At 40.9% G+C, this 72,089-nt stretch overlaps 1 protein-coding gene and 1 long non-coding RNA gene across 5 annotated transcripts; both read left to right on the top strand.

Annotated features, from left to right (window-relative positions):
- The first annotated feature begins 12,383 nt into the window (after positions 1-12,383).
- On the top strand, positions 12,384-66,146 carry CABCOCO1 (ciliary associated calcium binding coiled-coil 1). Of its 4 annotated transcripts, none has more exons than XM_082222490.1 (8): positions 12,384-12,650; positions 22,160-22,260; positions 22,834-23,003; positions 24,657-24,801; positions 31,373-31,445; positions 60,187-60,309; positions 61,317-61,451; positions 65,852-66,146. In XM_082222490.1, the coding sequence occupies exons 1-8, from the start codon at positions 12,480-12,482 to the stop codon at positions 65,924-65,926; spliced, it is 993 nt and encodes a 330-aa protein (XP_082078616.1). In that variant the 5' UTR covers positions 12,384-12,479; the 3' UTR covers positions 65,927-66,146. The 4 variants fall into 4 exon arrangements, with proteins under 4 accessions (XP_082078616.1, XP_082078619.1, XP_082078617.1 ...); XM_082222493.1 differs by lacking the exon at positions 12,384-12,650 and adding an exon at positions 14,686-14,748; XM_082222491.1 differs by lacking the exon at positions 12,384-12,650 and adding an exon at positions 18,729-18,903 and having other exon boundaries at positions 22,166-22,260.
- Positions 29,840-30,977, top strand: LOC309532382. Its single transcript, XR_014219835.1, has 2 exons — positions 29,840-29,918; positions 30,206-30,977. It is a non-coding gene; the product is annotated as an uncharacterized lncRNA (long non-coding RNA).
- Positions 66,147-72,089: the final 5,943 nt, after the last annotated feature.

The raw sequence follows: 72,089 nt of genomic DNA, 5'->3' as shown, positions 1-72,089 counted from the left end.
AGCTGAGTCCCGGGTTCCTGGCCACTTGCACATCACCGCAAAAGAGGACACATTTGCTCAAAATTTCCAAGTGTATAGATGCAAGTTTAGAAATACCTGCCGCAATTTAGAGAGAAATACAACACATCTCACCATAGTGGGCAAGACTGTGACCAGGTGACCTGTGCGCTTGCTCAATCTGCAGTCCAAGTGCTAAATGTTGATAAGCCACTTTAAGGCTCTTAACCTCCCTGCTTATGAGTCTTTATCTTTAAACTAAACTTGGACCAGGCAGTCCTTCAAATAGAGAATGGTCCTCCATAAGGTAGACACATAGCGACTGTAAGCCTGACAGGTGGAAGTTCTTTCTTGTGCTTTTTCAGAAAAGGACCTAGATGTAAGAGAGGCCGATCCCATCAGATCAACACTCCCTTAAGGGACAGATCCATTCAGCACCTGATCAGGGGCAGAGTGCGGAGGAGATGCTGCAAGCAGAATGGGTAAGGCACCTTTGTGAATAAAGGCAACTCCCCATATGTCCAGGGTTGCATTCTGGGCCATTGTGCACCTGCGTGAAATCGCATATACGGTGATACCTTGGGTTACATATGCTTCAGGTTACATACGCTTCAGGTTGCAGACTCTGCTAACCCAGAAATAGTACCTCGGGTTAAGAACTTTGCTTCAGGATGAGAACAGAAATCGTGCAGGACAGCAGCAGCGGGAGGCCCCATTAGCTAAAGTGGTGTTTTAGGTTAAGAACAGTTTCAGGTTAAGAACAGACCTCCAGAACGAATTAAGTACTTAACCCGAGGTATCACTGTAATTGGAACAACTATTGAAAAAGCCTGCAAACACCCCATTCCATCTCCTGCACCATCCCCCATCCCACTCTTTTGTGATATTTTTGTGACATTTTCAGGTCACTTCCAGGTACGGCGTGATGCACTTGTGTGTGGCTGTCCCCATATCAGACACGATGCCTATACTTCCTTCTGTATTTGCCTCCTCATATTAAAGTCTTGTCCCTTGTTGGAATCAATAAAATATACAGCAGAGTCTTCTTTGTTGTAGCCCCCATCCTGCAGAACTCCTAACCCTAGGAAATCAAACAGGTTCTCTCCTTTCCTAATTTTCAGCCCAAGATTTTTGCCAGGCTCTAATTAGCTGGCCGTGTTTTACACGGCACTGAGATTTGGTTTTAGTCTGATCTTACCAAAGGAGGTTTTTAAAGATTTTGATTATAATGTTGCCTATTCTTCTGGAAAGGAGATTTAAACATTTCAAAATAAATAAATAAGATATATTTGAGCAAATCTCTTTTTTAAAAAATGCACACCATAAACTTGTTGCTAATCCTATGCAACATTTTTAAATAGATTTATGCCCTCATAGGTGATTCTGGTGTTGGGTGCTGTTGCTTTCCTTCTGTGGCAGTTAATTCTGATGAGAAGGTTCTGGCACAGAAATGAGAGCCTATTACATAGTCTGTCTAGAATTATATTGTATTGAACCTGGTGTCTGACGCAGAATACATTAAAAATCTATAGGAAGCAGGTAATTGGGAGGAAAAATTAATCCTCCATCAGCCTTTGGTTGCTCTTCTCACAGCAAGTGTATTGTTCCCCTTCAGAAGTTTATATGGGCATAAATATTTCACTTTAATGTTTCAGAATTCATTGACTTTTGAATAGCATTTACGATTCAACATGACTGATGTTTTCTTCTTAGCTGGCGTTGTATTTTTTAACCACGATGGCTGCAATCCTGCATAGTCGAGCATACAAAGACCCCTGAAATCAATTGCAATTAGGTTTATTAAGTTCCTGTAAAATTTTTAATACGACATGTTTCTTAAGGAGAGAGGTCATTAAATAATAGTTTTAGTACGCTGCCTCATTTGTAGGAACAACTCGCCATGATTAAATTCTCTCCCATCTGCATTTCCACAGTCTCCTTTCTCTTTTTGTTTCAGAAAGCACACTGTGCTAGCAGTTCTGTTTTTTAAACAGGTTTGGTCACACGATCTTGGTAAGTAGTTCTGATTCATTCTGTAATGACTCAGATACTCCTGATTCCGTGGAAATTTATGAAGTTTCATGCTTGGGAAGCAGTTTTCAACACATGAAACACTTTCTGCCATTTATCCATACCTATGCCGGTACTGCATCTCACAAATGGGGAAATAAGCTGAGAGATCGTGGCAATCCTGCTCTGCTGTTCAAATTTGCCCATAAGTCTGGCAACTAACAGTGAATCCTGAACTATGACTTCCATCATCCCTGGCCATTGGCCATGCTTGCAGAGGCTGATGGGAGTTCTGCAACATCTGGGATCCCAAAGCTTTCCCAGACTGGCAATGGCTCTCCAAGGTTCCACACGGGTTTATCCAAGCCCTACCTGGAGATACCAGGGACTGAACCACTACCATTGAGCTATCGTCCATCCCCATAGTATTCCCAGAGAGCTGTCAGGCATGTGTTGTTGCTTGGATGGGGGAGGTCTGATGCTGCTTAGGGCAAGGCCAGGCAGAGGGCCTTCTCGGTAGTGGCGCCTACCCTGTGGAATGCTCTCACCTCAGATATCAAGGAAATAAACAACTACCTGACTTTTAGAAAACATCTGAAGGTAGCACTGTTTAGGGAAGTTTTTAATGTTTGATGTTTTGTCATGTTTTTAATATTCTGTTGGGAGCCACCCAGAGTGGCAGGGGAGGCCCGGTGAGATGGGCGGAGTATAAGTAATAAATTATTATTATTATAAATTATTATTAGGACCTGTCCTGCCCACCTGCCTTCTTCCAATTTGCCCTACCAGCACAGTTCCCACAAAAACCTCCTTGAGAGGTCCAGAGGGTGGCAACACGAGAACGGGCCTTTTCTGCAGTGGCTCCCCGTCTGTGGAATGCTCTCCCCAGGGAAGTTCGCCTGGTGCCTTCATTGTACGCCTTTAGGTGCTAGGCAAAAACATTCCTTTTTAACCAGGCCTTTGGTTCACCTGATCGACATCCTATGCCCTTTTAAAATGTGGCTCTTTTGTGTTATTGGTTTTGTTTTGTTTTTTTATTATATACATTGTGTGTACATAATCACACAATGATGTCAAAGAAGTTCCCTCACTGACACATTGTGGTTTTTATGTTGATCTTTTATGTGAACTGCCCTGAGACCTCAGGGTAAAGGGCTGTATATAAATAATAATAAATAATAATTACAAAGAACAGACCCCCGGAACAAATTAAGTTCTTAACCCAAGGTACCACTGTATAGTTACTTACCTCCTTGGTTCAAACATTTCTCTGGTCTAAATAGGGACGTCCTAAGGAAAAGCAGGAGATTCTGGGATCAAATGAGAAACCGGGATGGCTTCTGTAAATCCGGAACTGTCCATGGAAAATAGGAACACTTGAAGAGTCTGTTATGGCATTAGATTGTGTGGCCTAGAATAAAACACAATATATAAGAAATGAAAGCAGCAATGGAAATACAATTTGAAATCGTACAGCATCTAGCACCGCCAACAGGCAGAGAAATCACCGTGTGGTCCGCCATTTTCAAGTTATCGGTGGAGAGGAACATTTGGGAACGAGCAGCATAGACAGTGTAAGGGAAGATGTGGGCTGGAGCGCTCCTGCTTTCCTCCCTCACATAATTAGTACTGTGTGGTTCTAAACAGCGCTAGAAGGGTTTGTTTAAGACTGGGTAATGAGTTCCTGGCAGAGGTGAGATTCAAATCAAAGACTTCCTGACTTCATAGTCTCTTAGCTGCTACGCTACACCAGTTTCATCAGCGGATGAAATACTTCATGTACTCAGTTTAATTGGAATTTCAGGAAACATGCCTGATGCCATCTTTCTTGCTGTAGAAGAGTATATGTCTCTTGTATAAAACAGACAGTGCCACAGTGGCAACATTAAAGGAGATGCATGGCATGCTTCTTCCTGAATTTGAGAAGCAATGCCGTCAAGTGACACCCAAGTTAGGGATGCTGCAGTCTCACCTTGTACACATTTATTTTCATATGACACTCATTTGGAATGAGATCAGTGAAATCAATGCCCATAATTGCATGAATGCAAAGGACTTATTAGAATTGGTAAAACCTGTTTGCAGTATAGGCACTGATTCCTAGGGACTGAGGCAGTTTCAGGTGCCCAAAATATATTTTTTGAAGGAGCCAGGCCTCCTCAATATTCAGAAGACAGGACATTGTGTGATGTTGCGTTAGCCCACCCCCAATTTTTTGAAGAAGCTGGCACCTCTGAGTGCTCACTGGAAGGACAGGTCGTGAAGCTGAGGCTCCAATACTTTGGCCACCTCATGAGAAGAGACGACTCCCTGGAAAAGACCCTGATGTTGGGAAAGATGGAGGGCACAAGGAGAAGGGGACAACAGAGGATGAGATGGTTGGATAGTGTTCTTGAAGCTACCAGCATGAGTTTGAACAAACTGCAGGAGGCAGTGGAAGACTGGAGTGCCTGGCGTGCTCTGGTCCATGGGGTCACAAAGAGTCAGACACGACTAAATGACTAAACAACAACAACAACATCATAGACATGTGGTTGAAGACTGTGTGATCTGCACTGCCTTATCTCATTGCATGGATGCAAAGGCTACTTCTTGTAACAGCAGCTTCAACATCCCGCTTGATCTGGATTCAAATGCAAAATAGTGTTTGATCATTTGGGATTCTTGTGAAGCATTTATAATCTATACAATAATCATAAGCTGAGCCTGCCTTTGGCTGGGGAGGGCAGGATATAAATAAAAATTATTATTATTATTATTATTATTATTATTATTATTATTATTATTATTATTATTGCAACAAACAGGTGCATTGTAGGATTAGGAGCTGTTCTTTGCTGCCTTTGAAATATCCAGCTTGAATTAGGTTCACGTTCCATAAAAACGAAAACCGTCATTTCACCAAATGGTTGTAGGGTCGGTTACAAAAATATCACAATTAAAACAAGAACAAATGATAAGAACAAAAAAAAAATCATAACATAAACCACTAAACTTCACCACTGACAAAGTTAACAAAACAGAACAGCCGCCATCCTTTGTCTATTTATAGCTGGAGCTTGTCTGCATGCATCAACGGGGGCTGAGACATGAAAAATCTATTTTGTCCTGGGACATCAACTCAGGTTTGGTTTAGCAAGGTGTTCTGAAAACAGGAAAAGTGAGAAACTAAAGCACAATGTGCATTTAAAGCATGTTGCTCCCTGCCCCCAAATCCTTGGAACTGTAGTTTGCATGTCACAGAGCTACAATTCCCAGTTTTTCAACTACAATTCCCAGGATACTTTGCAGGAGGTGGAGCTTTACTTGTATGTTACAGTATGTACATGACTTCAGTTAACTAAATGCATGAAGTACTGGGTTGTTGCTCCTGTCTAAAATGCAAAAGAGAGAGAGAGAGAGAGAGAGAGAGAGAGAGAGAGAGAGAGAATATCGACCTGCTATGTTCAGGAGCACCAACTAAAAATATCTGAATAATGTAAAACTTAATATGACTCCTGTACCTATATAGCTAAATTATATTTGCACGTTGAGAAGTGACATCCTTTCAATATTGTTATTAAAAATCATTGGAATGATGCCACATATATCCCATCAGAATCAACAGGTCTCGCTGTAAAACTAATGATATAATCCATTATGGAAGATAGGCTGTGAAATTCCGTTCCTGAATTATACTCACAAATAGGAGATGAGATAGAAAAAATATTCCTTTAGGAAATATCTCGTCATGACTGAACAGTTTCCTATTTACGTTTGGGGTAAATCATTCTCTGCTGATCTTACATACATACCTATGAAAAACGAAGGAGGGTGTCTCATACTCACACTTTTAGAGAAATTTATTTACTTATCCTATCAAGAGATAGGCAGATCCCTATCACACTGCTTAATGGCCTGGAAAGATTACAATGGCATACGATTTTTACCTCAGGCCACATAATTGTGAGTTATTGTTGGAGAAGCATTTGCTTGACACACAATAACAGTAACCATGCTGAAAACAATTGGCTATCACAGCATTGTTTAAACTACATTTTAATCGCACAAGGCAAGCAAGTTCTCTTAATAGCTAGTTAAAAACAGAATAAAGCGTAGCCAACAGGGCTGATGTTGAAAGGCTGAAGCTTCGAATGGGTTGCTGTAAGATTGGAAGGATGACTAGTCATGTTCCACAAAAGTGTTCAGCATCACCAAACTATGTATTCCAATAAAATTAGGAACATGGGAAGCTGGTATAGGTAAGGTAAAGGATTCCTGGACAGTTAAGTCCAGTCAAAGGTGTCTGTGGAGTGTGGCACTCATCTCGCTTCAGGCTGAGAGAGCCGGCATTTATCCATAGACAGCTTTCCGGGTCACGTAACCAGCATGACTAAACCGCTTCTGGTGCAACGGGACGCCATGATGGAAGCCAGAGCACACGGAAATGGCGTTTACCTTCCCATGAAACTGGTATATACCAAGTCAGACACATTGTAGTGGCGTAGCGTGGGGGGTGCAGGGGGGGCTGGCCGCACCGGGCGCAACATCTGGGGGTTAGGGTTAGGGGGTGCAAATCCATGGGTTAGGGGGCGCAAATCCACGGGTTACTTGCCTTGCCCCGGATGCTGACAACCCATGCTACGCCACTGCACATTGGATGCAGCTTTCCAGGGTTTCAGGCAGAAATCTTTCCCAGTCTTACCCGGAGACACCAGGAATTGAACCTGGCACCTTTTCTATGTAAAGCAAACAGTGTACCACTGACTATAGAGGCCATGATTTGTGTATATTTTAATAATTATTTAATGGTTATTAAAGAAAAGCTCATAATGGCAGAGAAGCAATGGCATTGATGATGATGCTTACCTGAGTCTCCAGCCCACCCCATAGGCATGGAAGCCACTTTTGGCAGTTTGTACTCTTTCAGTTTGTCCTCTTCATGCCGACTACCAGCGTTAAAGGACATGAAGGGCTTAAAGAGCATTTGTTAAACTGACACAACTGTTTATGTGCTTGTGACTCTAGAATGACATGATTGGTATGCAGTGTAGAAAAAGAACAAGACGTTCACTTTGTGAGAAGGAATGTCAAGGAGCTAGGAGAAAAACTTTTAAGTAATGACTCTGATAATGAAAATGTTTTGCTTTTTTCCAGTGATTGACAGTTTACCTCAGAGACACAATACCCTGCATTCAGCAGTGTGTGTGTGTGTGTGTGTGTGTGTGTGTGTGTGTATCACGGTCTCCTATCTACTTTCTTTCATCAAATAAATAATACTAAGGTGACGTTGAAGATATTTACAGCAGCTATGAATTTCTCCATGCAACCCTTTCTGACAAGACTCTCTCTAAGTATTTTTGTCACATACAAGTTTCTACGGCACTGAAATGAGGCATGCTAAGAATAATATCCCTAGAATATCTCAATTGGCCTCAGTGTTCCTAACCCAGAGATTAATTTGATCCTATGACAGTAAATGTACTAAATCAGATTCCATACCAAACAGATGACTCTTGGAAGATGAAGAAAAGTGCACTAATTGACAATGACATCACCCCACTCTGAATCAAAATTATGGCTTCTAGATCCACTTTACAGCCAGTTTGCTTTTCCCAGACATCAGTATTGCTTCTTTATGAACTATCTCCATCATTTACAAACCATCAAAGGAAGTTTTAATAGGACTTTGCTTTTCAGTTTGGCAACTGCTGCTCTTTCCCCCCATAGTTGCACTGTTTGTAGCTGTGGGGTTTTTTTTGTTTTTGTTTAAATAGTAGTTTAAACATACATTTTAAAGGCATTTGCATGAGCCTCTGCACTTGTGTCCTGAGACTTGTCACTTTTCAGCCAATAAAGTTCTCAGAGGACTCTAGACTGTGTTCTGCTCTGAGAACCTTTAACAGAAGAGTTGGGTGTGGGTTCAGAAGAATCAAGCTGGTTCACCATGAAAGACCACAGCAAGCAATAGCATCCAGCTGTGGCTGCAATTCTACACATTTATGGGAGTGTCTTAATTAATTCAATGAACAGAAGTGCCCATTTCCAGCTACAGCCAATCAGATGCCTCTTGAGGAGACACTGGTCTTGAGAACTTTAAAACACACTCGGAAGATATAGAAGCAGCAAAGTGAAAATAAACAATAAAATAATGAAAAAGTTAAAATACAGTGATTATATACACACATATTATTAAAATAAAATGATTACATACACATATATTATTGATTATATAAAACTTCTGACAGAACTTTAAAACCCAGTTTCCACTAAAATTGAACTGAGCACAGCTGGGCTGGATTTTGATAGCCTCAGGTCCACTCAGGAGCCAAATGTGTCCCTCCTGCCATAGCAGAAGTCTGGAGCTTCACAGCAGAATGAGCGGGAGATACTTAAATGTAGCTAGGCTGGCTTGCCATGTTTTGAAGTTTTGAAGTAATTGATGTGAGAAAGGGGACTCTGTAGGACCATTAAGTCCAGAGGCTAACATTAGCCAACTGCCAAACTTCAGCCAGTGTGGTGTAGTGGTTAAGAGCGGCAGATTCGTAATCTGCGGAACCGGGTTCGCGTCTCCGCTCTTCCACGTGCAGCTGCTGGGTGACCTTGGGCTAGTCACACTTCTTTGAAGTCTCTCAGCCCCACTCACCTCACAGAGTGTTTGTTGTGGGGGAGGAAGGGAAAGGAGAATGTTAGCCACTTTGAGACTCCTTCGGGTAGTGATAAAGCGGGATATCAAATCCAAACTCTTCTTCTTCTTCTTTGTCCACCTTCTGGCAAGCGGATTAGTGCTGTTATGGGGAACAGCTTCAGCACCGTCTCCTTTGATGTGACAAGGGGGTTCTCACCTTACCCTTGTCAAGAGTGGCATTGCAACAGCTGGGATGCTGTCAGTGCCAGGCCTAAGGTGTCAAATACAAACACTGCATACCTGGGAAGTGTTGTCTCTTACATCTGTTAACAATGAGGACAGAGATGAAAACTTGATTCCATATGTGCTTCTTTGAAACTGATGACTATGCATCATGAGGAGCAGATCTGTGTTGCAAAGCAGCCAAATATTGTCAGCATAACGTAATATTGTTAAATATTTTCCATTCTGTTAGCATTACATAGCTGCTTAACACAGAAAGAATCACACACCTTTTACCTCAGAAGTACCATGTGTCACTGGGATGCCTTCTGCCCTTCCAGAGTCATGGAATGGGATGCAGAATATGTTGATAGAACAGCCCCAGGAACCTCAGTCAACTACCAAGGGCTTATGCCTGCTCCAGATTGGACTTAACCTGCCACCTACTCTTCCAGTTCAGTTTTCACCTATTAGTGAGCATCATTGGAAATTTCCCACAATGCCCTGATGTAGCATCACTCTGGGGAATTGTGGGAAATTCTCAATGGCAGACAGCTCATGGGTGACCGTTGAAGAGGCCATGGGGAGCCTCTAAAGCAGGAGTGGATAACCCCCAGTTTGGGGACCTGATATTCCCACCAGCACCAAAGAATCTTTCTACCCCCACCACACAGATTTTGGCAGAAACAACAAAAAGGGGAAGGGAAGAAATCAAAGTAGAAACAATGTTTGGATTGGTGGAGCCTAGCACCCTGATGGGGATGCAAATTGGCTTCTCCCCGGTCATCGGATCAACCATTTGAGTGGAAACAGGACAAAAATCCACTCTCTTCAACTGATCAGTACAGACCTGTGTGTGTGTTTTCTGTGTATACATGCAGTATGAGGTAGTCATATCCAGTTTTGGTCACACCCACCACTGGTATAAGATTCCATAGAGGGTTGGCTAAGGGCAAACAAAGCCCTTAGCCAAGAAAATGGTGAGTAATCCCTACTCTAAAGCAGGTAGACCCACCAGGGGAGGGTGCAGACCAGGGCCAATGAAAAATGTGGGTTGGATAGGGGCCCAAGGGCTGGATAGGTAGGCCTGGATTTGGCCCCCGGAGGCTGAGTTTTTCCACATGACAGGCATTGGGATTGTGTATGGGAATGAAAGAAGCCAGACAGAGGATCAATTATATAAGCAAATGGGGAGTAGCAGAAGAAGGCAGCATCAGGCCAGGAGTGTTGAACAGAGTCAATAAAAGAATGCCTTATACTTCTGGAACAATTCAGCCCTCAGCCATGCAATTTTTAACTAAGAAATACTACCTTTTTTTCTTCTCAAAGGTGAGAGTCATCGTCTGCAATTTTGTCTAACAAAAAATATATCCCGCAGCCACACTGGATAGACTTCTCAGGATCTCTGCAACTCCTTCAATAGCTGCCATTGTTTCTGAACAGTGGGCCACTTTCTGAAGGTTGTCATCAGAGGCTCCATCCTGTGCAAAATACAAGAACTGTACGCAGAGCCCTCCATCCCCTCAAATCCTTGTCACAACAAATGAGCAAAAGCCCATTTCCTTACTAGCAAAGGCTGTGATTTAAGGTTTGAGAATCACTGTGTGTGTTGTATCATCTCTTCTTCGGCTGCTCCAGAGCTTCTTTGACCTCTCTGCATCCCTAACCACCAATCAGATTTCCCCCAAACTAAGTTTGTCCAACAGGACACAGGGTACCAGATCCTGCGGTGTTTTGTAGAATTAGTTATAGCATTTTCGAGAACTGTTTAGACGGTGCAGATGAAACCCCTGTGAATTTTTATATAAATTCCCTGCAATGCTTTTACAGCTGATGCTGGCAAAGCTGCAGTTATTTCCTCTTCTACTAAATACACATATATTATTGTCAATTAAAGTTACTATTTTGAGCTGCAGACGCAGCTAGCTGTAAGACGGAAGAAGCATGTGAGGAACATTCTCTGTATCCTTCTACTGCTAACCATGTATGAATATAGTTGAGTATATCTGGGGATGTTTGTAGATTTCAGCCAAATATTCTTGACGTGCATTGTGTGAACTTGAGAGCATATGGTCGAACTGATTATCAAACAGTCCTGTGGGCATAAACTGTGTGATTACTAGTAAATTTAAATTGTCCTTGAAGAATTTTCTCACCACCCATTCCTACAACCAAGATAGTTAAAGGTAATTTATAACGCAAAGAAATATTAGTTAAAAGTGTGTGATCATGTACAAAAGATTGATATTACATGATAGAGCAATGGGAGGGGGGTTGGTAAAAGACACCTGGGGGACACATTTAACACGCATGACATAGATAGCATAGCTTTCCCTTCTTGAGCCACCCTCATAGTCACAGCGAGGATGTTTAATGTGTGGTTCCTTTTCCTTTCGCTCCCATTTTACCCTTGACTGTGTGTATGGAACCAAGAATGATAGTTATTCTGATCAGCAGCAAACTAGTTTTATGTTGCGCCACTGGAGCAACATGATTATCACAGGAAGAAGGCTCTACTCTTCACAATATTGCCTAATTTGGATTTACTTTTGAATAAGGTGGAAGAGCCTGGCTAGGAAGGGCCTGCCAGAAGTACAGCTGTTTCAAAACGCAGCCGTGCCATCCAAACTAAAACAGAAATCACACCTGCTGCATAAAATTATTTACACCTTAACCACCGTGGGGGGTCTTTTCTTATTCTCTTTGCCGTGCCTTCTCAATATGCACACTCTGCATAATCGATCACAAAACACGGCACATGTGCATCATCTGAATGACAATACCCAGGACTGCCAACTTGAATAAAATATTGGGGGGCAGGTAAGCCCCACCCCCTCATAATTGATCGCATGACGTGGCCCACAGACACAATTCCCCTCAATTATAGGAGGCAGCCCCCCCGCAAATATTTTATTGGGGGAAAGCAGGCGGCGAAGGGACCTGACCCATTAGGGGTTGGCTCCTAATGCCTGGCCCTTGCGTCCCCACTCCCAGGGCTGGATTTAGGTTTGATGAGGCTCTAAGCTATTGAAGGTAACGGGGCCCTTTATATGGGATATTTTAGGGAGCAAGCTAGCAAGTGGGGCCCATTACTTACACCATAGGAGCCTAGACAACACAAAACACTGTTGCTGTATGTAGGTTGTATTTAATTTGTTTTTCCCCCCTTATATTTTGGAGCTGTACATCCAGTGGTTTTTTTCCCTTTAATCCCCCCCCCCCAGAGTGGGGCCCTAAGCTATAGCTTGCTTAGTTTATATGTAAACCCTGCACTGCCCACTGCCCCACCTAGAAACGTGGCTGTCCCTTTATGACAAGCTATAGGATGGGCGCTGCTGTTGCCACCTGTGAACGGGAGCGTAAAAACATCCGGAGTGCGCCACGTTGGGGAAAGGCAGGTTGAAGCAGCCCACGTCTAAACCCACCACCCAGGGGTTGCGCCCCAACTTCGGATCAGATTCTGGAGTTCGCTTTCCCCTTCGCGAAGCGGACAGGCGGCCCCAAGAGGTAAACGGGAAAGACCCAGTTGGAGGAAGAGGACGGAGAAGCAGAAGGGGCTCCGCCGCCCTCGGAACCCGGCGCGCTCCGCTTGGAACGCGGCCGGCCTGGAGGAGGAGGAGGAGGAGGAGGGCGGGACGGAGACATGTCGGGCTCGGCCCGCCCCTCGCACCCCAAGGGGCATCCCGGCTCGTCGCCTAGGTCTCACCATGTCCCCGCCCGCAAGATTTCCACGGGCAGCGCCGACATGCTCAGGGCAGTCGTTATGGCAGCCAAGAAAAACAAGGCGAAGGAGAAGGAGAAAGCCAGCCGGCAGGTAGGAAGAGGCGAGCCAGCAAATCAAAAGCCTGCCTCTCCGCCCCAGGGCCCCGGCCTGGCCCCCTACGCGAGCCCCGCCGCCGCCCTGAGGCCTCGCCAGCCTTCGCTCAGCCGCCCTCCTTGGTTCATTCCTCCTCCTCCCCAGTCTGGCTTCTTTCCCCTTTCCCCACCTAATGGTGAAATGCTCTGTTCTCCCCATTCCCTAAAATATTCTCTACCCTTCCAGTGTATTGAGGGGCTGTGGGAAGGCTCAAATCCTTATATTTATTCTAATGGTCAGTAGTAGTAGTTATTTTATTTTAATCATTTATACCACCCCACTCTGGAAGGCTTCCAACACTTATGGCTCTAATTAATAATAATTTTATTAGTGTTGTTCCAAAGGGTGGCCATATGTTACATTTGCCTTTTGAAATAATAACAATAACATTTCAAATTATTGTTTTATTTATTTATTATTTATTGAATTTATATACCTGCCGCTCTCTACCCGGTGGTCTCAGGGCGGTTAAGACAGAACAAAATCAAAATATAAAACCACTGTGTGTGTGTCTATATGTGTGTGTGTGTGTGTGTGTGTATATATATATATATATATATATAGTCAAAATGCAAACAACAACCCAGTGACTACCAAATTGTTTTGTAGGAATATAGCGTAGAACTGTAGAGTTTCAAGGGGGTCCTGAGGGTCATCTAGGCCAACCCCCTGCAACGCAGGAAACTCCGCTAAAGCACTGATGGCCATCCAACCTCTGCTTAAAAACCTCCGAGGAAGGAGAGTCCACAAGCACCCAAGGGAGACCGTTCCACTGTTGAACAGCTCTTGCAGTCGGAAAGTTTTCCCCCCAAATGTTTAGTCAGAATCTTCTTTCTTGTAACTTGAAGTCATTGGTTCGAGTCCCATCCTCCAGAGCAGGAGAAAACATAGCATACACATATACATTATAACTCTTGTTATTATTATCACCTTTAAAATTGCACATATCAGGGCACATTAAAAATAAAATAAGAGCCTGCTGGATCAGGCCAGTGACCCACCTAGTCCAGCATCTTGTTCTCGCCGTTGTCACACAGATGTCCGTGGGAGCAGAATCCAAGCACAAAATCACTATCCCCACCTGTGGCTTCCAGAAATTGGTACTCAAAAGCATTACCACCTCCAACCATGGGGCAAAGCCATCATGGCTAGTAGCCATTGATTAAAGCTAAAGGTATTGTTAGACTACAGTCATGCACACTTACCTGGGAGTAAGTCCTACAGAGCTCAGTGGGACTTCCATACAGCGCTTGTGTGAAAATCCTTGCACCTGTGTCATGTCTCTGCCTGTCTCTTCAGCATCCAGCCCACTTTCTTCTGTTTTGCTTACAGTCCAGTCCTATGCATGTCTACTCAGAAGTAAGTCCCACTAAGTTCATTGGGGCTTACTCCCTTGTAAGTGTGCATAGGACTGCAGTCTTAGGTACATATAACATGTAAAAGAGCCATTTGTTCATTATGGGATGCTGTGTTCTGTGTTTGTCGTTATATAAACGAATATTTCTTAAAGCATAAAAGGAATTTTAAAAAACCAGAATGAAAATACAATAATTTCAGCAAAATCTCTAGAACAGCAGGGTGAAAACGACATGATTTGAAACTCCCTCAGATGGCAAAAAACCACAAGAATAAGAAAGGCCTTTGCCTGTCACTGAAAATACCTGGAAGTAAATAGATGTTATTTCCCACCTGCTTTACCTGAGATGGCAGAGGTACCCTGAAGATGACCTGAGTACATGGGCAGGTTGGTGAGGAATAATAATGGTTAGCATTCATATGGCCCTTCAGAGTTGTGGCTTGTCCTGCTGCTGCTAAAGGAGCCCTGCTAGCAAAAGAATGGCAACCAAGATTCAGATGTGATTCACATTGTGACATATCTGATGACAGTGGCATCAGCTATGTCATAAGGGGATATAGCTCCATTATGACATAACTGATGACATAGCTCTCTTTCAGTCTTCCACACTGTTATTTCCTTCACTGTACTACCTCTCCACTCTTCACAAACATGAGAAAACCTTTTCATTTTCACCAAGATGCGCCTCTCTGGATTCCGGTAGGGAAACCATAAGTTTTGTCAGTATATACATGTTTGCATTAGCACTGGTGTACATAGTGGTTTTTAGATTAAAACAAATTGCCATGCTTTTCTCCCACCTTGTTAATTTCCCTGAACTTCAGAGCCAATGGAATAGAGAAAAGGAAATTTGCATCTACAAAATTGCTAATGATTTCCATATCTCTTATTAATTTTATGAGAGGCCAGGGGATGGGAACAGTAAAGAAAATGGCTGTGTGGCAGAGGTCTTCTGCCATAGTAAAAGAGGAGGAACCTGGGGTCCATTCTATACCAATTAGTTGTGATCAAAGAGATTTACATAGACAAAGACCGTGAAAATGCGACAAAGCCACTCCCAAATTGGAATGATTTTTTTTGGGGGGGGAGATGGCTTGTTGAGAATTAAACATTCCCTCCAGATAGAAAGCATTTGTATACAGGTGATGCAAAAATGCAGAAAGATTGAATGTAGTTATAAATACATATTGCTAGGTGACCATAAAAACTGATGCAAGCACATTTAGTATTGCATCTTTATGTTTTATGCGTGCATACCAAGAATGGGAAAGAAACTCGAAAGCGCTTCAAGCAGATCATGTGAAATGAGTGAAAAGGGCAGAGTTAGCATGGTGGAAGTGTTGGAAGTAAGCTTTAATTGTTAAGAAGAAGGAGAAAGAGAAGAAGAAGAAGAAGAAGAAGAAGAAGAGGAGGAGGAGGAGGAGGAGGAGGAGGAGGAGGAGGAGAAGTTGTGGAGTGCCAACCTAGTTGCTAAAAATAGTGTACATGCAATGCCAAAGAGGTTTAACTAAACACGTGTCAAATGCGGAAGTTCCCAGAGTCATACCTTGGGATAACTTCCTGAAAACATGGAGAAGTTCTTCCAATCAGCTTAGAGACAATAGCAACGTAAAAGGACAAGTGATCTAACTTGGTATAAGGCAACTTCCTATGGTCCTGTAGATTGGTAATTGACATGTTTTAATGGTATAAATGCCAAGAGACTTGTGCTGCTTTTAAAACCTTTTGACCAGCCAGTCACTTTAACGATAACTCTGTTCTGTTTTTAATTGTGTTTATATTTTATAGTATACATAATGTACACCACCCTGATATTTTAGGAGAGGGTGGTATATAAATACTTTTATAAATAAATAAATAAAAGACACAAACTTTTTTTAAAAAAAACCCAAAACCCTTGATGTCAGAGTTTTGAAGCAATGTTTGGGCCATGACTTGGAAATCTGACAGCCTGATCCTATGCATGTTAATTTTGGTGTTTGAGACAGTTCAGTAGGGTTTTACTCTGAAGTAAGCATGTGTAGGACTGAAGACTGAGTAAAGCTGGCTTGCATTTTAATATAATTTATTTGGCAGTGTACAAAAATCAAGAAGAAAACAGGCAGTGCCCAAAGGCTTACAATCTGAAGTTAGACAGAGCACATTGGGGAGAAAACCAAAAAGGGAATGAAGGTCAGTCAGGAGAAGCCTGCGTGAATCAAATGTACAAAGGAAGAGTTTTAATTCAGAAAGTAGACTGGCATGAGATATAAAGGAAATAACTTTTCTATTGCTGCTGGTAGCTGGGATTAAACCAGAAAGATGTATGTGTGTGAGATAGATTTTAATAGTCTGTGTTTTACCTAGAAGTTCAATTACACCTCTCACTAATGATTTTTTTTAAAAAAAATTAATTAAATTTGTATTCCACCCATTATTTGTAGATTTACAGCATAAAAATACAATGGAATAATATTGCATCTAGTTGTACAGGTATGGCATTTTTATTCTGCCAGGCTTTCAGTTAATTTTAATTCATAGCTGCCTGTGGCATGAATTTGTTGGTTTGTTTTAATGCTCTCTGGTTTTATAACTTTTTAAATTGGCACTTTAAGGAGGACCAAAGTGTGGTATAGAAATTATTTTATGAATAAATGGATAAGTACATATGGGAAAGAGTTCGGAATCTGATTTTTTGTGATATCCGAACCTTGGCTTCTGATTTGTTATCCCCCGAGAAAAGTAAGCCAAGAACAAACCTTTGTTACTACTTATGGTTTATTGGGAGAGAAATGAATCACAAGCTAGGATTTGAACATTAAAACAAAACAAACTCTGACTTGTTTTCTGGCAGTGTGGCAGAAGCAGAGAAGTAGTAAGGCATCAGCATACTGCCCATTCATGTTAAACCATAGTTTGTTTTTAATTATGGTTTGAACCAGACCAATGGTTGTGAGATGGTGAAGTGCATTAATTCAGATGGTGTAAGAATTAAAATTGTAATTCATTGGAGTATGGTCAGGTAAAGATTGGGCTTGCATTTCCTTGCATTCAAATGCTCTCTTTTGTCAAAGATGGGAAAGATGGGTCCATTTATCGTCACCTGGGTTTCCATCATTTTGGCAACAGTGTTGTAGAAAAGGGTCAGTTGCATTTACAGGTCAATATCCAGATGTGGCATCCCACTTGTGCAGCGGACTTCCTCTTGCAGGCCTTCCCCTTTCTCCTCTCTCTGCAGCTCCCTCCTGTGTACCCCCCAAATCAGCTGTAGGGGGTTTGGGGATCCCTTGGAAACAGGTTGGGGCCGCAAGGGTGCCGGAGGAAAAGGACCACTGTGTCTGCTGGTGAAACATTGGATCTCACCCATAATACTAAGATTGGCTCTGTCTGTAGACATCTGTACACTTAAAAACTGGGGCAAAATCTTTACCATATTTTCTTTCCTTCTGAGATGGATTTACTTTTTTTATGAAACACAGTATTTTTTCAAAAGATGGCTTCAGAAAATCACCTCAAAGTAGGAAAGCAGTATTGTGACTGTACCTAAATGACATGTCTATTTTCCCTGGATTTTTTTTCCTCTTCCACAAGATTTGTGATATGCCCATTATACCTATGTTCTCTCTTAACAGTGTGCAATCCCATGTCTCTATCTTGAATTGTTCTAGTACTAGCCTGTAAGTACCTTTACTCTGTGCCCCTCTCAAAATTGTCTCTTTGTGTGCAAGTTCTCTCTGGCCTCTTCAAACAGCTGTCATTTCTCCCCCTCCCCTGTATGCTCATTGTCAAGTTTTACCCTATTGCCACTTTGATGACTAGAAATATTTACACCATCATCCCTAAAGGATGAATTGTCCTGGACCCAATGTTCCACAGCTCCTGTCAGCTTTCCCCCAGAAATAGGTTTAAAAGCTGCTCTGCGGCCTTTTTGATGTTAAGCACCAATAGTCTGCTTAACGAGCAGAGTCAAGGAAGCTATAAAAGGCAAGAAGTTTTCATTTAAAAAGTGGGAGTTTTGTTGAAATGGGGGAAATAAAAAGGAGTGCATACTTTGGCAGTAAGGCAAGGGAAAAAGAACTTGGGGAGTTTGTTGCTCAAAACATTAAGACAAAATTAAATAGTCTAAATATATCAGAATCCAGAAACCAGCCCTGGAGGCGCGTGAATTGTTAAATGACCTACGTACAAAAGGATGACTGAAGAAGGATTGGTATATTTTCATAGAGCCCTGCCGAGGATACTACTTTGCAAACTAAGTCAAATAAAGGTGACAAGTTTAATTATCTGAGGTAATCAACAAATAAAAAATTAATGCATGGCTGGGCCCACATGGGTTAGGAATAAGAGTTCTTAAAAGTGAAATTTCTGATACTTTATTTAAAAATATATATTTTATTAATACTTATATCCTGCATTATAGTCTCAAAAGGCAATCAAAGTGACCTACAAAAGATTCAAGCCTGTTACTAGGACAAGAGAGCACGTGGTTAATCCAATTTTAAGCTGTATTTCGGTCAATTGCTGAATTTTATGTTTTAATGTATTTATATTTTGATGTTAGCCATCCTGAGCCCGGCTGTGGAGGGCGGGATATTAAAATGTATTATTATTATTATTATTATTATTATTATTATTATTATTATTGGCCCTGTGGCACCAGGATTATTCAGGAGGTATTTCCTACCCTCATCCCTAGTTGCACTTCTGATGTCCTCACTGGATCTCACTCAGACCATGATGGAGAGAATCTTCCTTTGTTGCCTGTTGGCAGTTGCCAAGCAACAGTTCCTATTGAGATCTCTGAGACAAAGGAATGAGACTGAGGAGCTGGGTCTTGTCCAGGTGATGATGGAGGCAGGCATGATGGAGGCAAGTGTTCCCTTGATAACAGTTGGCAGGCAACAGCTTACAGTAGGCAACGGAGTGGGTCTAAGCAGCTGGGTCTCACTCATCTCACAGTAAAGCTAAGTCTTTGTGAGTAGTTGCCACGCAGCAGCTCCCACTGTGTGTTCTGTGGCAAGGGAGTGCGGATGAGTGGTTCTACTTTACTCAGACCTTGATTGATCTTTGCACTGAAATTGGCCTTCATGTTGGAGGATTTGAATGCTGCTAATCTTATACCAGTTTTTAAGAAGAGGTCTTGTATCCTACTGTCTGTTCCAGGTAAATTGATGGGAAGCAGAATTAAACATATGAAATAACAAGCTCTGCTGAGGAAAAATCAATGTGGCTTCTGAAAAAAGAAGTTCTCTCTTACCAACCCCTAGAAGTTCTTTAGAAGTGTCAACAAACACAAAAACATGGGTGTAGGCATTATATATTTGAGTTTCCACAAAGCTTTTGGCAAAGGTCCTCATCAAAGGCTCTTGAGTAAACTTAGCTGCCGTGGATTGGTAACTGGTTAAAGAACAGGAAGCAGAGATTAGGAGAATGCAGACATTTCTCACAATGAAGTGGAGTAAGAAGTGAGGTTTGTTACTATTGGATAAAAAATGCTGACTTTTATAGGAACTAAGTCTTCCCCAGCAGAACCTCACATTGCTTTCCACCAATTTGCTGAGGGGATATTAGGTTAATTGTAGTCGCTGCTTCAGAAGTTGCTGCCAGATGATACTAAAACCTCAGAAGTCCAAAATACAGCAGCAATTTCTCCCAATACAGTGATTGCTTATGAACATATCCCCAATGAGACAATTGGGAATCTCTGGTAAGGAAGATCCCAGTTCACACATTTCAGTGTTGCGGGCAAACCACTGCAGTTGATAAACCAGCAGTAAAACTATGGAGCCCTCTGCCACAGAAAGCAACGATGATCCAACAGGCCATTATGTTCTTATACATGTACAGCCGAAGCAAGGGGGCGGTGGGGCTTTTCACTTCTTGTTGGTAATAAGATATGAATTGGTAAATAGTGGTATTTGGTGTTCGGTACAAGTAAACAGGTGCACATTTAATAAATTGCTAATAATTCCTATAGTACTACAGTGTGATTTACAAGCCATGGTTTATTTTCCCTTTCCTTTTTTTTAAATTGCTTTAAACTATTAAGCCCTGGTGGGGTCGGGGAGGGGGCTCCCTCCTTGCATTGACTTTGTCTTCTAGGACATGGCTTCTATTTTGAGTGGGATTGTAAATCAACATGGCTATTTTTGGAGTGCTTCCTTGCTTAAGAAATAGAACAGCTCAAAAATAGATGCTATTGCACTCTACCTGCCTGGTGATAGCATGGATAATTTGAGACTTTCAGAAATTAATGTATATTTAGAAACAGTGAGTCTGTGTGCTGTTAGACTATGTCAGTTATGTGCAGGACGAGTTTGGGGTCTAAGACACTGGCTAGCTTCTCTGCCAGTGAATGTTATGTAAACCCTCCTCCCAAAGCCGTATGTGGTATTGGTACATAAAGATTGTCCAGCTACAGAAGTACTTACTCATCCCCAGCCATTGCTTTCTTTTGAAAGGCAGTCTGCTTCCTCCTTGGGGAGACATTTCCTTGTGCAGTGGAACTTCCTCTTCCTCTCCTCCTCGTGCCCCACATCTGTTCTGGGGGTTCCCCCTCCTTGAGCAGATTTGGGAGGGGTGTAGAGAGTGGAAGTTCCACCATGGAAGCAGACGTCTTTGCACTAACGGGGTGATTCCATTAGATACAACCAATTATCTTGATCATTGATGCCTCTTTTCCTTTATAGCTCGGGCCTGGGGCCCAAATGTGGTCATCCAGGCCACTCTATCCACTCCTCAGGACTTTGCCCAAGCCAATTCCCAGGCCACTCCCCCTTTTTTATTCATTTATTAAATCTATATACCACCCTTCATCAAAAGATCATTGGCCTTGCTCCATACCCTCCTTGAGTGCTTTTATGTGTCAGGGATGTGCTGTTGAACTGTGATAATCTCTCTTGCATGCCTTCATGGAGATTATAGAAATGTGTTTGGGTGCAGAAATGTTTGCATGCTGGAATGTTGGAGTTGCATTATGTTGCTCTACCACTCTTACCCTGGCCCAACCAATTTTTTGTTTCTGGCCACACCTACTTCTCTCTGACCCTACCTATCACAGACACCTGATCTAGGGTTGCCAAAACTCCAGGTCTAGCCTGAAGTCTCCAGGTTTGCTTGGCCCCCTACAGGGGCCAGGTGGAGACCTGCATCTCCAAGTGGGCAAGAGTTCCTTTAATAAATAAAGATTTCAAGCTTCAGCCTGACAGGAGTTCATTGCAAATTATAGCATAGACAGTCGGGGTGGGGAGGGGCTGCCCCCTCCCCTTTCTCAATTAAGCTCTATCTTCAGGACCTACCCCCATGACATCATCAGGGGCCGCCCCCTAGGTCTCCGGTTAGGGCCCTGATATCACTGGGTCTCCTGATCTGTCAACCCTAATGTGCTCCTCTGCAGGTTTCGCACAGGAAAATGCTGGCCTAGGGCTGAAAAGGGTTCCTCTGCCTTTGCTTAATCAATATCTATATAATCAAATTTGGGTGATGCATTTTGAAACTAGGCAAAATATTTAAATGGTTTTTTTCAAGAAGGAAAAAAAAGTTGGAGGGGGGAAGATAAGAGGAGACACCTTATAGGAATTGGATAGGTCAGGCATCTCGAACCTGTGGCCCTCCAGATGTTTTGGCCTACAACTCCCATGATTCCTCGCTAACAGGACCAGTGGTCAGGGATGATGGGAATTGTAATCCAAAACATCTGGAGGACTGAAGGTTGGGGATGCCTGGGATAGGTTATTATTTCAGTATGTGAAAGAAGCTTCAGGAACATTCAGCATTTGTTGTCTATTTTCATTACCGTCTTGGTGAAGTCCCTGAAAGGGTGGTCTGTGGTGAACCTCTTGTGGTTCTTGGACCATAGTTAAATAACCTCTGGGTTAAGAGTTTCATTCAAATTTAACTTGTTATCTAGTATGAACTTGAATTTCTGCTTTGCAATGTTGCGTTCTCTGAGAAGTATTTCATTTACAATGTAAGACAAATTAATTTCCACTTATCTGTCTGTTCCCAAATCAGCTAAGTTAGCATTGGCAGCTGCCATTGTTTCTTTTTATGCTTTGATGAAGAGATCCTTCAGATAAATAAGTTGTGTGTGTGGCTGCTATTGTAATGTAATGTAATTTGCTTTCTACAGGAGGAGGATGCTGTTAAAGAAGAAGAGGCAATGGCTTGGAAATTGCTTTCCCTTACGCAGATTAATATTCTGTTGGAACAAGATATAGCAGGAGTTCAAAGGTAAGTCTGTTGAACTTACCCATAAGTATAGATTTTGTTGTTATTTTTATTCTCTGTTGAGTTAATGGGTTGAACAGCTTATACCAGTTTTTGCCAGATTCTTTCCAAAGGATAGAGCAATGGAATCCTATACTGATTTAGGATCTTTTGACTAGTAGTTATCCACACACTCATGCTTTCTTGTGTTTGATTGCCATTGTAAGGGAATTTATCTTGTGTTACTCCACTTGTGGGTTTATTTAAAGTGACTACATAATCAAAGTGAGTTAATTACATTTATTAATTTATGCCCTGTCTTTCCAAAGCTCTGGATAGCTGACAACATGAAAATGTTATCGTAATTAATTAACGCTTATTTGCACTAAATTAGGCCTGAGCTCATGGTACAGTGCTTACAGTGAGGAATCACATGATAATGGTTTTCTAGCAGGTCAACAGGATTTACGCAGATTACTAAAGTCTGGTTAACCTGCTCTTTTAAAAGGAGGGTATGGGAAGCAAGATTGTTGTAGCTACATGTCCTAGCTTGGTCTTAATGCTCCAGTTTTGGATAATCACAATTTTTAATTGCAGTTATATGGAAATGTTCCTAAATATGAAAGAACCTTTGACATCTTTGAAACAAGCTGCATTACTGGATTATTATGTCTCTGGATTTTGGTGGGCTAAAGCATTAGAGTTCACACCTGTGCAACTTGGAGGACTCCTGACTCTGTTAAATATGCTGATGAATAACATTGAGAGTAAGTTTTGTTGTATTTTGCATTTTGGGTTTCCCGTTTGAGCATTTTAATAAATTAATTTACTTTTTGTTAGAAGTAGTTGTTTTCTCAACCCTGTTTTGTTTTTGAGCAAGAATGAGTTGCAAAAGCATGATTTTTGAGCATCCCAAGTTTCAGCAGGTTGTAAGTTTATTTTTGATACAACTCACTAGCCATCGTTATTTTGCTTAGTAAATTGAAAAGATGCATGGAAGCCAGAAATTGCAGAGTTAAAGGCAGTGACATACTGTGTAGGCCTGACCATGGTTTCATGTTGTTTGAAGCCTTCTGCACACCTTCTCACTAATCAAATACAGTTGATATATTTTGTAATTAATTTATTTGAAAGGATCTGAAAATAGAATTAATTTACTTTATATATAAACCAGATAACGACCATGATCATCATATTGTAAACTTGCTGCACTTTTAGACTTGTGTATGTGTGTGTGTGGCTGTGCCCCTACTTGCTCCACTCACCAACTCCCTTGTCAGTCTGTTAACATTAACCCCTGGAGCTTCCCCTTCCCTCCTCATTCACCCTCCCAACCCAATTTCTGAAGTCACCGCTTTGCACACGTTTTCGCTTTCACCCGTGTCCATGTGCTCCTGCTTTTGTGTAATCCACCTTGAGCACAAACCATTCCCACGATGACCTTCTGCATCTTCCTCCTGCCACACAGTGCAACTACCAAGCACCCTTTCCACGTTCTTCCCAGTTATGAAGCCACCATCCTCTCCTATCCTTCAGACCCTTTCATGTCCCAGGTTTCCCTACCACCTCCTTCCTTTTTTCCAACTTCCCTTTGCACACAGAAACACCCCCACCCCACATTTCTTTGCTTCCTCCTCTCTCCTTTTCTATAGCCACCTTTGTGCATAAAGACTAATCTTGACATGGGAGTATTTGAAAGCCAAAGCTTTTCAGATCTGTTTGCAATATGAAGCAGTTCTCTGAAAAAGAGCTTGACATTCTTTTCAGTAGACTCAGTCCAAAGGTACAATCTGCTCTTTTGTGGGAATATTTTCCCAGTTGGTTCTTCCTGATATTCTTCCAGAGGTGGCTGCCTCATAATTGCTTTTCTGAATCAACCACCTCATTTACATTAACAGGGAATTCCATGCTATTTGGGGCTGGCATAGTTATTTATTTATTTTTAGATGTATATGACCTCCATCAAAGACTGTGCTCTGGGATAGCAGTAGTGTTCACTGTCTTTGGTAGTTCGAACAAGAGTGCATTCTTACAGGGCAATTCACTCATCCCCACTTTAATATCCTGAAGAAAATGGCCATTATCTGATTTTGCCTTGGTTATTTTTTTTTTGCCTTCTCTTAGTTCAGTATCTGATTCATTTCTTGAACACCAATGAAGTGAATTTAGGAGTGATTATGCCTGGAGAATTGCTTGTGCAATTTATTTCTTAATGTGGCAAATACATTGAGCTTTGAAAGCCATGAGATCCGGGTGAAATCTAGCTGAATTATCTAGTTGTTTGTACGTAAAAGGTTTGCGACATAATGTCTTTCCAGCTAATAACTAGTTGTCAGATCTTATTTTCCACACTTGATTTAAAACCTTCAAAGTGTTAAAAATGAGGGTGGGTTGTATGTGTTTTCTGGTATGCATTGCAGCTCAGCATATGACACTGGAAGATAACATCCAAGAACTCAGAAATGCAATGGCTGGAATTGGGCGACGCAATTCGGAGAAAAGCGGTGGCTTTGAGTTCTTCACAGTAGACCAAGCCAAAGCCATAATCAATTATTTGAAGATCAGGTATTTATCTTACATGTTCATTGTTAAGAAGCACTCTGTGATGCACCTTACCAAATGCACGCAGTGTTCAGATGTCATAGATGCCTCTTATGAATAGTATAGCTTCTTATGGATAAGAGAAGCAGAGTGGTATTGGATTAGGACTTAGGAGACCAGGGTTCAAATAGCCGCTCAACCATGTAGTTCAGTGAGCAACCTTGGGCCAGTTAGTCTCGCAGCACAATGTGCCTCACAGGGTTGTCGTAGCACAACCTACACCACAGGATTGTTGTGTTGATAAAACGAGGAGGGGGAGAGCCATCCATGCCACCTTCAGCTCCTTAGAGGAAAGGTGGGATATAAAAGAAATATAGTAGTAATAATAGTAATTTATAATGATAAGCCCATACACCACAGCAGCTAATAAACCATGTTTTGGGTTACTTGTGTGACATACATCTGTATTTTCTGAGGGTCCTGATAGGTATCATACAGCCATTAAAATATAAAACCAAGTTAAATGGGAAAAAGAGGTCCTTTTAAAAATAAAAACTAATTTACTTCAACATATCAAATTCACAGGATAACAAAATATGATATGGGTGCATATAACAGTGACAAAAAAGCACAAAGTCAAGGAGGTCTTGATGGGAAGAACCTCACATACAATTTCTCTCTGATATTTATATCCTTACTCACATTGATCAGTAGCAATGCCCAATTTTAAGAAATGTCTTGAATCATGGTGAGCTGTCTGAAGCTCAGTTTTGGCATCTACATTTCAGCATTTCCCAGATGATGTGTTCCTACTACAGTTCAAAACAAAATGCTTGACTTTAGGTCAGGCATGAGTTCCCTGCCTGTGAACCCCAATATAAATGTTTGAAGCTTCAAAAATATCTCCACTGTATGTTCATCTTGCCACGCTAGTAAGCAGTATTAACAATATTAGTTTGACCCAGGTTCCTTCAAAGTCTTTCTTTGCTCTTCCAGAGATAGGAATAAAGTTGGTGAACAAATATCTAACCACACTGGCAGATACTGGTTAGAAAATACTGAGCTAAGAGGAAATACAGTAACTACCTGAAGAGGGCAGAGTGGAGAAAATAAAAAACTACAAGTTAACTCTATCAAGGTTACTATTACAGTGAATATAACACTCCCCCCCCCTCAATATTTTTGTGAGATAATAGACAGCAATCTCACCAGAAGGCAAAAGTCAATAAGCAAGCTATTTGTAAAGTTCATCTTAAACTAAATGAAATATATTAAGAGACTTCTGGGATCGCCTTCTAGTTAATACCTCTTATGCAGATTCTTGCCACAGTTTCTGGCCAACAAAACATGGGGGGACTTTACACATTTTAAATTCAGTCTATGTTTTAGGATGACAAAGAAGAGGAGACAGGGACAAGGAGACAAGAGTGTATACAGTTTTACTTACAGTTTTACTTATTTCGTGCATTGGATTAGATGGAGATACCCAACCTTTGTAGTAGTAAACCTCCCTGAATGAACTCTGAGCTTCTGGGAGGTTCACAACTAAAGAGTAAAGATTGGGAACTCAGATAGTGGCATTAATTCTTATAGTACAAGCAGTGGCAGCATCAGATTTTTTTTTCCTTTGGAAGAGCACAGAAGGGGCAAAGTATATTTCTAGGTGGGAGAGTGGTGTGATCTTAATCAGTTTCTTACTTTTTTGTTGTTACATTTTTGTTGTTACACTTTGTTCAGATTATTACATTTTTGATTCTTTGTTTTATTGTTACATTTGCACTTTTTTTAAAAAAAATAACATATGTTAATCATCAGGTTGTTTTTTTAATTGATTGGCTTTTTAATTATATTTGCATGTGTCTTAAATTAATATTTTCAGGTGTGTGGGGGGATGTCCCTTTTTATTTTTTACTTAACTGCCCACTTGGGGTTGCAGTCCTCTTTTGTGAAATCAAATGTCATTAACAGTTTCAATTAACAAAGTGTTCAGTTTCTCCCAAGAAGCATCTATTCAGAGGTATACAGTGGTGCCTCGCAAGACGAAATTAATTCGTTCCGCGAGTTTTGTCGTCTTGCGATTTTTTTCGTCTTGCGAAGCACAGTGTCGGGAAAGTTTTGGAAAAGCTTCAAAAATCACCAAAGTCTTTAAAAACCTCAAAAAAGGCTCCTCGAAGTCAAGTCGCAACTGTATTAACGGTGTTAAGAAAAAGGAAACAAACTTGCAAGACGTTTTCGTCTTGCGAAGCAAGCCCATAGGGAAAATCGTCTTGCGAAGCAGCTCAAAAAACAAAAAACCCTTTCGTCTAGCGAGTTTTTTTGTCTAGTGAGGCATTCGTCTTGCGAGGTACCACTGTATTAGCATTGGTGCAGGGCAACTAACGCAAATACAAAAATAAATGTCTGGCTGGATCACAACTGTAATAGTCCCGCTCTATTCCGCCTCGGTCAAACTGCAACTAGAGTACTGTGTCTGGTTCTGGGCACCGCTAAAAAGGATATTGACAACTGGAATGTGTGCAGAGGAGGGCAACCAAGATGATACAGGATCTGGAAAGCAAATTTTATGAGGAATGGTTGATGAAATTATGTTTAGCCTGGTAAAGAGGAGACTGAGAGGGAAATACAATAGCCATCTTCAAATCTCTAAAGGGCTGTCACATGTAGGATGGAGCAACCTTGTTTTCTCCTGCTAGGACCCAAACCAATGACTTCAAGTTACGAGAAAGTAGATTCTGGCTAAATATCAGGATGAACCTTTTGATAGTAAGAGTTGTTCAACAATGGAACAGTGGCAGTGAGAGCCAGTGTGGTGTAGTGGTTAAGAGCGGTAATCTCATAATCTGGGGAACCGGTTTCGCGTCTCCGCTCCTCCACATGCAGCTGCTGGGTGACCTTGGGCCAGTCACACTTCTTTGAAGTCTCTCAGCCCCACTCACCTCACAGAGGGTTTGTTGTGGGGGAGGAAGGGAAAGGAGAATGTTAGCCGCTTTGAGACTCCTGAAGGGGAGTGAAAGGCGGGATATCAAATCCAAACTCTTCTTCTTCTTCTTCCCAGTTATTTGGAGGTATGCTGCTTTTGAGCATGAAGCTTCCAATCAGCTGCCACATTTTATATATATATAGGCCACCTTTCGCAGTTTCCTTCACACAAAGTGGCTCACAACCTGTTAAAGCACAATTTATGACATATTACAAGTCATAAAAAATGGAAACATAACATGAAACATAATCACACATTGCCACAACAATACTGGCAAAATAAATGTGTTTGATGTAAACGGACATCGAAACTAGCAATTTGAAAAACAAACCAACAGAACATAAACGCCTAACATAGATATCAGGGTGAAAGCTGTCTGGAATTGTAAAAGAACAATGAAACGGGGAACTGCGTACAACAGCAGACTTGATAGATGCATTTTTCCAGTCAGGAAAACTGGTCAAGAGCTAATACCTGAGGGAGAAAAGGGGTGGACCATTCACACCAGCTCTCTCACTTTGCATTCTTCCATTTGCTGCTTGCTTGCTGGCTTGACGTAATAAACCAGAAATGGAAGCTGAGGGAAGGCGGGGGGGGGGGGATTGAAAAATGAATGTTTAGTATCGATATTGGAAATGTAAAATCAATTTTAAAAAACCACAAACTGCAGGCCAGTCCCTGATCTGGCTTGGGACTAGATGTCTCTTGAAAGACAGCATGCCTTCCTTCACTAGAAGCTGCATCTGGATCACCAGGGCAGTGGAGTAACACCAGTTCTGGGCCTGACATGGATGCTTTACTGGAGATTCCTGTAGTGCAGGGAGTTGAGCTAGATGACCCTCTGTCCCCTTCCAACTCTACAATTCTGTGATTCTATTCCACCTCTGCAGCTCTATCAGTAATCAAATTGTGGCTATGACCTGTTTTAACTTTCCTGTTCCTTCTCATTGCATTTGTGCTCAGAAAGGTTAAAACAGGTCATATCCACCTTACTGTTAGAGCTGCAGAAGTGGCATAGAATCACAGAATTCCTGATCTGGGGTCCATCATTTTAATTTCCTACAGTGCCTGCTTCTGCATTGGGGTAATAATGTGCTGTTAGAATGGAGTCCCTAATGCTGAACAGAATGTGAGAAATGAGTTTAAGGTCAACATTGGGTTCTGCCAGGACACTTAAGTCATCAACAGCTGCCAGGGATGCTGGATGCAAAGGCTGTACATTCTGTATATATTTTCAGTGATGGAGCTAAGGTATTTTTCCTTCCTCAAAATGAGTATTTGGTGCTTCAGCTCTTAAAACCTTTTTTTTTTCCTGGAGGAAGCTTTGTTATAAACATCTGAGAACTGTAATAAAAACAAGGAGAAATGCCTGAATATAGAGGCACAATCCACACAGAAGCTCTGATGATGCCTTCACGTCTGCTAAAAGATGACAGTGTTTTTCTCTCTCCCCCCCCCCCTTTTTTCATCTTGTCTCCGGAGGCAGGCAAGCAAGCATCAACATATCTCTTGACATTTTCTTTCAGGAAACAGTTAAGCTGGGGAAATATGTTGGCATTAATCACTTTCAGATCCTTGCAAGGTGTCATAAAAAGCCCTACCCTGTAACTTCATTCACATGTGTAATCATTTGTCTTGTCGTGCCAAAAGTCTAACCATCAGTAACGGCAGAAAGGAATGCCAAGTGTATTCCATTGTGTCCCGTAAAAAAAGAAAGGAAAGGAAATTTTGTACTGTTTTGGAGGAGAAATATGTATGTTGTCCAAGCTACATAATTTGATAGAAATGTGGCTCAATGGAAGCTCCTTGAGAACCAGGACAGTAATAATTTGGCCTACGCATACGCATTCCCCTCGCCTTCCTGAATCCAAAAGGGTGTATTCAGTTACACAAATGAGCATGTCTTCGGTCTGAGAGACATGGCCAAGGTATAAAGTATTTCTGTAGCGGTAATTTTCAAAAAACAAAAAACTAGGACCAGGAGTTCATGAGGGGTTTTAATATATAGACATGGAAGTTCTTGTTATAATAATAAATAAAACTTAATAAAAAATAAAGCAACTCTATCCTACCTTTACTCCAAGGAGATCAAGGTTGTGTTCATGGCTGAACCATGTGTATGTGTGTATATATATAAAATCACAACATTCCTATGAGAAAGGTTGTTTTCTGCTGCTCCAGAGAAGCGGACACGGAGCAACGGATCCAAACTACAAGAAAGAAGATTCCACCTAAACATTAGGAAGAACTTCCTGACAGTAAGAGCTGTTCAACAGTGGAATTTGCTGCCAAGGAGTGTGGTGAAGTCTCCTTCTTTGGAGGTCTTTAAGCAGAGGCTTGACAACCATATGTCAGGAGTGCTCTGATGGTGTTTCCTGCTTGGCAGGGGGTTGGACTCGAAGGCCCTTGTGGTCTATTCCAAGTCTATGATTCTATATTCTAAGATAGATTAGTGCTCATAGATGGTGATTGGTGCAATGACACCCAATGAACTTTCATGGCTGCGTGGGGATTTGAACTGGAGTCCCCAGTCCTAGCCTATCCACTGCATCCCCCTGGCTCTGTGATGTTCACAAAGGGCTTCTGTTTCTTTAGAACTCTGCTGTACGTTCCATTCTCTGACTTAGAAGGCTATTTCTAACTACACTGCAGTGTCCCTGATGCCCGCTATTGATAAGTTTGCCCATCAAACTTTTCTTTAAGTCGTGCTTAAGGAAAAGCATTCATAGGTGCCGTTGTGTTATATCATCCAGAGAGAGCAGTGATAAGGATTGCAGAAACGCACTGTGACTGCTGCTGACTGCATGGCTTCCATCAGTACGTCCAAGCGAGTCTTCTGGCCATGTATCTGCTGCAACTATTTTCACACTCTCTGATGTCATAATGTTTTCATGTTGCTATGGTCATGAGTCACCTTTTCTTAGCATTGTGATCTCACCAGAATAAGTCCCCTACCCACAAACAGATGGGCTATAATAGAAAAAGACAATTTATACCACTTGATCACCGAGAAAAACAGCAAGGACTAAAAAAAATTTAGTGTTTCAAGGTGAGGTATGTCTCTCAGCATCAGAATTAATTTAAAATAACACTTGTTCTAACATTCCAAATTTCAGTATATTGGTCCACATTGGAGACTATGACCTCTGATACATTCTTTGATCTCCTTGTTAGGTTTGTATAGAAGAATCTATCTAAATAAAGTTGGAAATATGTCCTATCTTGGGTTCTGATATTCACTGTTGTTGTTGTTGTTGTTGTTGTTGTTGTTTTACTTACGGAAGTGACCCAGAGCAACGTACAATACAGCATATACACTAAAGCCAATTACAAAAACCATAAGAAATCTATTTTTTTAAAACCCACACACATCTATACAAATCAAAGACAGAACCTGCCCCACAAAAAATTTGTAAATCAGGAATATGGTGGAAAATGGAAAAGTAAGAAAAAACCCCAGACATACTTCCCAAAAATCTAGGTAGAAGAGTACAGTCTTGTTATGGCAATGTTTTCCTTGTGAATCAAAATGGCCCTAGTTTCCTCCCAAAATATTTTTTCTAAATGGATTCCCTACCCCCTGCATAATGAAGTGTCAATGTTTTTGTCTTCCAGCATATTCCAGCATTATACACTATATGAATTTCTTTTCTACACTCCCAGGGAAGAAATTGTGTTGGGAGATGAGGTAAGTAATTTGTATGACTGGAACTGATTAAGTGGAATGTTTTAATGCATGTTCGCTGGCATCTGTTTTCTATAGCTCAAAGCAACTTTGTGTCACAATAGCTCAAGTGTTAACAGCATAGAATTGCAGATGAAAGAATAAAAGAGAAATGCAGTAATGCCTGTCTCCTCAGAAATTTGAAATTTAGAAGACTAAATACGCCATTGTTGGCTAGACTTCTTGCTGTCTTGTCAATAATATCTTCATTGACATCATTTATAAGGGAGATGTATGGAATTTTAGATACAGCTTATGGCTGAGGGCTGGTCTGTAGAGGTTTAAAGCTAATATGTATGTGACTATTTTCATTGATAAATCAGCATGTGGAAGAGGTTCAATAATAATAGTGGTTAATTTCTAATTCCTCGCTATTCCTGATGTGCCACTCTTCCACTCTTGTCTGTCCATATGTCCATATCCCTTTCAGTTACCCACATCTGTTCACTTCAGCAGTTTGATCACTGCCTTAGTGTGGTTAGTCACGAAACTGACCACAATCCAAATGGGAAAGTAGAATTTGCACAGCTTGCCTTTTCTGCCACAGGTGCTCTCACTGCTGAGGAGGCAATCCATTTCTTAAGAGCAGCTAATATCTTTGGCAGTGGGAACTGATATGACAGAAACTGCAGATAGAGCTCCAACTGCATACATGGGTCTATCCTGTTCACATATCACACCTTTGGACCGCACTTCTATTTTTAAATGATAATGCTGCATATTCTTTAAATATGTGAAACACATGATCCCCCCCCCCGAGACTTTTTTAGCCAATGAGAAGGCAGCTTTAAAGGGAGCAAGCAAATAATAAATGTCACTACTACCCTGCTGAGTGCTAACCATCATAATTCAGTTTGTCTAACGAGGGGGAAAAAAGCCATTGCAAAAGAAAACTGTCAGACTATGAATGTCAAACTCTTTCGAGAAGGTATAACTTGGCATTTAGCTAGCAACAGGTAGCATTTGTCCAGTAACAGTCAAGTCTTTTTAATGGTTTAGGAGGGAATGCCTTATAGAAATAATTTTACGTTGAAATAAATCCAGAGGGTTGGGTTTTTTTTGCGGGCGGGGACCCTAAATCCAATCTGGACGGTGTCTCTTATCTGGCTAATTTTACTAGAGAGCAACTAGGGCTTTGAGGGGAATACCTGCCATTAACCTCTATGGCAAACCATTTCAGTAGCTTCAACACCCATGGTTAAAGTCACTAAAATACTTATCCTCAGCTGGAAATTATCTGCACAAGACAATATAGCCTCCACTTCAAATTGCCAACATCCTGTACAGTTGAGAAAAGCACCTTCAAGAACATGTTCTGGTACATGTACTCAGCTGATAGCATGTTATGGTAGTGGTGAAGTCATGAGCTCTCATTCCACCCCATAAACAAGGTGGCCCAAGCATGAATTTTGTAGTCCCCAGAACCAGCATTCTGGGAGTCTACAGCATCAAATCCAAGATGACCTTCATTAGATCAGTCAGGACAGTGGGGTGGCAGAATTCCCAGTTTCTGTCCCAAGTGCTCAACACAAGGCACAAATACTCTGGATTAGTACAGTTGTACCTCGGAAGTCGAACGTTACATAACTTAAGTAAAGTGGTATCTCGGGTTAAGTACTTAATTTGTTCCGGAGGTCTGTTCTTAACCTGAAACTGTTCTTAACCTGAAGCTCTTCTTTAGCCTATGGGGCCTCCCGCTGCTGCCAGGCCACCAGAGCATGATTTCTGTTCTCATTCTGAAGCAAAGTTCTTAACCCAAGGTACTATTACTGGGTTAGCAGAGTCTGTAACCTGAAGCGTATGTAACCTGAAGTGTATGTAACCCGAGGTACCACTGTAATTATGTGACACATGTAACTGACATTCATTTCCATGCAAATGAAACTTCTAAACAATGTAAAGAAAGTCATTAATGACATTTCATTTATGGGCTTAAAACAACAACAGTAATGTGAATGAACACCAGTCATAGTGATTTGACTGATTTCCATTCTGGACCACAGACAAACACGCCAACTGCAGCAGTTTCCACTTCTGTTTCCATTTTCACTGGAATTCTCTGACACCCCAGTCTCCCAGTGCCTTACAATCTTTTAAGCAGCTGTAATTTAACATCCCTACTGATATTTTTTGTCTCTGGACCAAATTCTAGTTCTTGGAGAGGGGGGACTGACATTTGACAATCTCAAAAAAATTGTTGGGGCAGGTTGACTGCAGGAACAAAATGGTTCATCTTCATATTTTCTGGGACATTTTAAGCATGTAAATACAGAAGACCTCTGGGGATCCAAAGAGCCCATGGATTGTAAATGTAGGCCGTAGTTCTAATCACACAGCGGGACTTACTTCTGAGTAAACATGCATAAGATTGCACTGCACACTGAGAATAACTTTTCCGCATCTACCCCAGGAAATGGTTGCTTCGAGCCTTGGCATTCATTTCTGTCTCAGGTACAGAATTTGCTTATTTAATATAACATTGGCTTAGCCTACTTATTCACAGAGCACAAATGGAGGAATGCTGAATGCAGAAATTCAGCAAAGCAATTTCCATTAACATATGTCAGATCTCATAACAAATGTTTACATTGCTAAGACATTAATTGCATAGAAGCTTTTATTATTTTCTGTTTGGGGGGGGCTCAGCTAATTTATTTTACTTAGGGTGATGTATTACTGCGTGCCTGGGGCGGGGGGAGTTTTGGGAACATTTACAAATGCAGCCTTGATGGTTACATGTTCATGCTGTTCTTGAATGGAACAAGCCTTAAAAAAAATTGGAATGGTGTTTGCTTTGAAACGTTTCCTAATAAAAAATAATGTGGTTGGTAAATGTAGTTTTATCCCTTCTTGCTTCAATCAGTGTGATGGAATAATCAACCTTTTACGGCCCAGCTGACTGGATTTCTGAAGGAATTTCATACCTTGGACACAGTCCACAGAAACCTCTGTGCACAAGTTCCAATGATATGAGTTTATTTTCAAACTCTCAAGAGCAGAAAAAGTTTCCAGAGCATTCTGCCCAGGGCTTAGAGATGTCATAGAGTCAGATTGCAAGGGGTGTGTGTAATTTTTTATATATAATATTACATGTGCTCTGTCATTAAATTTATAGTCACCTGATATACGCTGGAGTTACCTTCGCAAAATAGTAACTATTTACATTAACTTATTTCTGTCTTGAGTATAACCATACTTGGACTCTCTCCAACCCTGATTTTATTTCATTTGGAATATATTACTTGTTCATGTGAATTTGTTACAGGAAAAGTTGTCCGTCCCCCCCGTCCCCCAGATTGGCTGATTAGAAAGCCTTACTTAAAAGGAGTTAGTCTGAAAAATTAGAAGCTGAAGCTGGGTTGTCGTGGGTATTATCAGTGTGTTGCTTTCAACAAGTCTTCATCTGGTACTTTTTTCTTGTGCAAGAACTCTTCATTAATTTTTTTTAATCCCAATGTATGAACTGAGATCTTCTGAACTGGGTTGTTGACTGATGTGCCTAGCATGCAGCTGGAAATATGCATACTTAACATTGTTCGGACGAGCAGAAACAATTTGGTTAGGTTGTGTTTAGTTGGGAAGTAAATTAAAGTTGGAGTGTGATGATAAACACCTCCCAGAGAACACCCACGTAATAAGCTACCTGCCCCCAAAATATTCTAACTGGTTTCCACACCAGCAAAGACTATGGAAATATAATGGTTCGTTTTTACTTAAATGGTTATATGTGATAAGAGTAAACCCTGATTTAATGTAAAAACAAATACATTTTGACATTTTGATGATGAGATTATCTGCAGGGTACAAAAAAAAGCTTGTGTACATGAGCTGTGCTAATTCTACAATAAAGCCACATCTTGGGATCACCCTAATTTCACCCCCCCCCAAAAAAAACACCTTCTGATATACACACATTGTTCTGTATTAATATTCACAACATTTATGAAATATTCACTTCAGCATATACATTATCTTTACAAACTAGAAAATACATTTTTTATCTTTATATATCAGAAATCTCTGCATTGTTCTCATAACAAAGTCTCACTTCTAAGATATATTTACCTACAGCTGTGGGTGATTCCAGAGTAAGCTAGCTGGTATTGTGCTATCCAATTACGTGCAAGTCAATGGGCATTTCCCCATATTAGCTGAAAATTATTGTACCAGCAATGAGTTATATTTAATGTGAAAATAGAGGTCATACCCACTGAATAACTACAGCTGGGAAATGAGTGTGTGTTACTATTTAAATTGCTACCATATGGCTAGCCCTGTAATATACATCTGTATATTTATGAAACTCTACCTAAGGAATTATTTATATTTCAATAAAAAAGATAAGATATATACAATGAGAACACAGACTATTAATATGAGCTCGCTCTTTGAAACGAAAGAAATATTCAGAGTTAAATATTTGTGGTTTGTTAATCCGGGTACATTTGGCATAGGGTTTGGACTGACTGAATAATCAAAACATAAGACAATGGAAACATTTAGCAATGCTAAGAGAAGGAGTGGCATGTAGAAACCCATGAGTTTCAAACCCGCTTTGAGCATGCTCTTAAATCTCAGAGCAGAAACTCTCATCCATGTTTGTCTTCTAATTAAAGAAATGAATTTTATAGAAAGGTCAGTGAGTTCAGAATTTGAGCTGACTTTTCCTGCGTTTGTAGTTGACACAGTCTGGGAGAGAAACAAGAGACCATAATATTGCCAGTGTCCTAGTTTTGAACTGCCCATCCTGAAGCAGAAAGGATGCTAATAACACTGTGCTATTTTGTCTCCACCTCTGCTCACCAAGGGCAAGATGGTTTGAGCATATAATGCCAATCCTAGCCTGACTCCACTGACGGTTTCTGGGCCCAATTCAAAGTGCTGGCTTTGACCTATTAAGCCTTAAATGGCTCAGGTCTGTAACACCTCAAGGACTGCGTCTTCCCATATGAACTGACTCAGACCCTGTGATAGACATCTGAGGCCCTTCTTCATGTACTTCCTCCATGAGAGGTCTGGAAGCTGGCAACACGAGGACGGGCCTTTTCTGTGGTGGCTCCCTATTTGTGGAATGCTCTCCCCAGGGAGGCTCGCCTGGTACCTTTGTTGCATATCTTTAGGTGCGAGGCAAAAACATTCCTCTTCTCCCAGGACTTCAGCTAATTAAACAATCTATGAACTTTTAAATTGGGGGGTATTGTTTTTGTTTGTTGAAGGGTTGTGTAGAAATTGAATAAATAATAATAAGTCATTATTGAGAGATGTGTCTGTCAAGGAGAATGGAGCATGCTGTAGTTAATTCAAGTAGTTTTAGGGCACTAGAAGTATGGCAGTGGGGAGACCTGCAATCAAATGGGCTGGAGGACCACCAAGAGCTCTCCTTGCTCCTGATTTCTTTCCCAACTTGAATGATGTGGCCTCCACATCTGTCAGCTCCTCTGTCTTGGCCTTGCTGCTGATGAACAAGAGGTTGACCAAAAAAGAAAGACTGCTTTCTTCCATGACTTGATTCTGGAGAAGCACAGAGACTTGGCCTGCACTACCAAAATTTGGCCAATACGTACTGATCAGCTGGGTTTGTCACCCGAAAGCCATCTTGCATAAGTAATTGGGCAGTTGAGACACGGGGAAATTCTTCTGTATTGAGTCCCTTGGCTTTCTTAGCACATTTGGTACAGTGGACCATGCTTGAGGAAAGCTGAGCTACGGAACTCCTTGCAATATGGAGAACTCTGTTGCAAAGAATTTAGCAATTTTGAAAGGTGGATAAATTAGTAGAAAGGTGATATATGTAATTGCCAGCTGATTATGCCTCCATCTGCTGCCATTTTGTGACAGACACCACCATTTTGTGACTGGTGGGCTTCTGTAATTTATAGCTCTCTCAGGTGAACTCTGAGTAGAAAGGAACCCTAAGGTAGGTAGAATGCTGCTGCTGTGCATTTTTAATTTAAAATAATGAATTTGATGGTGCAAGTATTGCTTTTGCACTTGTACATATTCTTCAGGTCTCCTCCTTTATACAAACGGGGGAAATGCAGGTGAAGAGGTCACTTGTCCAAAGTTCTTCAAATTCCTGTTTAACATTTTCACACAGTTTTCCTCACTGCATTATTCATGGTGTCCATTTATCATTGTAATTCTTCAGTGTTATTCATGCAGTTCCCTTAATGGTCCTTCATTTGTTCTAATAGAAACCACTTGTTAGCTTTTGAATCTCTACAGGATTTTGGATTCCTATTTCAAGCGTTTACATAGAGGAAAGACTAAATTAACCCATAATGATTGTTCTTCAAAGAGAATATTTAATGGAATTATTCTTTCACCTGCCTCTGTTATTGGAGATCTGTAGATGTGTGTACGTGCTCATTTAAATTTTGAGTACAGTCAAAATTGGTTTAAAAAGTGATATTGCATAAAGATTAAGTTGCTCTTCAGAAATTTCTTACCAGAGGGCACTAGAGTGCCCTCATGTGGGAGTTTCAGAAACATCTTTCCCATTGCTCTCTCTGGAAATGCTTTTCCGTCAAAGTGCCTGTGAGATACATGCCTTGAGGATATTGTATTTGTTTAGAAATTTACTCTTTGGAAAAAGACAAAGCGTTCATTCCAGAGCAATGGGTCAGGAATCTTACTTTGCTTATAATTCTGTTTCTTAAAACTCTTCTATCTGGGTATTATAATTCCTTCTGAATCAGAAAATCATCCTCCTGTCAGAGATGCTCAGGATGAATTAATTGCACAGGGGGAACAATTAAAGGCACGCTTCAGTCTTATATCTGCTTTTCCTAGCTACTATTTAATGCAACTCATGGCACTAAAGTGGCAGAAAGGACAGGTTAAATTTGACTTGGCATTCCAAACGAAGAATTTCTGTTGTTTGGGAATAATCCTCATTGGGACAGGTAACTAATAAAGGGAGTAACGATTACATGATTAAAAATAATTTTTCAATAATAAAATAGGCTTGGAATTGTTTTGATTTCATTTATTAGACTTGCAGATCACTTTAATATAGTCTCAAAGACATTTGCAGCCTATATATGTATACTGTGATAAAAACATATTATACTGTGTATAGTATGTGTACAGTAACTGTTTTAAAACACACACTAAAACCCAGATTGAGGAACTGTAGCAACAATGTATATAAGCCCGCCCCAGAAGGATACCACGGTCAACAGTATCAAAAACCAGAATGTTGTCAATTAATACAAACAGGGACACAGGTTATCCCTGACGCAGGTTATCTCACTACTGAAGCTGAACATAAAGTCCTGTTGCCATGAATCTAGAAATACTGAAATGTTGATGTTGTAGAGGTGGTTAATGCTGTGGTTGTAGAGATTGTGAGGGAAAAGCCAACTAAAGTTGCTTGTGACACTGAAAACAATAGGATTCCAGTCAGTTATGGTCCACAAGCTTCACTGACTAATAATAATAATAATAATAAGCCATTGGTAAATTTTATTAATTTCAGCTTCAGGCAGTTTATATTAAGCAAGCTTATAAGCACTAAGGGAATAATCATGTTTGACAAATGCAACTTGATTTTTTTTTTTTGGAATATTTTAAATCTGAAGTGCAGTACAGTGGAAAATAGTATCATTGCCTGGAGTGATTTATGTTGTCGCATCTCCCCCCCCCCCCCCCGGCTCTTCTTGCAAGATACAAAGCAAAATGCAATGGAGGTAATAAATGTCAAGGGCATTCAATAGAATCGTAGAGTTGGAAGGGTCATCTGGTCCAACAATCTGCAATGCAGGCATTTGAAACTGGACAGTCTGGACAGTCCGAGTGGGCTGGGCTTGGGAGAGGACTGAAGTGGAGCAGGCTTCACTCCAGTCCGTCCCCAGCCTATAAAGGGCTGGCTGCGCCAAACCTCTGGACCACAGTTGGCCAAAGAACAACCTGCCCTTCCCACCTTTTTTATGCTGTGGTTTTTATATACTAACTATCCTTCCTAGTGCATTGTGTTTCTCGACCTTGCTGTAGCTTAACAATGGTTGCCGTTTTCTGAGCTCTGTCCCAGCTTCTGCCAACCTAGCAGTTTGAAAGCATACGAGTGCAAGTAGAAAAATAGGTACTGGGGGAAATTTCTGCCTGAAACCCTGGAAAGCTGCTGCCAGTCTGTGTTGGCAATACTGAGCTAGATGGGCCAGTGTGTCTGACTTGGTATATACCAGTTTCGCAGGAAGGTAAACGGCATTTCCGTGCGCTCTGGCTTCCGTCAAGGTGTTCTGTTGCGCCAGAAGCGGCTTAGTCATGCTGGCCACATGACCCGGAAAGCTGTCTGCGGACAAACGCCGGCTCCCTCGGCCTGAAAAGCAAGATGAGTGCCGCAACCCCATAGTCGCCTTTGACTGAACTGAACTGCCCAGGGGTCCTTTACCTTTTACCTTTTTTTTTACCCCAGATGCAATGTTACCTTTTTTCATTGGGTTGTATGTCAGTACACCAAGAGGCATGATTCATGGAGAATGCAAATTCCGTCTAGGAAATCTGCTCCTTTGTATAAGCTGGATAAAAGGGAGGAAGTAATCTGTGATTAAATTTGAGAAGAGAGTAGAATGTTTCAGTCTTAAGCATTTACATTGTTTCGCAGGGTAGAGTCCCTCACGAGGTCAAGCACAGAAGATGGAGCTGAATTGTTTTGGTTGCTAGCTTCTGTCTGATAAAGGCAAGAGTGATGCCTTGAAAAACATTTCTAAAGGCGAAATGTAGGGATAAAAGTTATTTAGTAGCCTGTTAATGCTTGCTCTGCATATCAGCTCCTTTTCACAGAAAAGAGGATGGGGCATCAGCAATTTCAGTTGTTCAAGTTTAACAAGAAGTTTAATCTCTCACACACACAAAAATGCTTTGTTAGGCTACATTCATTTGCTACATTTTGGATTCAGTATGGAAATTCCGTTCAGAGGGTATGCTTTTATGTTTTCCCGGTGAATATTCATGAAGCGTACGTGTGAGTATTTTGGATTCTTCAATAAAGGGATTTCATTTAGAGGAAAGGGCTTCTGATCTTTAGAAACAAAATAAACTTGAGAAGATGTAATATTGGGATGGCAGCTGGGTTTCTCAGTTAACAGTACAATTATACATGTCTGAAATAAGACTCTTTGAGTTCAACAGGACTTACTCCCAGGTCAGTGGGTATTGAATTGCAGCCAATATTGTCATTGACTTGCAACTATTTCCAAAAATGACTGATTCAACAAAACGAGTGGTAGAATTATGTTGCTTGGGGAATTACGTTGTTTGGGGAATTGGTACAAGGGCACAGGATTTGGGGTCATCCATAAAATTATATTATGCATTGATTGATTGATTGATTGATTGATTGATTGATTATTTCCCCCTTGCTTAATATACTAAAAATATCTCTAAGCAGTGTACTGAAGCAACAATAGACAACTTACAGTATTACAAAAATGCACAGTTACCTATAAAAACATTACATCAATACAAAGTTACTAATATATATAAATCAATATCAATCCATTTGCCTTCTGACACACCCTCCCTCTTGTCCTCTGGGTCCAAACTCTCAGCTCACCCACAAAAGTCTCGCAACGAGAAGAGTTCCTGGAAACAGCGGACATCACTCTAGTCTCTCAATCTAGATTTGTTTTTTATGGGCAGGCCCAAGGTGGAAAGTACTTCCACATACTTCCCACAGCTATGTCCCATTCAGCTGCAGTCTCCGCTCCCGGTTCCAGGTATAGCAGGTTTGTTGAGTTTCCCATTGGCTCCACAGGATGGGGAAAGGGCCACTGCTCTACCTGCTCCACTCGCAACTTTCTTCACACTCTGTCCTTTTCTCCTCCTCCAGATGCTTAGATGAGGGAGGTATCAAGATTGTGACAAAGTATTGGGTATTAGCTAAAACTAAGCATAATATGACAAGGGGTTGGAGGTGCTGTTTAAAAGAGCTTCAGTGTATGATAACGTTTTATGGATGATCTCATTTCACTGTTAGGACCTCGTTTTGAATTTCTCCTATTTCGGTTGATTTCAAGGGGGTGGGGGTGGCGGACAGAAGACAGCTTGCTAGCTATGCTAAATGACTACAGATGCCAAGCAGGGTCATTTTGTGAACAGTTCGACTCCCTTAAGCACTAATCTGTGAGCTGTCTGCAAAAAATAGGAAACAATAGAATTGGTGAGTTTTAAATAACTTCCTGGTAAGGGATCTGTCCTGGAAATTTTCGTTTTGAGTGTTTCCAAAGCCCCTTTTACAGTTTTGATGTCTTGTACAGTGGAAGATGTGAAAAAGAAGCTAAAAAAGGTTATGTTCATGTTGAGCGGATTCCAACATTGCCAGTTTTTTCTCCCCCACTCCGCTGTTCTGTTTTGCTCAGCATCCGTCCTGAAGAATTGTTCTAGAGAACATGGAAGTTTGCTCACTATTTTGTGACGCTTTCGTTTGTCCTAATAACAATGTTATCCTACAGTGGCTTTTGGATTTTTCCAAAGAGGAACCTAGGTAGCTGCATTGTGGAGCTAGACCATTGGTCCATCTAGTTCAATATTATCTGCACTGGCCTGCAGCTGCTCCCCCACGGTTTCAGTTAGGGGACATTCCCAGCCTACCTACCTGGACCTGTGGGCGACTGAACCTTCTGTATGCAGAGCAGATGTTCCCCCACTTTGCAACAGTCCAAATGAATCAAAGCAGTTACCCGTGTCTCATAATTTTTGCTAAGGAACCACATTGCATGAGACTCCATAGACCTCACAGTGTAACTCTAGTGGTATATCTGTAAAGGGGCAAGTCTCAGTCTGTATTGCAGTCCTTGGTGAGCAAAATAGAGACAAGAAACAGTAGTTGTGCTCATTGCTGTAACAACAGTTAACTTTTTCACATAGTTCTTGTTTATTCTCACTGTGGCTTTAAGACTGTCCGCGTTTGACCTGTATTAAGGATGTGTGCTTGATCCTGTAGTCTTTACAGTGCAAAAAGTAACATGAGCCTCAATACTATGGTCCCAGTTTTGTGTAACTTCCTTCAAGTTGAGGTCAGGCAGGCCCCCTCCCTGTTGAATGTCTGGCACTTACTGAAGACTTGTTTTTATTCCAATAGGCAATTTTTAATTGAATTCTGATTTTGAGTTTAACTCGTTTTAGCCTTATTGTTTTGGGTCTTCTGTACACCACTTAGAGATGACTGTGGTATACAAGTGGTATACAAAGTCATGAAATAAAATTATTAACCGTGGAATGAAAACTAGCAACCATATGGCACAATAGTTCTCTACGCTTTGGTAAAATATATTTCAAATAAGACGGCAGTAAAACTTTAGGTTGTCGGGAAAGGGATCATTTCAAAATATTATATACAATACTTTGCCAGTACTTCTTTGCTTCTGTGCACATCCACCAACAGTGAATGAAGTTTGCCTTCCCTATTCCCCATTTCCATCCTCTTATCATCAATCAAATCTTAATCGCATCCATGATTTTGCAGAATTCTCACAATGATACAGAACAAACTGCATAATTGTTCAGATTTGCCCAGATAGAATTCCCAAACTTCTTGTGGCAACTTTCTCCTCTACCCCCAACATTTTTTCCCATTCACAAACATCTTCAGCTTGTCTATTTTGCCTCTTATCACATAGCATTTGATAGATCTTAAGACGGCATAGTTCTCGGTTTTCTCCTATGTTTGTTTAAGTAGGAAAAAGAGAGTAAAACTATTCCTCATACAGCAAGCTTTGCTTTCCATCACCAGCACCCTTTCGTGGAAGCAGGATAAGATGATGTAGCTAGCACCAAAACACTAAGAACAAGGACAAAATCACAGCAAGTCTCTTCGGAGCATTCTGCATTCTTACTTCTTCTAAGTTATTTCAACATCACTTATCCTTATTTAGAGAGAATTAAAATTAGCCCAAAGCTACACTTATCCATTATTATTTCTTCCACAAAAAAGGATTCATAATTTATAATAAATTAGCACAATTGCTGTTGGTACACATCAACTCTTATTTTTTCCCTGTTCTCACAGCTGAGCATCTCACTGGGCTGTCACATTTTCCATAAAAGCAGCCTTTATGCGGTAGATCTGCTTCTGATTAAATCTGACATTTTGTTGGTGCACTAGCTGAGGTCATACTGCATGTATAACAATTGCAATTACACCAGAGTCCCCTTTAGCTGAACTTCTTACAAAGTAGTAAATGTCTTTTTCCAAGTACAACAAAGAATTGGATATGGAAACCCACTCTCATACTAAAAAAAAATCAGTTACAGTGATTCATTTTTTTTGTAGTAAATCAAAATAAATGTCTTATTTAAAAGAGATGGGGTTGGTGGGGCTTACTGCATGTGTGAATCATAGAGTTCTCATAGACATTCATGAGAAAACATTCATTATGTTCAATTTTTTCAGCAGCCACAACATTTCTTTTAAATGATATGTCTACAATTTGCTTTGAAGATGGACAGGGAAAACTTCAGTTAAAAGCTTAACACAGATTGCAGAGATAACTTGCTACATGGTCTAGATCAGGGTTTCCCAAACTTAGGTCTCCAACTGGTTTTGGACTACAATTCCCATTATGCTGACCACTAGTCCTGCAAGCTAGGGAGAATGGGAGTTACAGTCTGAAAACAGCTGGAGACCTAAGTTTGGGGAACCCTGGTCTAGATTCTTCTTCAGTGCAGACGTTGTATCTGGGTCATTCCATGCCAAATCACCTGATTTTAATGCTCTACCGTGCTCTCACGTCTCAGATTTTGTTCAATTTTTTGTGTTTGTACATACCTATGAGATAACCTCAAATTAATTTTTAAAGATTTTTTTGGTCTCAGGAGAATTTTTTTTTAATTCCGATTTTCACACGATTTAGGCTAATCCAATTTCTGCGTCAAGTTTAGGAAAAACCTCCTGTTCTGCATATTTTTCAACCGATTGGGCTTATTTGGGTCTCAAAATAAAGCTAGTTTTGGTCTCTTTCAAAATAAGGTATAAAAATGGCATTACATGCCGTAGAAAAGGGTCGCCGACCATTCAAAGTGAATTTTAGTCATTTTCTACCTTGGTAGGTTCGATACGCCATAGCGTGCAAGCCACAACTAACACATGTATCATACTTTTCTTTCTTTTTTTTTGTAGAATGGGCTAACCATGAACTGGTTGTGTTTTAAAAATAAGGGGTGTTTTTGATGGTTATAAAATATAAGTTTTATTAATTATTTAATAAAAACAAAATACGTCTTGGAACCTTTGTTCCTTTTATTGTGTAAAACACTTCTCCTAGACAGCTGTGTAGAGGAAAGGGATACTAAAGTTCAGTTCATGTATCCTCCTGGTCCTTCACCAATATATTTTGGGCCAACTAAGAATGACTCCTGGGTGCCCTGTGAAAATATAATCAAAGATGTTCCAGTTCCTTCATCATCAACTGTACGCAAATTATGCTTCAAGTTGTGTTGAAGTGTCGACACTGGAGCCAGGAACACCCAACTCAGGATTAAAGCAGTGGAGGAAGACACCCCAACCCAACAGAAACAGAAACTCTCATCTACTGAGAGACCCATCCTATTTTATCAGCTGAGCTATGTGAAGTAACTCAATCCCTGTAGGCTGTCCACAGTCCATAGCTGTTATGGAGGAAACCTCTTGGGTGATGAGTTCATCAGATCTGACTTTTAGGACTCTGCACCTAGGGCCTTGTGGGTCAGATCTGAGCTCTGAGGCATGTATGCTGTTCCCTGGCTACACCAAACATCGATTCCTAGGCAGGCCCATTCTTACTCACAAGACAGAATTCCTACATCCAAGTTTACACATAAACTTCTTGAAAGTAGAGTAGGAGGTCTATACGGAAAACTTATTGTGACGAGAAGAAAATAAAGACAATCTAGCATGTCACTCTTATAGTTGCTTGGGTTATTTAGTCCTCTGTTTGATAACGTCTGAGTGAAGCCTGACAGCCTTGGTAGAAGGAAAAAGCGTTACACTTTTGTTCATGAAATTTAAGGTTAAAATGCCCATGTTTCAACTCATGGAACATTCCCAATGACCATAGGGGTGCATCCTGGTCTCCAGTAACTTGGGGACAAAGTGTTCCCCATTCACGGTTTGCTGTGCGTTGTGTTCTGATGTGCTGAAATTGAAATAAATGCAAGCTTATGAAATCTGGTTAATACCCTTTATATTGAAGACTTGGCTCACGCTTGCTTAAAGCCATCCTTTTAAAGTCCGTGTCATACGTAAAGTTGTTGTTGTTTTCCTAGAACACATATTTCAGTCAAGATGCTTGAGTTATTCCTCAATAGATATTCCCCAATTATTAGTATTTTAAAATTCCACTCAGCTTTTCTCCTAAATGCGATTGATCACTAGATGGAGACAAAACAATTTACCTTTACACATTAGAAGATTTACAGATGGTAATCAAATCCACCAGCTGCTGCCCACTTTTTTTCTGGGCAGTTTGCCAGCTTTACTGGCAGCATGTTGACTTGGAAGCTGATAGTGTGACTCAGTTTGATTGAGATCTTATGTGATGATTTTTATTATAAATTTTGGTTGTAATGTTACTGGGTTGGGTGGGTGTTTTTTTGGTTTTTAAAAAATCATAAAGTAGATCCAATATACGTATAATGACCAAAGGGTGCTGCTGCTTTCCTGCAGGAAATGTCTAATTTTAAGATACCAGATTATACATGGAATGTCATCAATTGTTGGAGTCTGCTCTGACTTGCCCTGTTCTTATCAAGCTGGAATATTGAGGAAAAAATCAGTGGGAGAGGAAGGGTTGGGAGAGTCAATGGAAAAAGATTCTTAAAATCAGCAGCTCTGAGTAAATTAGAATATTGGTGGCTGTTCATTTTAAACATACATGCATTCAAGTGATGTGATGTTCCAGGAGTTAAGGGACAGGATAAGGCGTTACTTTGGTGTCTATAACTCATTTCCATGAGGAAGGAACTCATTTATCATCTTTAAATACAAAGCAGAGCAGGGGTTCTACTGGACATGATCTCAGGCATAGGGAGCTCTGCATCCAGTTTGGTTTACAACATACCGTACTTTTCAGTCTATAAAATGGAATATAAGATGTATAAGATGCCCCCCTATTTGGGGGGGGCCCTCAAATTTAAGGGGTGGAATGCCGAACCAAATATCACTCACCCAACTGGCAAACGCTAACAATCGCAAGCAACACAAGCCAAATTGCGGAAGCGGCTGCCAATCCAAAGCAGCCCTTGATGCATCCTCTAATAACCCTCCCATTTGACAAAGCAGCCCTTGCAGCAGACACCATTCACCTACCCAATCGCTAGATCCTGCTTGCGGATGCAACCAATCACTCGTCCCCACTCTGCACTACCTATGCATAAGATGACCCCCATTTTTTACTTTATTTTGGAGTAAAAAAAACCTCGTCTAATACATGGAAAAGTATGATAATTTATTGGCGGAGTATACCTATAGGTGTAAATAACACAGAAGATAATATTTGCATAATCAGATGAGCAAGTTTTTTTTCTTTAAGGAAAGCTTTCTGTCAGTTGAAGCATTTTTGTTGCTCATTTAGTTCTGCATGAACCACGTATAAGAGTGGGACCCATAAATTTTGCTCCTGTTAGGGAGACGCAGAGTGAAGCTCCCGTTTTATTGTTTGTATGGTGATGATGTGGCATGTATTGGGGTTGCATCCAATAAATCAGGCCAATGTGAAGTGGAAATTGCAGAGCAGAGCACTTGCCAAGCGGATGTTTTTGCATGTTCTCCTGCTCCGTTCTTGTACCTTCTTTGCTGTCCCTTCCTTGCTGGCTCTTTCTTCCATATTCAGTGTTGCCCCTGCTTACAGGTTCACAGTTGCTGATTGATGGTTGGGCAATTCCCGATGTCCTTGGAGAGCAATGCTTGGCCAGATCCATTTCAGTGCAATTTCAGATCTGTGTTTGACACCCAAACCATTTTAATTTATTTTGTCTGTCTCACAATTTTTAAATGCACAATCCCTTAGATACAAGTCCCATTGAAATGTTGGATTATTTCAGTGTGAAAATGATTAGGGTTAGACCCTGTGCTAACTACTTCTTCATCTCACCATATCTCCTTTTCTTCACACTTGTGGCCTTGATGGGTTGGCATACCTGAGCAGTGTAGCTGTAGCTGTAACTAGCCTCATGCAACTTCCGGTTGTCTCACCAAGAGAACACAGTAACTATTTTTGTTGGGCTAGCACACAGCACTCTATTCATGATCTTTATCCAGTTCATATAGTCCTCAATAGTAGGACTGGTTTCCTGAATTACATATTACTATTTTTTAAGTAATATTTATTAGAGTTTCGAATAATACAGAAAGCAAAAAGAAAAAAAAGAATTCATCCTTTACAGTCCCATTTTCAATAACTTTTTTCCGCGACTTCCCCTCACCTCCCCTTCTTGTATTCCAAGTCCAAATATTTATCCAACAAGTTCTTATCTCTAATTTCTTAACCTTAATTTATTATTATGTTTATTTATATTAAATTTTTAACCTTAATTCATTATTATATTTAATTCAATTTATATATCAACTTTTAACTTATGTACCTCAATCATTTATAGAAAACTTTTTCTAAGGTCGACCCTATTTCCCTTCCACGAATTCCCCATTCTTATACTAATAGCAACACAGAATTAAACACAGAATAAAGAAGACCAAGCCCCCTTTGGATTTCCAAACCCCACCCTCCCTTCCCCGGTTTCAATCCCAAAACCATAGTCCATTAGTCCATCTATTATTAGCCTGGCAACCTCACGTCCGAGGCCCTTAAATCTCTCTCAGTCCCTTTCTGCCGGCTTCTTTGAAAGTCCCTTGTATTTAACACCCAGTCTCGAAGGGGCACTCTATAATGTCCATATTCCTTCCAGCCAGGCCTCCTTGTTTAAAGGTGGAGCTCAAGTCCTGTTTCTTAGATCCAAATGTCCCAAAAGCTCCAGCTTCCACCTTGATCAAATTAATAGTCCCTAAATCTTCAGATCCCCACAAAAGAAGATCTTTCCATTCCTCATTTCTAAGTTCAAACCATACATATTTTTTTGAAGGACAAATGAGACCGGCAACAAAATGTTAAATGTGTGGAACATCCCTGTTTAGGATCCAACCAACCAGCCATTCCGTTTTCCTTGGCTATCCAATTCCCATCCCATTCACCTGCTTTTTTGTCTCCCTGCCCTCCTGGTCAGATTTGGCTACTGAGCATGCTTAGTCCTCACTGGTTTATGTTTGAAGTTTTTTCTTCCTTAGGATTTTCCCCCAGAGCTGTGTTTTTTTCTGGTGCTTCTGAAAAACCTAGGGTGCTGTCAAGCCTCCCTCTTCAGCCTGGATGGTACCATTTGGCTACATAAGAATCAGCAAGCACTTGAAGAATAACCTCTCTTTCTTTCTTTCATTCAGACATCCATATGAATGTAAAATCTCTTTTAAAAAAATTAAAATCACAACTCCTGCCTTAATATCATTCATGGTGTTGGTCAACATAAATCTTAAATCCTTATCCTATTTGCTATGGAGGTGAAACTTGAAACATTGAGACTCCTAACAAGCCTGCAGAGATTAGTCCGAATTATGTGGAACATTTGGCTCCAAACAGAATGTCAAAAAGAAAAATCTTTCAGCTGATGTTCCCTCTGGAAGAATGGAAAAAGAGTCACAAAGCAGAGAAGGTTGAACACAAGCATTCAAACGCTCTGTTTCCTCACCCATTCCCAATTGCATCTGAAGCTTCATACTGTTTTTCTGCAGCACAGAACCTTTTCTCATGAATCTCAGCTTGAGGTTAAACCCTTCATGATTATGGGGATCTTGTTTAAACAAATGTCATCTCTCACGCTTTTAAGAAATGGAAATTAAATTACAGATGGCGAGGGATAAGGAGTAAAATGGCTGTGTTATGTAACAATTCACTTCAGGGGGAAACTATTTGGTTGAAGATGGTTATTGTTTCTTCCCACTCTTAGTTAAACACATTTTAAACACCCTGATTTAATAACATGATTTGCTGGCAGTTTTCAAAGCAAGTCACAGTAGAAACTATTTCAAGCCCAACAACGCTTGGAAATAACACTTTCCGATGCTGTCTAAGGCCTAATAAAAACAACACTTCTGGCTTCTGAATATATCACAGTTCCCATTTTCCCAGTTTTGCAGCTTCTGTGGCTTGCATGGTCTGGGGAGTTAGTTTGATAAGTTTTCTGTTGTCCTGCCTTGTTTAGCACCCATTTAACTGAATTTCATCCAACTCACATGTTGGTCTTGTTTGATCTAAAATTGTTTATAATAGAACACACAGCTGGTTTGATTCATGTGTTACACTGGAGGCCACTAGTTCCTTGAGAAAAGTGGTTCATTTTAGATCTTCAACTGTGATACGGCGCTAAGGCTTTCAAACATTTTGTTAGCGAGCTGGCTGGTTTTTAGAAAGAACCCCCACCCGGCCCCAGATGAGCTTATATTTCCCTTACTGTGTTTTTACAAACACAAGTAACGCATAATTGGTATAACAATGCAATGTGAATTTATGCCGTATTGCAGTAATTTTACCCTGGAGTTTATGGTTGCCAGATTCCCCCAGTGCTTTCACATTCATTGATGAATCGGGGTTGAGGCCATTGTGGTTTCTCCTGCCTGCCTTCCCCTTACCTGCTGTAATGAACAGGATTGCACATAACTTCTGACCAAGAATCTTGGGAACTGTAGTTTTCCCTACAGTTCCCAACACCCTTAACAGATTACAGTTCGCAGGATTATTTACTGGAAGTAATGTGCTTTAAATGGACGGTGTGTATGTAGCTTCTATCTTCCAATGTTGTGTCCCTTGACTATTCCTGCTCTTGGTTTGAGGCACATTAAAATCTTCTAAAACATGGGTGAATAAATGGAGAATCCTGCCTGAATGCACAGCTTAGAGTATATTTAATTTACCTTTACTGTATTGATTTTTATTCTTTGGTAGTGTGGGTTCCCTTGACCTTTAAACCACACCACAGAAAATGTACAGTTTTTCAGCCTAAGCCTAGCCATGTTTATTCAGAAGTAAGTCCCATTTATTTCATTATCTTAATTCATTGGACCACAGAGATGTTCAGGGCCCTGTCAGCCTTATGATCCTATGATTATGTTTTTTGAAAAACTAGAGCAAGCGTCGTATCAGTCAACAGCTTGTCCTCTGTATTTTCCTTCAAGTGACTAATGAGCAAAATCCCATGTTATATATAAAGGGGATAAGAGACACAGCGGGAATAAACATATCAATCATGGGCAGCTTGTTCAGTCCTAAAAGCTACAGTGAGAAATCAGTCGAAAGAGAGGGGGACCTTGGTTAACTTTCATATTTTCTTTTCTTTTCTTTTTTTCCTTGCATGGGCTACATCATCAAAGTAGATTCTAAGCTGCTGTTAAAAGGCATGTGACAATTACAGGTGTCCCAGAGAGGAATTGCCTGTTTGTAAGAAACATGAAAAACTTGCTACCTGTGTCCAAGTATCATTATACATTGCAGGAGGGGAGAATTGAACCTGGCACAGGGCTGGATAGTTTTGCTATACAGTGGTACCTCAGGTTAAGTACTTAATACATTCCGGAGGTCCGTACTTAACCTGAAACTGTTCTTAACCTGAAGCACCACTTTAGCCTATGGGGCCTCCTGCTGCTGCCGCGCCGCCAGAGCACGATTTCTGTTCTCATCCTGAAGCAAAGTTCTTAACCTGAAGCACTATTTCTGGGTTAGCGGAGTCTGTAACCTGAAGCGTATGTAACCCGGGGTACCACTGTAGTTTGAATTGTTAACCACCAATTTGGACAGGGAAGGAGCAACTCAGTGCCTCAACAGTCCTGAAATGAATACAGTGATACCTCTGGTTACGTACTTAATTCGTTCCGGAGGTCCGTTCTTAACCTGAAACTGTTCTTAACCTGAAGCACCACTTTAGCTAATGAGGCCCCTCCCGCCGCTGCCACGCCACCGGAGCATGATTTCTGTTCTCATCCTGAAGCAAAGTTCTTAATCCGAGGTAATATTTCTGGGTTAGTAGAGTCTGTAACCTGAAGCGTATGTAACCCGAGGTACCACTGTATAGATATTCTAAGCCTCCATCACACATTGTTGATGTACTTTAGTTGTGCAACCCTGGGGACCAAAAATAAGTATAAATTTGGAACATGGCTTTTTAAAAAAGACCCACCTAGCTCACAACAATGTTGTTGAAGAGGAAAGAAAGGGCAACTACATACAACTTTTGTTCTCCTAAGTTTGGAATAACGTTCTTCAACCTTGGCTCCCCAGATGTTGTTGGACTCCTGGCAACATTCCCAGGCAGATTTGTTTAGCCATTGATCAGGGATTCCAGCAGACACTTGGGGCCCAGAGTTGAAGAACACTGATTCATGTGATAAGAAGCTTCCTTAAAGCTTCCCCCCTCACCTAATCACTGTAGATGCCACTGTAGAACCGGGGACCTCCTACATGCAGAGAGCGTGTCATACCTCTGAGCTATGGCCCCACCCCAGATAGAACCCTGAGCATGCGGGCTGCAGTGGATGCTGTGTGGATACTTCTGGAGCACCTCCACCTGGGTGTTTGTTTGAACGAGGAGAAGGCGTTGGAATGCAGTGTCTTGAGTGGCAGGAAGGAGGTCACATGGGATGGGGGATATTAGGGCAAATAATCCCTGTCCTGGTCATGCCATTGACTTGGCTTCTCCATAGCTTGAGGCACAAGGTGTGGGGATTTAGACCATTTAGAAAGGTGCTGTTTCACTTTCAACATTCCAGAGCAGGGAAAGTGCATGCTAATAACCTAATTCTAATGATGCTGGCATGAAAACTAACAGTCGCTCAAACAATCTCTAGTCAATTTTCTGATAAAGTGAATTTAGCGTTTCCTCCATTTTATGATTAAAGTGAGCTATGGTACGAGTTTATTTTTAAGTAGGTGTTAATTAAAAATATGGAAATAGGTTGGAACACATTGCTTTTCACAGGCAAGGAATAATCACAACCAATTTGTTCACACAATCGTGCCTGTTTGGGAATGTTTTTAAAAACGGCTTGAGTTTCCGCTTGGTTCTCTGTCTGCTTGTTTCCGCAGCGGAATATGATTCTAATAAAATCAGTAATTGAATTTGCAGTCCAAAGAATAAATGGTTATTTTAACAGAAAGTTGCACGCTTTGTGGAAAAGACTTAAGCTCTTTGTATATTGTATCTAATGGCAGAGGACACAACATTACTGCCTTTACGTCTCCTTACAACCCACACATTTAACTAAATGCATAGTATTTATAAAAGAAACTAGTACGGTTTTTGTATCTTTGAACAACTTTGTGTCCTGCTGTTTCTGGATTAAGACAAGTTTATTTTTAAATGCCAGTTACTTTGAACTAGGAAAAAAAAGTGGTTCATACATAAGCTGGAAATGAGTTGGGTTTTGGCAGCTTTAGTATATGCCTGCAAGGACTCAAAAGAACTTTGATACACATTCTTCAATGGCCTCCACACTGTTAGCTGTTGTGCAGTATTTTGTCTCTGATGCATTCACTCTGTGACAGCTCTTCCACAAAGAGAGATGAGGTAACTGGAAATGACTTTTGAAACATGGGGTGATGGAGAAAGATGGGTTTTATAGAGTTTTGTAGGGCAACACTAAGTATTTTTTCACACTGTTAGTCATTTAGGCTACCTCGGTGCTGTACATTTAAAGCAGTATGATACCAATTAAACAGCCATAGCTCCCTGCGCACCCCCATCACAAAATATCCTTGGTTATAGGTGCCAAGAGTTTTTAGGAGATCCTTATTCCCACCACAGAGCTACAATTCCCAGAGTTCCCTAGGAAGGGGCAGGTGGCCCTATTTTCAGAAAGTTGGTTTGCCTTTCTGTTCTCCCTCAACAAAAATCTACAACTTGTCAGTCTGTCCCCCTCCTACCAACATCCCATCTAGCATTGTGGAGGGGGCTGGTTTATCTCGATAGGGGTCCAGTCTGTTTTCTGCTCCTTGGGGAGTGCTTTGTTATACTTGACAGCCAGTCATTGGGCACTCTAATGAATGGACTCGCTTCTCTGTGTTTACCGTATTTTTCGCTCTATAAGATGCACCTGACCATAAGACACACCTAGTTTTGGAGGAGGCGAACAAGGGAAAAAAATCCTCTCCCTCTCTGCTCAGCACCTCTCCAGCAAAGCGGGAGGAGAAACGGAAGGGGCTCCGTTTCAACTCCCGCTTCACTGAAGGGGCGCTGCGCAGCTCTCCCTCTCTGAGCAGCACCCCTTCAGCGAAGCGGCAGGAGAAACGGAGCCCCTTCCATTTCTCCTCCCGCTTCGCTGAAAGGGCGATGTGCAGAGAGGGAAAGCTGCGCACTGATCCCTCTTGTTCTCCTGGCTTCAGCGAAAGCTGCGCAGCCAGCATTCGCTCGATAAGATGCACACACATTTCCTCTTACTTTTTAGGAGGGGGAAGTGCATCTTATAGAACGAAAAATACGGTATTTACCATGCTGTATTGTGTTTTTTAAAAAGGAAAAAATACTTGTGGCCTCCATCTTTTTATGGCTACATGTGCATGGTCAGATTTTTGCTTTATTCCACATCAGTTGCCACTGCTGAGATTAGCATGTATGCCTCTTGCAGAGATCTCTGCATGCTCACCTGTAGCGCATATGGCTGATGCTGGATTGGGAGGCCCTAGAAGGTAGAATATTCTTAAGGGGAAAGTGAGATGAAAAAGTTTTGGAAACTTTAGCATAAGGCAGCCATGGTATGGATCTACATGGGACAGGGGTTGCGAAATTTGATAAGTCAGGAGGGAACTGGTAATGGACGCATCTCAGTTATTTGGACCTTATTTTATGTTGCGACATGCATTTTTTAAAAACAGAGGTGTCAAGATGTAGATGGGAATTGGTTGTTTTCTGCCAATAGTACTCTGACTGGTTGACTAAGTAGACAAATCAGCAGCATTCATTGGTGTAACAAGAAAATTATCTATGTTGACCTGCGGGAGAGTGTTTCAAAACCGTTTAATAGCTTGAATCTAAGGGGAAATATTTATGTGTTTTCTGTCAGCAATTTGTGGATAGAATGTTGAGGAGCTGAAACCATAAAGCATTGTGCTGCTGCTAAACATCACTTAAAAATTCCATGTTGATATTCATTAGTATAGATTACTGCGTTTCAGATGAATCTCATGTCCTTGAGGCCAAGTTGCTACTAAAGTGATGCACAGCTTCCTAGATTGTCAGTATAATTCTGCCATTAAAATGTTTTGCTGTCCAATATATGTTTCATACTTGTAAAGTAGTTTTATGCAGATATTTTCATATTTATTAGAAGGCCAGGGAACGCCAGGTTGCACTGTATATAAAACACCATCCCAGGAGGAATAACAGATGGCCCATAGGCTCCACAGCTGGATGAAGGGGATGGTGTCTTCCAGATGTGTCCATCAGGTTCCCAGGCAACCCCACCACATGTGAAGCAGTGTCCCTTCTGCCTGTTTAGACGTCCAGCAAGTGTTAGATCTCATTTTATACATTTTTGATAGTTTGGTCCCTTCCTATAGAACACCTTTTCACAGGAGAAATGCCTCATTCTCTGTTTTTAAATGGACCCTAAAGACCTGGATACTTTATTCTATTTTTAATTGAATAATGCTGCCCATCTACATTTTATGAACTGTAGTTTTAACTTTGGCTGATATTTTTTTAATATTGAAATAAGAAGGTTTTGTCCTGTTCTTTTAATTAATAGTGTTTGATGTTTTTATTGTTTTGTGGCTTTTACTTGCAAACTGCCTTATTAAAAGTATTTTTGTACTGCTTTTGCTTTGAAAGGCCCTATAAAAATGTTTTTTTAATCATTGCAAAACATGGCTCAGTCATATTTTTTGTGGCCTCACAAGCTATCACCTAAGTCCTGGAGATCTCATTTTCCCTTTTAACAAGTTTCTAGCTTTCACTGTTTTGAAAGCAGCTTCAAAACATGATGGCGATGTGTTCGGAAGGCTCAAGTTATGCAATTATTTGGATCTCAGCCAAGGCGTACCATCTGGAGTCAATCGATAGGAGGCAAAATTTGGACATGAATCTAAGATACAGTTCAATTCAGGGAATAACATGCTTTCTGTCTACAGAACAAGAGCAGATTTTAATATTACACAAACAACTCCTTTGTAACCTATTAGTCATAGCACTTTACTCTTCAGTTAAACAAGCACAGGCACATCTAATGTGTGCTCTTTTTATTCCCCAAACCTGAAATGCACAGCTAAAGATGAGAGTATTGAGTGAACTTTAGGCTTCCTTAACTTAGCTAAGTGATTCAGTTTACAAGCTTGCCTGTGTCTGTGTTCTGAGAAATGAGACATGTTTGGATATGCCTATGGTATGTTTGTGTCCCATATGTGGTAGAGAATTTTGCGGACCTGGCAAGCAAAAAAAGAGAGGAGGAATAGAAATTCAGTGTGATTCTGGTTTGGCCGAAACGCTAAGACAAGGATATAACTCCTAAAATGTGATTAAATATTTGGAGAGGTGTGGCTAGATTTTATCACTACAGTTCTTAGAATCATAGAATCATAGAATCATAGAGTTGGAAGAGACCACAAGGGCCATCGAGTCCAACCCCCTGCCAAGCAGGAAACACCATCAGAGCACTCCTGACATATGGTTGTCAAGCCTCTGCTTAAAGACCTCCAAAGTAGGAGACTCCACCACACTCCTTGGCAGCAAATTCCACTGTCGAACAGCTCTTACTGTCAGGAAGTTCTTCCTAATGTTTAGGTGGAATCTTCTTTCTTGTAGTTTGGATCCATTGCTCCGTGTCCGCTTCTCCGGAGCAGCAGAAAACAACCTTTCTCCCTCCTCTATGTGACATCCTTTTATATATTTGAACATGGCTATCATATCACCCCTTAACCTCCTCTTCTCCAGGCTAAACATGCCCAGCTCCCTTAGTTCTAATGTCATCCCTGCTGTTTGAACATTTGATTAATAATGTGTTCATAATATGGATGTAAACATGGGTAGGGAGATTGAGGAGAGAGGGATGAAGGGAGCTTGTGCTGCAAATATCCACTCTTTTTAATGAAAAATTAAGCAGTATTAGATGATAGATTCTGATTTTCTGGAGGCATATTAGTAAAACATTCTGCTCTTGCTCTCACTCCTCGTTTCCAGTTATTGCTCAAGTAGAATAGGTAGCTTTTCCTTCTTCTGCAAAGAAAAATGCTGCTGGAGTCTCCTGTGGTTGGAATTAGCTGTCACAAATAAATAGCTGACTTTCATCTCTGTAATATTACATGAGCAGGTATTCTGTGCTGTGGCTAACGCTATAGAGCCATTTGTATGATATTAAATGTTTTTTCCACCAATCAGCTCTCCATTTATACTTCAGTAACCGTAGCATCGTGTATAGAAAAACGGTACAATAATTTTCATTTTAAGAGAACTTAAGTAGCATAACATCTGGGGGGACGTGGAATTTTATACTGGTAGATTGCACAATGTTAATTTTGTAATAACTACCACATCTGCGCAACTCATTCCTTAGGCCTTCTTAGCAACCCCTTTCCATTCATTCTCCAGAATATTTGTTATTATTTATGCCGTTTTAATGTTGCCGTCTTGCACACTTTTGGTTTGTTTTTTCAAAAAAGCAAATCTACTGGACGTCAACCACAAACAGCATATGGCAAACACATGGTGGGAAGTGGATCTGTTGTACCACTTCCTATTCCCCCCCCCCCCACGAAAATTGAAAGCATATTTGGAGGCTAACTTTTAGACTGCAAGGCTGCACGCTAAAGAACCCACTTTAGGCACACACCAGTGTTCTCGGCAGCAACTCGACTGCTACCAGATTTCAGGGGTGGGTCGACAGGTACCGTATTTTTCGCTCTGTAAGACGCACCACAAGACGCACCTATAAGGCCATAAGACGCACCTAGTTTTTGGAAGAGGAAAACTAGAAAAACAAAAATTTGAATCCCAGAAGCCAGGACAGCTAGTGGGATCGCAGCACAGCTTATGGGATAGCCATAAGCTTATGGGATAGCCTGGCTTATGGGATAGCTGCGCGCAGCCTCTCCTGGGCAAGGGGAGCCTTCATCCCCTGCCTGGAAGAGGCTGCGCACGGCTAAGGCTCCTCCTCGGGGAAAAGCCAAAAAGCCCCCAAGAGCCGCACACACGCTCCACGCGGCTCTTTAAAGGGAGCGCTGAGCAGAGCCTCCCGCCTGCATTCGTTCCATAAGACGCACACACATTTCCCCTTACTTTTTAGGAGGGGAAAAGTGCGTCTTATAGAGCGAAAAATACGGTACATGACGAGGGAGGGCACTTCTAGAAAAGGTGGGTTGCACACACAGCGTTCTTCTTGCGGTTTTCATAGCCTACCCATGGACCTCAAGGTAACAGGTGGGTAATAAATTGAGATGGTGATGATGAGAAACACTCTTGTTTGATGGACTTTCCTTCAAACCAGCTTCCATCCAATTAGAAAACAGAAGCCTGAATTAAGCAGAGGTGTGCACATTTCAGGCAGCCAGTGCGCATGCACAGTTAACAGCCTCAGTGAAGTTCAGCGTGGGAAACAAATCATGTTTGGAGCATCAGGTGAAGACATCCCTGCCCCCTCTCTGGTGCATATAGCAATATTAAAAAGTGACTTGGGCCACAGGGGCTACCTCATCATGTTTCAAGCCATTAATATGTACCTAGCCAGAGTGGCTTATAGAGGCCCGGTTCAAAATCCTTTTGCATCACTGCAGCCAAACTGCTGAGGATCTGACTTTGTAGAATGCCAAATCGTTACAAGACATAGGTTTGCATAATCACTACTTTATTCTATTTAAACTTTTTTGTAATGCAAAGATGACATCTCGCATAGGGAAGTGAAAAACATTCTAAGAAAATGTAGATGTTTTGTAACTTGGAAAAAAATAACAATCCGTTTTTTTAAAATTTAAATTCATTTGTGGACCTAATTCCCTTGAAGCCTGTAGAAGCAAAACGCCTTTATTCTACATGCTTAAGAAAGCTGTAAATTTTTTCTTGGAAAAATTGCAACTTTAAAAAGAGGATTATAGTGCTGACCTTGTCTCCTCTATTTTTAAATAGATTTTACTGCATAATCATTGGTAATCGTATACATGAGGTTTTGTTTAAAAGAAACACAAAGGCTTAATTGTATTTTTTTAAAGGAAAGTATTGCATCAGAAGGATTCATTTAAATACATTTGGCTCTGGGCTCTCTTCACAATTCATTCATTCTGATTTTCCCCTGGACTTGTTAAGAATGCAAAATTTAGGAAGGACTAAGCCAAATAACGCTTTTTAGATCACTACATTCTGGCTTCAAAGCATAGTTCAGCTCAAAAACCTCTGTTACTAAAGAAAATACTTCATTTTAATTCTCTGTTTGCAGTTGCATTTTTTTAAAAAAAGCTATTGTCTAAATGTTAGGGCTGTTGTGACTCACAAAAGCAGCGAGTTCTGGGATAATGTCAGTATAATTGGCTGTTTGAAAGGGCAGCAGCAGCAGAGAAAATGCAGGGAGAGCCACTGTAGGTATACAGGTCACTGTAAAGACATGTGTATACATGCAAACATCTTAATGGCTAAGGCTTGAATAATTTTGAAATTCTGAATGGCCAGTAATGCATTTGTAGTGCGTTTAAAGACATTCAGTGATATATCCTGGGAGTGCCAACCCTTTTGATCCTAGGAGCAGATCTGAAAACTTAAGAAACTGCCATGGGCACCACGAAATGCCCATTTCACAAAAGAAAAATTGGGAGTGCTCAGAACCCCCTCCCTGCAAACAGCAGGCAAAACACTCCACAAACTCCCCAAACAAAACATAAGGGGGGGGGGGAGTAGGCCAGTTGCACAAACACACCCAAAATGCAATCCTGCCCATCCAACAGTCTCAAACCCCCTAATATAAAAAAGAATTGGGGGGCTAGGAGCCTGAGGCCCCCAAAGCACCACATTGGGGACCCATGTCTAGCCAGCTTTTTCCAACCCAACAGCAAGTGATTGGAATGGCTGTTTTTTTCACCCTTATAGCCAGTCAGCTTCTCTTTGCTTTACAGGAAAGAATCTTTCAGGTTTCCTTTATTTTTTTATTTTTTTAACTCTTCCTTCCGTGTACAGGAAAAGATTGTCGCCCACAAATCACTGGCCTGGCAATGAAAGTGCAACTGTCTTGTGCTTCAAGAGCAGCACAGTAGTAGCAAAAAAGTTGTGTTGGTTTCTGTACTGAAGGCCAGCAGTTTGGGCTCTAGCATCATTCGGCAGACCGGGAATTGAAAACCACTCTTTTATAAACTAACAAAACTATGCCCTGATAAGGACAGTCCTTTTCTATAATGTATTTATATTAAACGGTAGTGATATCCATAATCACAGGTCCTTCTAATGGTGTAATATTCCATGCTAAGTAATTGAACAGAATTCAGCATCTGCTGACAGATGAATGCTTTTTCAGCTTTAAGGAGGACCGCTGGAAAAAACATACGACTAGAAATTAAATACAGATCCGGAAAGGATGACAGGAAACTGCCCAGTTCAGAGTACTTGGGAGAGTAACAAAAAGTGTTTTTGGTTAACAGCCTAAAGTGTGTTGAAAAACCTATCAGCGTATTATGAACATTAAATACATCTTTGTTGTATAAGCTTTTTCGTTTTGTTTTCCAAACAGAATGTTGTAGAACTGGTCAAGCCCGCTGATAGCCCTTTCCCTGCTCCTTTGGAAGAAGGTTTGGCGAACGATATATATTCCAAATTTATAGCACAGATCCCAGGTGAAGAGGATGCAACTAAGGTAAAGGAGAATTTTCCTATTAAAACTATATTGGTCAAGGAAATGATATGCTCCTCAATTATCCATCAGGGTGAGGAGTTTGGGAACTGCCGCCATAGAAATTTTGCTGGTCTTCTAGCACAGAAGCATAGAATTATAGAATTGGAAGGACCCTGAGGATCATTTAGTCCAACTTCCTGTAATGCAGGAATATGCAGCTGTCCCTTATGAGGATCAAACCTGCAACCTTGGTGTTACCAGCACCATGTTCTAATCAACTGAGCTATCCAAAAAACTCAAGAGGAGCTGGTGTGTTGCATATATTTTACTTCCTCTGCAGAAGCAGACATAATTAAATGCAGTTTATAATTACACCCACTTTAAGATGAGAATTTGTTTCCTCTGTTACAGAGGTCCCCAATGTGGTTCCCATGGAAACCCAGCACCCACGGGGTCCCCCCCAGCTGAAATCAGACTTGGAAATAGTATTCTGCTTTTGGGTTGTGTTTGTGGCACTCCTTTAAGAAAGCAGTACTGCAAATAAATCTGTTTTCATTGATGACATGTTGGGCACTGCATTCGTTGAGTTTGTGCGCACCATGATTTTGCAAGATGAGATCAAATGCTTTGCAGGGTCACCAATTTACAAGGACATGGATAAGATCCTCAGCTGCACATTTTGTGTCCAACTGCACACTAAAAAAAAGCCTTAAAAAAACCTGGTAACTAATAGAAAAGGTGGCGTGTGATGGTGTTCACCACAATTTTTCTGGTTTGTAGAAGCCCATGGGCCCAAAATAGCTGGTGACCTCTGCATCTACTATACCAGCTGGTAGCAAGGCACTTGCTAGCTTTGAGGCTCTGCTCTTCTGCTCAGTTTCTTAAGTAATGTGACTTCCGTCCACTGGCTAGGCCAAAACAACCTCCCAAGTTACCTCTTTTACGCCAATACTGTACCAGCAATGCCGCTTTTGCATATGGTGCCGAAACGAACACCTTTCATCTAATATTTCCTTCCACCCTGTTAGGAAATGGAGGGAGGCGTTCCTCTGGAAGAGGAGGCTGAAGCCGAAACCATTGTGGATCCTTTGACAGGTTACACCATCGAGGATGTTCAGATGGTACTGGGCCAGATCACCGGTGAAATGCTCAGCGGTATTCAGGTATTTCCGGAGGGGTGGCGATGGCACTCTGTTGCAGCAAAACACAACAAAGGATCTTGCGACTTGAAAAGTTTCTTACTGCAAATAATTTTGTGGACTACAGTCCATTGGTTCGTGAAAACCTTATGCCATAATAAATGTGTTAGTCTTCAGGGTGCCACAAGATTCCTTTTTGCTTTTATTCTGTATGCATGATGCATATAGAAATGTGTATCGATGCAAGATCCTGCACACAGCTCATTATAGACTCAAGTACAATACACTGGTAACTTCGTTCTCAAACTTAATCCGTTCTGGAAGTCCGTTCCAAAACCAAAGCGGTTTTTGTTCATATTATTTAGTCCCTGCCCATTGACCTTAGAATTATACTACAGTGGTACCTCGGGTTACAGACGCTTCAGGTTACAGACTCCGCTAACCCAGAAATAGTTACTCGGGTTAAGAACTTTGCTTCAGGATGAGAACAGAAATTGTGCTCCGGCAGCAGCAGGAGGCCACATTAGCTAAAGTGGTCTTCAGGTTAAGAACAGTTTCAGGTTAAGAATGACCTCCGGAACGAATTAAGTACTTAACCCGAGGTACCACTGTATTTCCGTAATCCAAGCAATACCTAAATTATTTGGGATTGCTTCTGCACTCAAGCCCTTTTGGATTACTGGAACGTTTCTTTTCCATAATTAGCTAGAAGCAGAATTAAAATAGAGGTCCTATATTATGATCCTTGTATAACGCTTCCCCACAAGTTAGCCACATTCATCAGAGACACTTTCTAACATTAGTTAAAAGTTTCTGTCTGCAGGATTTGGGCTTTTCATTGTTTCGTGCTGATGGCTTCTGGGGATTAGTCTCTTAATTGCTCCAATATCAGTTCTTGTTCATGCCATAGGCAGAGTTTTAGTGACTTGTTGACCTGCATTTTTTGGAAAAATAATAATGCCATTTCACTATTAAACATGAAAAGAAAAAAAATAACATGAGAAACTCAGTAATTAAAGCCTTCAGATCATACTCTGCATGGAAACAGAAACTGAAAATGGAGCAATTAAAGATAGGCATTTCCCAGGGCCATGAAGAGCCTGTTAATTACTAATCCCTAGCTGCAATCAACAGGAAGTGACACAACAGGCAGGTCCTACAAACTTGAAACCTTTAATTAAAGGCACAGGAACTCAGGAAAGCTGGAATAGTGCTTTGTCTGTCCCCAGTGGGCAGGCTGGTGCTGCAGTTGCATTTTATTGCTAAAAACGTTTTCAAAAGTTACAAATCATAAAATATGACAGAGGACAATACATAACAGTGAGGATTTGGCAGTGGTGTCCCCTGGATTCTCTACAAAAAGTAAGTGAACAAAGAATAGCAATTCCAGAAGAAAGGGCTGGAGTGGAATGCTAGATAATAATGCATAGGGTGAAAAGTGTGTTTCATGCAGCAGCATACAATTTTCCAATATAGAAAATAAACAGGACTAAAGCTTGGTGTGTGGTTTGTTTCAGGCATTAGTTTATTGTTTGGCAGATGCAAGGACAGAAGAACAAGGCAAATCAGGACTGCGCAGAGTAGGACCTACAAAGCTTTAACAAACCCCACCAGCCATGTGTTGTGGCCTACCAAGTACACAACAGCTCACCCACTGCTATTTTTTTGTCCTAGCTGGGCAGGAAAAGCAGAAAAGCCTATATATGGAGAAGTGCCCTCCATAGCTAGCAGGCAGCATCCAACATGATACATTGTAAGGTGTGTAGATCTAGGTTAGATAGTACCATTCTGCGAGAGTCTGCATATTCAGCTTCAGGAATAACCATCATATGACTTCCTTGGTTTGTAAGTCTACTGCGTCATATAAAGACATTTGCATTCTTGCCCTCTCATCCAGCATTAGGAAGCAGTTGAAGGACAGTCAAGCTACCCTCACATGTTTGTCCTCTTTTTCAATAATTGTATAGAAGAAACACAGTTCTCTTCAGTGGATTTGCAACCAACAGTTCCCTCTAACACAAATCAGGGGTACTTGATAAAATCACTATAAACACGTGCCTTTAGGATGGGCCTCTTCTTTCTCCCTTCCTCCCCATCTTCTGCCCCTGGCACTATTGTGAAAAGTCAGATAGCCCCCCCCCCAAAAAAAAAGTTACATTTAAAATAAAGCGATGTAGGTATTTTTATTTGCATGTCGGCAATTTGCAAAAATGTGTCAGTGGGCAAAATAAGTTTTGGTTATTTTGATGTTTATCTATCTAGTGCCTGCCGTTACTTGAATATCTTGTGGTTTAATCCCAATACAAGGACTGTCTCTCTCTCTCTCTCTCTCTCTCTCTCCTTGCCCCCACCCCCACCTTGTTTCTTACGAGGCTTCATATCTTTTTGGAACCAGTTTTAGACTTAGAATGATTAACCTGCTATCCTGTTTGCACTTACTGGGGAGTGGTAGCATTGAACTCAGTGGGGCTTAGCCATGCATAGGATTGCAGGATTTTAAAAATATTAAGTGTAAAACTCTCTGCTTCTATGGCCCAGCTATAGCTCTTTTCTCATCTCCCCTTCTCCCTGCTCTCTTTATCCTGTGCGAGCCATTTGCTTTCTGCCCTGTTTCTGGAGCTGCTGTCTTGCTCAGCATCCCCACATACGATAAGAAGTTCATCCTGTGATCGCTATAAAAGTGAATCTCTGGAAATCCATCTGTATTGTTGTCTATAGCCCTGAACCATTTCATTGTAGTGGGTCTTTGTCCGATTGAACAGATAACCCTCCTGTCAAAATCAAGGAGGATACTCATCAAGCCTCAGGGATTTTGGATGTCTTCTTAGGAGCGAATCCAAGGTGCCCTTTAGTCTTTATGGTCCACTGTCTAACTCCCCCACTCCCTTCCTTCCTTTTTTATTCAGGAGGATTTTATTAATCTGGGCCACGTATGAGGAACATGATATGATTCTAATCTGTATTCATTTTATTTAAGATGCATCTTCTGCCACCAAAAAGGGACCCAGAGCAGGGTGCAAACATTACACAATCCATAAAGCCAACAATCAAAACAATTTTACAATCTAGTTTACATCTTTTGTTGAGGTTTGCTGTTAACACTGACTCTGAAACAAATGGTTTCAAACTGGGTTTATAAAAATACTGTGTGATTTTAACTAGGATCCCTATAGGCCACCAATGGGGCTTCAAACTTAAGAGATCCTCAGGATGCCCTTCTGATATTTAACAGTGAAGGCATAACTAATCTGTGTTAAATTATTCTGTTCTTATGCATTCATGTTCAGAGACATGAGAAGTATTTAACTGGGTGCGTACAAGGTCCATTTTCATCCATCGTTTTTGTCAGAATCTCAGTAACCATTAGACATGAGGCCTTCCACCAGAAATTGGCCTAAATGGGCCACAATCTTTCTGCCTGTGCCATATTTAAAACATTGCCTACCAGTTCTCTTTCACAAAGTGATTTTTGAGCTAAATTCTGTTGCAGTTCACCAAGACTTCAGCAACATCCTTTTGAATTCAGCAGAGAATTTGGTATTAACTCTTAGATGCATTTAAACTATGTCTAAAGTAGCAGAGAGAGAGAAAATGTTCTTGAAACCTTCATTTCTGTTGTATTCTGTTGCTTTGGAGGCTGCTTTTGTCAACCATCTTCCCTCCACAAAAACAGGAAATTACAGAATGCACAAAAGTATACATTTCCTACAAAAGAGATACACACATCCACCTATTTTAAAGGCTACATAAATTCCAAGACCACTGATACATTCAGCCAGCATTTGTACAAAGTTGCAAAAACAAAACAAAATGAATGTTACAGGAAACATACTATCACTGTCAAGGAATATTTGTTGCCATCCTTGTGACATTGTTCTGAATACTGCAACGAAATCCAAGCATTCTGATGCTTGTTTGTATGATGTTCATTTGCAATGAAGCTTTAGTTGAGAGAGACAAGCAATATCTAATAAAGTAGTTCTGGCCTGTTGTTGTGCACATTGCTTCATTACATTTCCAGTAATGCACTCTTAAGTGCAATAGATCTGCTCTAAAGATTAAACATCTGCTGTGAAGGGAGGGGAGGATGGAAAATAACTCAAATGCCAGAGGATTCCACCTCCTCTCACCAATTTAGATTTATTGGTAAAATTCATCTGAGAAGGCAAGGTTACTGGTCGGGTGGATTGAGAGATGGTTGTCACTTCCTGTTCATGACAAGCATATATAGTGCATTGAACTATGCACACAGTAATGAAATAAAGTATTGTCATGCAAGTACAGGCTGGGGCATCGTAACATCTGCAAAACAGGAAGATGTCCAAAGAATAATGCTTGCCTTTGCTATAGTGAAACCATGAAGACAATGTGCAGTAGCTGATAGCTCAGTTACATCTACTTCTTCTTTAAAATTGTCTTTACAGACTGAGATTAATGAAAGGCTACAAACGCAGCAAGAGGCCTATTCTGCAAGAATAGAGAAGCTGAAGAAGGCCTGAAACTGAGCAAGCAGAGGGATGGTGGTGTCTTACACTTGCTATAGAAAACACAGGACAGCAAGCCCTGTGATGTGTTTCTACTACCTACAGTCAGCATAATTGGGACGCTGTTTCATCATCCAGAAAGCACTGTTCTTTGCCATAGCACATCTATTTTTATATTATTTGAGTGTTCTATGAAAAGATAAATAAAATTAAACTTTAATTTTCCTCTATTGAAGGTTGTGTTTGTTTGTTTGTATCTGAGAGTCATCAGGGTTGTGAAATTTTCCCCTATATGTGTGTTGGTGGAAGATATTCAGAACATCCAAGGGCATAAAAATATTGTAACCTTTTGGGGAATCATAAACAAGCAGCCTCTTACCTAGAATAGTTACGTCATCCCTTAGGGATGGATTGATCGGTCTGTTTCAGGCCCATGTAAGTTTTGCATGTAGCCAGTCATGAATCCATTCTGTCCCATTTCTCATTTATCTGTTTTAAAAAGAATGAGAACATGTTATTTAAAGCCATACTTTATGTCATTGGGTGCATTTCTAAACATTTTTTATCATAAAATATGCTTTTTTTAGCATTGTTTTTTGAGACAAGGACCCTATCATAAAATTCAGAGAAATCTGAAGGATAGTTAAGTTCCAGTGTTTGTACTAGTTTGGGAGGTACAAACAAGGCCAGTTAGGGCAATGAAGCAATATTGCAAATGTAGCCATAACCTAGATCTGTATAATAGTATTATGTTGTTGGCAAGTTTAATTTTCGGTCCTTTTCTTAATATTTCTTAGCATTTCTATTGCCAGACTCTCCTAAATCAATATTACCAGCTATTCAGACCGTTATGCACTATGCTTGAGATCATAATGCAAAGCCCATGTTTGTCTTTTTATGGACTAGGCCTGACTTTGATTTACTTCAGCGAACTCTGAAGATCAACTGATACCCCCTGCCACCTCCCAGGTTTTATGGAGGCCCTGGGAGCTCTATAAAACACTTTGAAGATGAAAAAAGTGCTATATAAGTGTGCAACGATGCTGATTTGTTCAACTTCACACATATGCTGGACATCTGTGCACTTAAAAATTGTCTAAGTGAAGCCCAAGTCCTGTAAGATAAAGAGGCCCACTGAAGTGAATAAAATTTAATTGTGTTGATTATATTAAGCACACTTGGGACTTGATTAGGGTCTTAATGGGAAATGGAAACAAGGGACAAAAACCAGCTGAAAAGAAAATGAGAATGCATTATAAATGCACACGTAACATTGAAGAGAAGGGTACCTTCTGGTTCATTGATATGTAGGTAGATTCCATTTGGCTGCTCTTTTAATGGCTTGCCACGAATGAGACACTTTTGAAAAGTTGTGTCAAGGGTGGTTGGTGCCTAATGACTCATTCAGACTTACCAGTCACCGCTTGGTGCTGCAGTTTCATTTGGTAAGTAAGATTAGGCATTCGCCAGGGTCCCAAGGCTTGTGAGGGACCAACACCCTGGAGGAGCCATCATTTGGACTTCGTATGGAGCACCCAAGAAAGCCTGAGGCAACATGAGAGAATTGCCCAACTGCATGTCCTACCTCTTCCAGGTTAAGGAGGCTGGGGAAAGGGTGGGGAGATCAATGAGGTTGTCCTGCTTGAAGAACTGCACACTACTGGAGCCAGCAGAAATCCCAGTGCAGTCACCTTGTGATAAACCTGCCAATATGAACTATTCCAAATGATCCAAGACTATTATGTCTGAGCTACAGTGGTTCTCAAACTTAATCCATTCCAGGAGTCCATTCAACTCCCGAAACTGTTCGAAAACCAAGGTGCGGCTTCCGATTAGGTGCAGAAGCTTCCTGGACTCAATCGGAAGCTGCGGAAGCCATGTCGGACGTTTGGCTTCTGAAAAACGTTCGCAAGCCGGAACACTCACTTCTGGGTTTGCGGCGTTCGGGAGCTGATTTGTTTGGGAGCCAAGCCGTTCAACAACCAAGGTACCACTGTGCTCTCTGAATTTCCTAATTTATCAGGTTGTTCCCTACCCCAACCTGTACGTCAGGTTGATGGAGCAGGGGGATATCAAATATGAGTGTTCCATATGTATTTCTTAATGATGCAAAATACTGTCCTGTATACAGCTAACAGAAATTCCACACTTTTTGTGCCACTGTCGTTCCCTTGAAGGCCATACTACTCTAAAAAGGAACAAGGTTTGGTTTGTTTTTTATGGCTTGCAACCATTGTCTCCCAGTTCATGGTTTGCGAGTGTTTGGATTTGGTCCATTAGTCTGACCCCAAGCCCATGCAGCCTTAATCTGGTCAGTGTGAAGATGGATGGGGCTGCGACTGCAAGAAGCCTTATTTCCATTGCCTTATTATGCTTCCTTGAATACCTTCCTTGTGCCCCATTCGATGTCCCTATCCCAAGAATGAACATGCTCAGTTGACTCATCTAGGGAGATTTAATCATGTTTTCTGCATCCACACTAAGACTTGGGGAAGTTGTCTTGACCAAGCTTAAAAACTCCTGCCCACACTTCTGATAAGCTAAGGTTGTTATTATTGTTATTGTTATTAGCAAATTGTCATTATTTTGGGGGAAAGTAACCAGCTAATGTGGAGAACGGAACTTACAACTAGAAAACTGAGAAACTAAGAAAAGCAAAAGTTGATGGATTTTTCAATGGCCTGAGCTTTTGTCTAGGTAATATTGGCCCTATTATACTAATTGTTCCAGTTTTGCCCAATTTGAGTTCCATCAACTTATTTAGATAATTTTAATTTTGTTCATTTATAAGCAAAAGTTGCTCTGAGCTCTCTGTGACCTTTCTGGCATGCACAATATTGCAGACTCCAATAATGGGTAATATGTGTATAACAATTGTTTACATCCAACCAACATTTACAATCAGACTGCCAAAGCAGCTTCTTTCTACTGCATAAAATAACCTGTGTGACATTGAGAATCAGACACCACTTGCTCTTTTTGGTTGTAAATTCAGCGTATAATAAAAATATGTCTGTACACCAAACTAACCTGATTTCCCCTTCTTCTCACTAGTACATGGATTCTTTGTTAATATTATATTTTTAATACCTTTTTTCCAACGTTAAAAGCAGGACAAAGTTTGCATTCACTTAACTTTAAAATTCAGTGATTGCCAAGAATGTCCCATACAGTAAAGTTACTAGAATATTTTTTAATAATTTGCTGCACATTGCTGCCTGCGCATGGTCAATTCACATATGATGTTTCTTTGGTGTGAACGTAAGGTTTTGTAAACTATCCCACCCCTCACAAAAATAAATAAATTATGGTACATTCATCAGAGAGCCAAGTTTGACTGCAGTTCCCTATCAAGAGCATTTTGAGTTGCAAGCCTACGTTTGCCCACCATAATGTGTGAATCGGCTTCTCAAAAGACTTACTTTAAATGAGGGTTTAAATTAAGTTGGAGTGGAGGGAGAGAAGGCAGGAGCCACTGCTGATGTTCCCAGAAACCAATTTGTCTTTTAACAGCTGGCAACTTTCAGTGTTCCATCATGACTGCCCAATAGTGCCCTCTTGTTACTTTTTGCATGCCAAGGCAGGACAGGACAGCTCAAGACTGGGAATTAACACTAGATTTTTTCCCCCATTCCAGAGAGCTAAAAGCAGTATGAAATGTGTACACTTGTGATGCTCCCCCAACCCCCGTCCTGATAACATCTTTTCGCCAGATATAAATAATGAGTCCCATTATTTCTAGGGGGTTGGATAGGGTTGTGGAAAGAATATTGCTGGAAATCATACATTAAACCACAGATAGCAAATATGTGTCATTTCCACCATCTGTACTCTGATGCACCAACACTTTACCACATGAAACTATTATAATACCTTATTTCGTTGTTTGTGAGAGAGGCAGCAAGGTTAAGATAAAAAGACGGTTTTGAGCTTGAAGAGATAGCATTTCAGCTACCTTGAATTTTCATCTGGATATTTTACAGCACTTTTGGGTCCACAATGCCGCCCTCCGTACATAAGGATTGTTTTGCTGAATCAGACCAAAGCGCCGTCTAATCTACCGTGCCATTTCCACTACTAGCTGCTGACAAGTTGCCTCTGGGCACTTGCAAGCATAGCCTCTCCAGCATGTTGTATTTAAGGGAAAGCCACCCTTTATATGTGGTAATTCTATTTAGAAGTCATGATTGATAGCCATTGGAAAAGCTCCTTGAGATGGGAGAGGCTGTAAAATCAATACCGTCAAAATTGGAATGAAATCTCTGAGGAGCAAGGCTTTTATATTGTGAAACTCGCCATAAAAGATCTATGTATGCAAACATGAGAATTCCGCCTTCTAATCCTCTCCTTTGTACTATCTGGTAGATATCAACTCCAAATGTTCCAGCCTGCCTCATGCTCGGATTCATAATCTTCCCCAGAGCATAATATTCAAGAATTATCAAGACTACTCACAGGGAATGATTTTGTCCCTTGATTGAGTTCCAGAGAAATGTTCTCAGTTCTCCTCCCTGCCAAATGCATGGTGTGGATCATACAAACCATTTTTTCCCAAGCCTTATTGACCCCCCACCCCAATCCTCGCCATAATAAACGCATTTCTGCTAATAGGTCTGGGGAGGGAGGAGGGATTTGGCAGATGTTTGCAAACGAAGGTCTACCACAAACGATGTTTCTGCATTGCAAAACATTCCTGTTTCTAGGAAGTGGTTGCTTATTTTTCTAATTCAAGGAATACAGTCAAAATACCATGCATAGCATTCCTTTATATAATACCAAGCAGCATTGTTTGCAATATCTCCTTGTAACCACTGTAGTTTTGACAGATCAGCTTAAAACATACGGCACCAAGTTTGAAAACCAGGCCTTTGCTTTGGAATCATATTGCAGAGCTGGAACAAATCTGCCCAGGGTTTTGGTAGGAGAGAGCTATTCATTTGTGTTGGAAATTAGCTCTGTGGGTAGTGATAGAATCACGTCATGCAACGGCAAATGTAGACGCAAGATTGTAAACGCTGTCATAAAGGGATTCTCATCCATAATACAAACCTGACTTCCCTACCTGGATTATTTTCAGCTTATTAGTTGCTTGCCATATTAGGAGTCTCTAAGCGACTTGCAAAAATTTAAAAACAAAAAGTAAAGCATTTGTTGGGGGAGAGGAAAGCACATTACAATAGAAAACATACCAAAATCCATCAAAGAGACCTAGTGAAACAGCAGCAAAAGAAGTGCTGGATTTAAGCCACCAGTTCCCCCCACTCCAACTATCACATGATAGTTGGACTATTCACCTGATGGCAGCTTCCCATGTGATCCTTGCTGTGGAACCATCTCCTCGTTCTGATGCCTCTTAAAAGCGCCTTTCTGTTTTCAGGCCTTTCACTGGCATTTAATTTCAGTGGGTTATTTAATTTCACCTTATTTTAACACCGCCTGGGCAATCAGCTACAAGTGATGTTTAAATGGTTGTATACGGCCTCGAGACTCAAGTAACAGGCAGAAGAAAATAATTATTTTGGGACTAGGTCAATGTTTCCTCACATTTCTGCTCCTTCATCATAATAAGGAGCAGGATTTGCAAACGTTTTTAAAAATTGCAAATCTGTGCTGTTGGTGGTAATGTTACAGGCACTAGCCAGTCGGTGCCTTCTACAGCCATTCGTTCCTCCATTCAAGCTAAAACATGCCCCAAAGCATTCCCACCTCATGAATTCACCAGAAGAGCACACATGTATCTGTTCACTCAGTAAACTTCTCAGAGTATCAGGGGTGTCCTTAATCAATCTCCACCACTTTAAACATGTTAAATGTCTTGACATACTCGGCATAAGGTGTTACATAAGACAATTTTTTGGGTATGATGCACTTTGTGACATAATTGAGGAAGGACATATCTCAGTAGCAGGGCATCTGCACTGCATGCACCATGTCCTTATTTAAGTCTCTGACATCTCCAGGTAGGTCTGGGAAAGAGCCCTTCCTGAAACCCTGGAAGGCTGCTGCTGCCAGTCAGTGTAAGCAATGCTGAACTAGATGAACCAATATCTGACTTGTTATAAATAGGCTTCCTGTGTCCTAGTTGCATCCCACTGCATTATGGACAGTAGAAAAGGTAAAAAGGTAAAGGACCACTGGACAGTAAAGTCCAGACAAAGGCGACTGGGGTTGCAACGCT

This window comes from Podarcis vaucheri (genome assembly GCF_965113315.1).
Source record: "Podarcis vaucheri genome assembly, chromosome: 5".
NCBI classification, from domain to species: Eukaryota; Metazoa; Chordata; class Lepidosauria; order Squamata; family Lacertidae; genus Podarcis; species Podarcis vaucheri.
The sequence above is the reverse complement of the archived record's forward strand: the minus strand, read 5'-3'. Positions and strand labels throughout refer to the sequence as shown.

Excerpts from the sequence above, each read along its gene's own strand:
- CABCOCO1 (XM_082222490.1), top strand. The coding sequence starts at position 12,480 with ATGTCGGGCTCGGCCCGCCCCTCGCACCCCAAGGGGCATCCCGGCTCG. Across the intron at positions 23,004-24,656 it reads GCTGATGAATAACATTGAGA|CTCAGCATATGACACTGGAA; the intron begins GTAAGTTTTGTT and ends TATGCATTGCAG. Across the intron at positions 31,446-60,186 it reads AAATTGTGTTGGGAGATGAG|AATGTTGTAGAACTGGTCAA; the intron begins GTAAGTAATTTG and ends TTTTCCAAACAG.